General features: G+C 40.0%; 1 protein-coding gene across 3 annotated transcripts; it reads left to right on the forward strand.

Moving 5' to 3' along the window:
- Nucleotides 1–8,538: 8,538 nt before the first annotated feature.
- Nucleotides 8,539–56,077, forward strand: RPS6KC1 (ribosomal protein S6 kinase C1). Of its 3 annotated transcripts, XM_010174119.2 has the most exons (9): nt 8,539–8,652; nt 14,607–14,699; nt 26,324–26,371; nt 27,955–28,087; nt 36,861–38,438; nt 38,710–38,799; nt 50,438–50,520; nt 51,248–51,343; nt 54,552–56,077. In XM_010174119.2, exons 1-9 carry the CDS (start codon nt 8,590–8,592, stop codon nt 54,660–54,662), a joined length of 2,295 nt encoding a protein of 764 aa, XP_010172421.2. In that variant the 5' UTR covers nt 8,539–8,589; the 3' UTR covers nt 54,663–56,077. The 3 variants fall into 3 exon arrangements, with proteins under 3 accessions (XP_010172421.2, XP_028942364.1, XP_028942363.1); XM_029086531.1 differs by lacking the exon at nt 14,607–14,699 and having other exon boundaries at nt 8,542–8,652; XM_029086530.1 differs by lacking the exons at nt 8,539–8,652; nt 14,607–14,699; nt 26,324–26,371; nt 27,955–28,087; nt 38,710–38,799 and having other exon boundaries at nt 37,034–38,438.
- Nucleotides 56,078–71,685: the final 15,608 nt, after the last annotated feature.

Raw genomic sequence — 71,685 nt, forward strand, 5'->3', positions numbered from 1 at the left:
TGACTGTTTCTACCTCCTATCAGAAGGCCTAGTTGGGGTGCCATACTTCTTCCAGCATTAGGTATAGACAGAGCAGTCTGATCTGGGTTACAGTGCTGCTTCTGTCCTTAGGTGAGAAAATGAAGTCTCTGGCTGCAGAATTAAATGCCTCGGGCAGTGTAGGTGAATTGAAGCAAATTACTAGCTGGAATAGAAAAATTGCACAGATATGTTTAAGGGCATGATGCTGTGTGATAATCAGTGCTCTGATCCTCCCCTCTTGCCCCCCCAACAGTTCTTACATATACAACTTCTCTCTTTTCGCATCTTCCTTTTCTCTTTTTCTGTTTTCTTTCCCTCTTTTCCCTTCCAGTATCTTAAAATAGCCTCTCTAGCTTCAGAGCTGCATAGAAGGACTAGTATAGGTTTGATCTCTACAGGGTCTGCCTCTGGCTCTTGTGTTTTAGAGATTCTAGTGATTGCTTATGGAAAGATACCGTTTCCCATAGTACTATATAAAAGTATACATGAGTTATATTTAATACATAGATATGAGTACTCTGACTATCACGTTTGATGAATCTCATAGTTGTTTTTTTAATCTGTCATTTTTTTCCCTTCTTTTCCTTGTTTCTGTAATATTTCATGCTACAAACTGCAGTAACTTCTTAGTTGAAGAGGTAGGTGTCTGTGTGCCTGGGTTTCCTCTGCTCTGAAACAAGGAGTGTTCGTGGTTGCTAATTATAATTTGAACTTGTTCTTTTAGTTAAGGAGGAAGAGTGCAGAGAACTTGGAAAATCTTTTCCTCTCTTCTGTGGTGGTGGCCTGTGTAACTTCTTTCCTTGCTCTGACTGCTTGAGTGCTCTCCTCCTGTTCCTGTGGTGCTTGTGTTAGAGGACCTGCTGCTGCTGTCACCATTTTGTTTCTTCATCTGTGCTGGGATGCCACTGCTTGTCCTTCTCTCTTGCAACACTCACAGGGTTGTTTTTCCTTATTCTTACGTAGTTTTACAGTAAAGTGTTCAAGGATATTTCTTACATTTGTGAAGTCTTACTTTGGTGAAATACCTTGCAGTTGAAGACTACAAGTTTCAACAGATGGATGAGAAATTAAGCTTTTCCTCCCTGAAATGGTGCGTGCTGTGTGACCATTCATTTTCATTTTTTCCAGAGAGTCACACATACATGTGAAAAGCTACCACCACCTTGTGGATTTAACATGAGATTTTCTCTGTAAAGAAGTGTTTGTTAATTAGTGTTTCTGGAAAGTTGCACTTCTTATTATCTTGAGTGTTACCGACCCCTGCTTTACTGGTCACTCAAACACATTTCACCCACACCATTCTTCTGTGTAATCTTAACTTTGGCACATATGCCAACTTTTTTTTTTTCCAGAGAGGTGTTTACCCAGACACTTACACCACTAGTGTGTAACCTTAGGTTTGCTACAGAATTGATAACATCACAGGAAGTGAAGGTCTGTAAGTGTGTCAAGCAACCTGCAATGAAGATGATGTATGAAACACAGACATAATAGTTATGAGCACACTGGAAAGTTGAAAGAAGAATTCTTAGGTGTTCACTTACTGTCACACATTTGTGTTTCGGCATGTGAGGTTTAACTTTTAAGTGGCTTTTCTTGGTTGCTAGTGTACAGGACTGTCCTGGGTCTTCAAAAAGCAAGAAAGAATAGTTCTGGTAAATGTGGTGTGTATTAATAAATTTTTACTCTCTCAAAATGTTAAAAAAAAAAAAAAAAGTGGAAAAAAAATAATCTCCAAACTGTTTTGCTGTAATGGGCTTATCCTTGGTCTTATTTTTTTAATATTTACAGTCTTTTTTCAGCTGCAGACTTTGGCCACCACCCCAAAGGAACTAATCATTAATATAAGATATAGCACACTAGAGTCAATGAGCTAGCGGGCTTATTTCACAATTACAAACTGCCACCTGCTGCTAAAATCTATGACATCTTTCCTTGATGCTGAAGTGTCCATCTACCTCAGCACCTGCCACTTTTCACTTAAGTAATTGTTTGAAAATTAAAGGTTTCTCACTCTCCTGTGGAAGTTGGTGGAGACTTATTCCAAAATCAGTAGCTCTTTCCCAAAAATGAAATAAATTTTGGGGTTATAAAACTGTCCAAAGTGGTCACAAACCTGTGCTGGATTATGAGTCGCATTGCCACTTACCGTGTGCCTGAGCTTTTGTTTGGCTAATATGGACAAAGGAGTCTGCTTCACATGATGTAAGAAGTGTTTGCCCTAAGAAGAACAGAGGTCCTCTTGAACCAATTAGGCAAAAATAACAGCTGGGCTACCCACTAATAAGGAAGGTGCTGCTAAACCTCTTTTCATTGTGAGAAGAAATAAATCTTTTAAGGCTTACTCCCTTGCATTTTTATAGAGAGCAATTCTTTGAAAAATTCAGCAATCCAGCTGGGTGATATGTGCAGGAAGACTGTGAAGAAGATAAAGAAACTTTTAAAAATAAAAAATGGTATTATAGCTGTTAGATTTGGCAATTATAAATGTTTCATTGAAGATTTCAGTATTTAGAGAAAGTTTTACTGTTTAAATTGTTAAGAACGTGGAGTTTGGGGTTAGCACAACAGGCAGTCTCCCACAAGTTCCTTGTAGCCTGTTCTGCAAGAGGACATTCCTTCCTGGAGCAAATCTCTTCTGATATCTTCTTAAATAAAGGCAGCCCATGTATATTTTTAGTAACTCTGAGAGAAAAGCAGGAAGATCTGGAATATGAAGGTTACAAAGGATTGGGGCAGGTAATGCTAACTTTTTAGCCTTACTTTTTCTGTGGAAATATCCACATCCTAGTCAAGCAGCTAGTTAGTTAGGGAGTACACTGATCTTGTCCTGACAGATTGGCTCTTCCTGAGGAAAATCTGGAATGTCCAGTGGGGTTGATTTGGAGGTGGTCAGACACAAAGGGAGGAAGGAATATCTAGAATTCCTGGGTGGGTGCTATATACTCTGGTTCACTGAATGTGGGATATTATATATGTTAGTGGCAAATGGTGACTAGAGCTATTTTCGTTAGCATCCAGTAAGATATACATCTTCCACATGACTTCTTCCTAGATTTCTGGAGGAGAATAGTTGAGCACCAGAGTGAGTTTTGAGAGCACTTCTGTGTATCTGAGACACGTCCTGTTAGTACCCCAGATTATTTTTGGGAGAAAGACAGATTTTTTTTTTTTTTTTTATGGTCCTTACTGCCCAGATTTTTTTTTCTTGTTTGTTTGAGTTTATTGGGTGTGGTCCCCTTTCAGTAACTTTTTGCTATCAATACCTGAACATAAGTAATTTTCTTATACAGTAGAATTACAGAAGATTTGATGCCTGAATGAACAGTTAGCTGAGCTGAACACTTGACACCTCAACATTGAGGTAGCTAATCTTTCAAAGGTATGTACTCCTCTGAGGTGCTATGAGGTGTGAGTAGAAGACTCTTGAGTAGAAGACAAAAATATTGCTGTTTTCCCAGATGCTACTATTCTGTACCTATTCTGTGGAAATGCTGCTTCTCTGTATTTTTCATTCAAATCAGTGGACTATGGGAGGACAAGCAGGCGAGTCACAGATGAACTGAGTGGCACCATTATTCTGATATTTGTGATTTTCATCTATCAAATCCTCAAGATAACTTGAATGTTGTTAGGAATGTCTGTTTTGGTAAATATATTGTAGCTGAGTTGTCCTTAGAAATGAAAATTAAAGAATAAATTTTAAATCATTGGCTGCTGTCCTAACGTCCTGGCTACTCTTCCTTTGGTCAGTGGGTGGCCTGGTCATCCTTTCCAAAGCCAATTTTCATTTTAAGATATTTTTATTTCTTTGAACTAGACAAAGCCTTTGGACAATGAGGCTGCATCCTGCTTGTGCTTGTGTAGATGAAGGCTTATATGTGCAACAAAGTCGCTGTAGAGTTTTTATATTCTGTTTGCAGTAATAGTAAACAGAGCATCTAAAATAACCACTTGCACATTGCAACAAACACATCATCATTTGCTTAAAAAGAGTTATAATTACAGTTGACGAAGCATGGACACCATAAAAAATGCATTAGTTTGGCTTGACACATTAATTACCTGTTTTTGCAGATGTTTTTATATATTGTTGTGTGAACAGTTTACAAAATAATTACAGGAAAGTCATATGGAAAATAAACTAAGTGGGTGGTTTCTCGCCTTAATATTTTCATTCATGTGAATCTGTGTGAGGCACAGCTGCTCTGTAGCAAATGCAGAGGGAGAGAGAGGGAGAGAGATGGGGAATCTTGAGGGGTTTTTATTCTAAGGTCTCTATGATCAGCCTTGCTACACTTTTATATCTTGCTTTAGCAGTGTCGTTTTTAAACATGTAAAATGACATTGCTGATTTAATCCCAGTGATCAGGAGGGGGGAGAAGCTTTGATCCTGATCAGATGAAACATAAGTCTTCTAGTATCTAGGAAAATAAATGAAAAATCAATATTATTTTAAGCAGGATGATCTTTTATGAGCAGTTGTAAAGATTCATCAAAGGCTTTGACACAGTTTAAACATTTCCTGTTTGCTGCCATTTAAAGAAAAATGCCTTTCAAGTTTAAATTGTAATTAAAGAGAAGATACCTCTTTAGATTATTGTGGGCTATCCACAGAATGGAAATAGGAGCTCAGTATGTTCACACAGTGTTTAAATCAAAAGGTCTTAACTAGGAATAAATTAGTGGATTCTTTTAAGAGTACACATTTTGTGTAACTGAAAACATTATCCCATAACAAAATGCAATATTGCCTTTAGGAAAAAAATACATAAAGTCTGCATCACAGCTTTAACATCTGTCAAATATAAGGATTTGTTCTAGTACTGTGTTTTAGTGATTTATTAGGTTTTAAGTGAAGAGTTCTATGACCTGAAATTGGACATAAATGCTAGAGATTATTTTTAGTTTAATGGGGTCTTTATTATTACTCATCACCCTGTGTTTAAGGCTTTTTTAGTAACATCTTTTTCTTTTTTTTTTTTTTTTTTTTTTAATTTCTATCCTGTGTTTCTTTACAGATTTTTCTGAGATATTGGCTGTTTAAATGGGAATTTGTATTGGAGTGTAGCTTTTTAAATTTTCTTAGTTAAACTAATACAAAGAATAAAAAGCCAAAATCCTACTTCCATAAGGCCAGTTCTCAAACATGCACCTGTTACAGTATTCAGAGACTGAACTGTTAATGATCTTAATCACGAATAAGATGCAAGAACTTGCTGAGTGAATGTTTTGTGAATCCACAGTCTCTTTTATGGCTGAAGATTATAATGAGTGAAGAGTTTGCGAATGTTATTTAACAAATTACTTGGGAAGGAAAAGTAGAAAGAAAACTGAAATTAATGTCTTGTGAAAGTAGGGAGAACTACAGCTCTAAGGGGTCATCCTAGCTTGTTTGCGTTAATTACTGTAAAATCACTGAAGCATTGAAAAAAGGCAATAAACATCCCAACTAAATACACATAACTAACATTTAAAGAGTAAGCTTGACTCTTATGATAGCCATAGACACTAACCTGGCAATTTTCTACCAGTCTGCTTGAAGAAAACGCTGGCCGAGGAGTTTACTGTTGCTGTGCCAGATGACTTGTTTTCCTGGAGCGACTACCATTTTGTGTGTCTCAGAGAATGTGGGTGATCACCAGTGGACTGGCATAAGGAAGTTTAATGGTGCTGTAAGATTAAATGTAGAGATGAAAGCAAGAGCGTTAGTCATGTTTTAAAAAATTGCAACACACACTTATAAAATATTGTATATCTGTTCTATTCTGATAAAGCCAAATCCAAGTTCAAACAATTGAGTGTTATTATGGTTATTTTTTTATCCTAGATTGGACTAAGACTGGCAGTCTCATCTAGGGGAATTACCCCAGATGAGTCCTACCAAGTGGAGGCTGGTATTAGAGATGCTGGACCTGGTACAAAGTCCTCTCTGTCTTTAGAATGGGATAAATTACTGAGAAATTGTTACATATCCATAATAACGTATGCTGAAAGTGCACTGAATTTTTGACTGTCCAGCTTCTTCCCAAACCAAATGTCATCCAAGGTGTTTGGAGAGTAGGGCTGTGTGTCTCTGTCCAAGAAGATGACAGTCACTTTTCCCGCTTGCTGTGAGTTGGATGTTAAGATTTACAATACATCAGTTACAGCAGAGCTTGGAGTAGATTGTAAATCTCTTCTTATACTTGTCTGTGTGATGGTTCTGTGTGTTTAGGTAGTTTGTAGTCATGATGTGAAAAGGAGAGGGAGTCTTTATTTTAACAAAATGATTAGTAGTAGGCCATGACAACATAAAGTGGAAAAGAGCCTCTGTCTTCTTTGCTCTCTGAGTCTAAAGATTGTTAAAAGCAAGAGCAATGATTCGCTCCGTCTTGCATGGGGTAGGGGAAAACAGCAGCTCTGAGAGCCTATAGCAGAGGAATTCTCCCTGAACTTAGAGACCTTGCACTTAATCTTTTCATTATCATCTGCCGTCTTGCAAGAGTTTTGGGAAAATTGGTCAGACAATTTGCTCGTCCTCCTTTAGTAAGGAATTGGTGTTAAAGCTAGATGTGGCTGACTGAAGGATCGGAGTGATTCCTCCTGCCCTGAGCTGCTGGAGAGATGTGGCTGCAGCTTACCCCTTCTTTGGGTCCTACCAGTAGTGAAGCTGAGTGCAGATTTGTGAGAGGGGCTTGCATGTGTGCATACATACTCTGTATGGATGTGATTGACCACAGACAGATTGACAAAGGAAGAAGGATATTGCCTTTAGAGAGACCTACATAACCATAGAGAGCATGAACAGACCAACCTCTTTTGAACTATTGTTGGCCAGGGAAAGACCTGCTGGTCAGGTCTATCTGCTGGCTGTCCCCCAGCTCCATGATCCAGCTCTCAGACATTTTGTCTGACTTACCTGCTTATCTGGCTTGAAGTTTGTTGTCATATCTTACGCACAGAGAATAATGAGCACGCTCATGCGGAGAATAGTGGGGAGTAGAGTTTAATAAGAAGGTAAGACAGCGGTGGGCAGGTACAGGGCTCAGTCAGACAAGCTTATTGACCAGCAGCCTGCTTACACACAGTCTGCCCATGTAATTCCCACCTGTGTGTTCTCATGCTTGTGCCCCCCCCTCCCCACCTTGATCCCTCCCTTTCCTCACCTTTAATCCTACCCATAAACACAAAGTCTTACACATTGCCACAATCCCACCTGAAAACCTCCCACAGTAAGTTATGGTTATGCTAGTGTCTACAGAGTAAGTTCTCCCTTAGACATCCCATAATAAATGTTCTCCTTTTTTATGAGACTCATTCTTAATAACCCACAATAATCCCCCCCCCCCCCCCATTTTTTTTCCTCCTTATCAGTTACCAAGTTTCTGGTTGAACTTCTTCAAGGTTGCACTCTGAGGTTCCTTTCATGGCCCACTGATCACTATCTCATGAGTTCTAGTCTTCGTTGCTGTTATCTGCTGTTGGTTAGGGTTTATGTATTTGTGTGCTTGATTTATTACCTCTCCTGTTCCTTGCCTTGTCTTTCATGTTGAGTAGCTGCTCGTCAGATGTCCTTGCAGTTCCTTGCCCTGTGTGAGCATTGGTTTGCAAGAGGCGCTGGCTTGCACCTGTCAGTGCAGAAGCTCATCACAGCCAAGACTGCTTCTGCAAGTCTCGGATGGCCTTATTTATGGCTGGAAGAGACTGTCAGGGCTATATGAAAAGTTAGGTTTTTCAAAGCTATTGCTCTGACTTCTTTTGGGACAGTTGTCTGTAACTATTTTTCAGCATGGTAATCTCAGTTCTCCGTTATAAAAATTCTTTGCTTGGTGGTTGAATGGTTGGGTGTTGTCGTCACAAATTGAGTCTATTATAGCAATATGCTGCTCATGATGTGAATCACAGGATTCTCACCTCTGCAAGAGTTTGGTTACATTAGATATAACACCGTGGTGGTTCAGCCATCTGGGAAGTCAAGTAGTTAGCGCAAGTGTGTCTTCCTTTCTTCCTGTGTCACACCAAGCCAAAAGGCAAGGAGCAGCCAGCATTGGAAAGCTGTGAGCAAGAGTTCTTGGTGCCTTTCATGTTGTGTTCTGGCTATTTATAGCATTTCTGGCTTTTCTTTATACTTAGGAAAGCTCATATTAGAAACACCAGGGAAAAAAACAAGTTTCTTTATTGTTTTGTTGTAAACACCTCATTATGTCTTCCCTAATTGAGCTTTTTTGGGGGCACAATGTTCAGCTCAGTGGTTAGTTTCAGTTCTTACTTATATTACCGTAGGAACATGTACTAGATCGCAGAAAAATGAAGTAAGACTTTTTATTTACCTTAGTCTATAGCAAGGCTTAAATTATTATTTTTGTAGAACTCTTAAGATCACAGTACTTGCTTTTTATAAGATGCATGTCTCTAGGTTTGATTATGAATAACCCAAAGGAAATAAAAAAGGTAGAATCAAAGTAGTCATGTGCTTTGATTACTTAGTATCTCTCTCTAGAGAAAAAATAACTTCCTTTTTCTCCATGAGGTGAATCAAGTCCAACTCGTCGAGAAGCAGTGAAAAGGAAGACTGCAGAATACCTTATGCGTGCTGAAAAAATTTCCAGTCTCTACCATAAATCCTCTGAAGATGCATCTGTTTCTATGGTAGGCTTTAATTTATTTTCTTCTGAACCAGAATTTGGTATAACTAAATTGTCCTGTCTTTTAGTAAAGCATATTCAAGCTTGAGGTTCAAAAAACTGTCTAGAATTTCTCTTTCAGGAGGCCTGAGGAGTATTTTGATGTTACATTTCTAGTTAAGTTGCCATTCTCTTCTGATTCTTGTTGATTGCATTTCATAGCATTATGAAGTGTTCTTGATTTAATGCAGTCCTGTTTTTTCACATGCTTTCCTTCTCCTCACAGCTTATGATGTGAACATTTTTAATCATGCTAAAGAATTTAAAAGTAAAGCAAAAAACCACACTAAAACATAACGTTTCTTTTGACTTTCCCATGAGAATATTGCTCAGTCCTGTAGGAGTGAGAAGGCTGTTGGTTTCTTTAGCCTAGCACATAATGGTGTATCAGAAGTGAGTCAAGCACGTGTCAGGGAAGATAAGATGAATTTCTTACAAAATAAATACTTAACTGGCCAAAGATTCTTCCTGATCCATTCAGATGTCTCTCTTGGATATGCTTGAGTGATCAGCTGCTTCTTGATTTTTCAGGTGTTTCTGTAGAAATTCCCACCTTCTTAAGCACAAACACCCTTGCAAAAAGACAAACAAAGCTTGTTCCTCAATAAATTTCTACTTTGACCTTCTCCAGACAGTTCCTTTGGGGCTTACCTCTTCTTACCTTAGACTTTTACTGCAGTCCTGATAAACTGTGTGTGATTGTCAATAACCACCCTATTGTAGTAAATATAAAAGTTACCAACATCCTGTCTCTACACTTATATCAAGTGAAGACAAAAGGGGCAGAAGATTATTGCTGCTTATTTTGCACAGATCTAAAAATGCTTTAAGGTGGCCACTGCTGCAAAAATAGGAAGCCTTATGAAATCTGACTGCCTAGTAAGTCAATAAAAAAGCAAAAAACACTGATTTTGAAGGGTAGCTTTTTTCATATTTAGAGCCCACAAGTACAATTTTAAGAATGTTTCAACTGGGATATATTTTGTGAGATTTGGAGTCTTGCTGCTGCTGTGAATTGTACTTTGAACAATTTAGTATTTTGGACTGATATGAACTCCTACTAGGTAGTCTTTCTTTGGGTCAAACACCCTTGAAAACGGGGAAGAATCTATATTGAATGAAAACCTCAGTGTGTTTGGAAACCACAGAACAAGAAAAAAAAACCCATGAGCAACCTATTTTTGCCTTTTTATAAGTTTAAAAACTAATTGTGGTTGGCAAGGAGGAAGAAATGGGTTGCATTTTTTTTATGTGAACTTGAGAGGTAAAGTATTTCCTCTTTTATGCTGTACTGAATAAGGCCCCTGCCTTCTTTGCAGATCCAAAGGAAAGCAGGATTAATTGGGAATAAGACAAGGAAAAAAAAAAGCTGTGAGAACAGAAAACCATTCTCCTTCTGTGTTGAAACTCAAAACTGACAAGTTTAGGGCAAATCTGACTTTGCACAAGCAAAATGTTGCACTGGGCTTATTCTCCTTTCTACAAAAAAAGCTGTTTCCATGATTTGGCTTTGTTTTACCTAAGTCTGTGCAGTACACAGGTGCAGGTCATTTCAGTGCACTTATCACTGCCTGCATGACTGACCCCGATGTGATTCATGGGAGATGCTAGTGGAAACTTGGAGCTATTTTGTGTTCTTCTGGTAAAGAAATTGTCTGTAGTGTACAAAGTTAGTGTGTATGCCTCCTTGCACCATCACTTCACACCAGTTTGATGTTTCTCTAACTGCTATTTACATGCCATTGGTCATGCTGGGGCAAGGCTAGTCTGTTACCTCTAGCATCTCCTACTGCTGTAGGTCATGCAGACTGATACCACCTCTTGTTCAAATGCTGGTGCTTGGACAGGCTATAGATGCAGATGTTTAAGTAACGCTGTACGATACATTCTTTCCCCGCGTGGATCTGTAAAGAGGTCAACTCTTCTGTGCTGGAGGAACACTGAAGTCTGAGAAGAACCACAGCACACGTAGGAAACCTTTCCTAGAAGCACGGCCAAGTGCTGCTACACCTGGTAGCCCAGCACAGTTTGAACCATATAACTGAAATTGGTTTGCAAGAAAATGATAGACAAATACTGTAGTGTAGCAGTACCTGCACCTATATCACGATTAGCAGAGTGTGGTTTTGTGCTGGGAAGCATGGTTCAGTGCAGGGAACTTCATGGGCAGTGGGGGTGCTGAGGTTACGTGCACCTTGGAGGAAGAGGTCTGACTAATAAGCAAGCAGGGACATTCGGGGCCAAGATTCTCGTTCATGACCTGATGTTACAGGCAGAACTACTTTGTCACCCACGTCTGGTGTAGATAGCTTTGTGTTTCCTTTTGTGCCCTTACAAGGAATGACCCCAGTGATCAGCATCAAAACTAGGCTCCCCTATCCTTCTTAAATATGACATTATACTTCTTTCTCATCCATGTGGCCAGAAAAATGTCGAGCAAGGGAAGAGGTAAGCTCAGAAGTGCAGGTTCAATTATTGTCCTGCACCCCTCAGCCTCTCATGTCTCCCAAAGGCCTGGGCTGCCAGCCATGTGCTGAACCATGTGCAACAGTCTCAAAAGACTATGCCTGCTTAAATGTACCCCAGGTTACCTGTTTGCTATCTGAACACCGTCTGAAGGTAAGGCACGGTGGCTTTTTTCTCGGGGTCTAGGGCAGAGGGTAGGGAGCCATTCTTCTGTGGCTTGAAATGCCAGACCTTTGCCTTTTTGAAGACCAGATTTCCCTAGAGGCAAAGGCCTGGCATTTCAGAGCTGAGAAGCAAAAATTCTCTTTGATGCCATGGAAACCAAACAAAGAACAACAGCAGTTTGTTACTTTTCTTGCCTCGACAAAAAGCCACCAGTGTAGCCCTCAAGGATAGCATCCTTAGCAACCACCCTGCTGCTGGCGAGTCTGAGTGGTGAAGTGAGGAGCACAAGAGGAGGTATTTGGAGAACCCTTGGCACTGTTAAAAAAAGGTTATGGGTAGAGGGCTGAAGGAGGGATAGAAGATTTCTTAAGGCTGAAAAAAAGCACAGGGAACTTATGCAACTGTGACTGACCGTGAACTGCGAACTCACTTGACAAGGTCTCGTAAACATTGAGAAAAGCCTTGCTGTGACCCGTAGGAGATACGGAGACAGCTTCTGAAGGTTGCAAACAGGCATGTAGACCTTCTGGAAAAACAAGCTGCAGCAAATGCTGTCCTTCTCTTCCTCTTCTGGCACAACACAGCAGCTTCAAGGGCCTTCTTGACAACAAATGCTCAAGAATGCTGTGTAATGGCAGCAGCAGGCAATTTTGCAGATTCTCAATCTGTATTTTCTCATCTGCCTCTTTATAAGTAACAGCTCTGGGGATCCACCTCCAAGCCTGAGTGGGAGCTGCAGCAACAGCCTTCGAATCACACTGGCTTGACCATCAGAGAGCTGCAGTCTTGCATAGCTGTCAGCTGCAAGGTGCAGCACAGGCTGTGAGGTACAGGCTGTGAGTCCGTTTTAACTTTGTTGGTATTTTTATAATGCCTTTTTTTTTCACTCTTTGAAATTACTTCAGATTCTACTTACACCTAATTTTTTAAATTCAGAGTTGTTTCTTTTTGCACTATTATAAAAGCTGTTGTTTTTAAAGTGTCAATTATTTTTATTTTCAAAGCAATTTAGTAACAAGAGGTACATACAAGCCTAAACAGGAGAAGCAGTCTTTATTCTTCGTGGTTCATCAGATATCTTACTTCCTAAAATTCTCATTAAATGTGCATGAAAATTACATGAAGTATAAAGAAAACATACTGCTGTAGTTCTGTGAGATATAAATCTAACATAAAATAAGAAATTCAGTCTTAAGGCTTCCAAGGTCACATCTAAGGTGTTTCTTAACTTCAGGGAAGATACAGTCCCCAGTGGGCGATCGCTGGGGGCCACCTGAAGCACACCACAGCTTTGTCTGGTTCAGATGCATGCAGAGATGCAACCTGGTTTTCTCCTGGTGCAGCATGAGGAAGGGGCCAGAATGTTCTGCCAGACCAGGAGGGCTGGAAGCTCTTTCACACCCATAGTGTGGAGCCTCACATTTCAGGCCAGCGGTATCTGCTTCCAAACAAGGCATCTTCTTGCTGCAGTTGAGGGTCTGGCCATGCTATGGGTGGATAGTTACTGAAGGTGTCAGACACAAACCTCTGAATGGTGAGAGGAGATTGCATTTTGATGTGTAGCTTTGTGCTGATGTTCTTGGAAGTGCTTTTTTTTTTTATCCTGTGATTCTGTGGTGACTGCTGTCAAAGGTGGCAGCATCAGCAGTGAAATAATTCCCATTAAAAGTGCTTGTGTCTCTGGGCTAGGGATAGTGCCCTTACCTTAATAAAGGTTAACGTGAGAGGCTCTTCCTCTTGCTTGGCTGCTGGAGTACTTCTCTTTCTCCCTCTGCTCTTATTAACTGCTGGCAGTGAAGCCAAAGCTGAGGCAAGAGCTATTGCCATATTTCATTGTGTAGCTTGCAAAGCTAGAGCCTTGTCAAGGCAAGGGGTGGCCACAAGCTGCTGAGTCTTTGCAGAGGCCAGCATTGTCCTTTTATACTTGAAATTAGCACGCTCAAGCCAAGAGGGGATGGTGGGAAGGGAACTGGTGATGCCAGTCCGAAGTTGGGTAACTCCAGCTGTGCAGCTCAGAGTGTAGCCAGGAAATAGTTTCAAAACATATAGGGCCTAGCCCCAGGAGAGAAGATCCTGGGATACCTGAGCAGCATGCTGAGCATTTGGACAGGCTGCTGAAGGCCTTCTGCAGGCAGAGGTAGCCTGCCACTTTCTTTATAATATAAATGCCTTCTTTGTAAAGGCAAATGAAGCTTTTGACTTTTTGTTACCCTCCTCCTTTCATCTGCAGCATAATTGCTTACCAGCAGTTTTCCTTTGTGACATATTTGTTAAATATTGCCTCAGGATGGTGACAAATTAGATAAACAGCTTTTGCCTCTTAGAAGCTTAAAAATCAAGGAGATTCATCTTCCTCTACTTTTGTGCAATAGAAGTGTGCTTGGGGAGGTCGGGTTATGCTTAAAAGGAGTTTGGCATTCAACAACTCTGCAAATGAAGTTACCTTGTTTGTGAGGAACAGATCCAGGTCTGTGGTTCTAGTAGCAGCTACATGTTGAATTTTTGGAGGAGGATCTAATGAATTCTGTCAGTTGGCAACTAGAAACTTCTGAAAGTGCTTGTTAAGGTGCCAGAGGTATATGCGATGCTTAAGAGGTTGATCTTTGTCCCAGAAGACTTCCAGTTGAAACGTAGTTACCTCCTCTGACATGCAGGCTTTGAGTTTGCCCCAAGAAACTACAAAACATAGCACAGACAAATCTATGAGTATTAATTACTTGAATAGTTAGCACCTGACAATTATTTTGCTATGATGTTAATTTCTAGATTAATGGTACATAGTTAGCTACATTTTTCGAAGGCAGTTTTAGGAATCGCTTCTGTTGTGCACCTTGTCATTAAAAGGATTTCATAAAGCTCACCAGAGAGCAAGAGAACCCTGTTTATAATTCTGTATTTTATGTTCTTCAGACTTAAAAAGCCTCTAATTTGCTTTCTCCTCCTCAGTGATGTCTGAATTATTTTGTATCCAGAATACCTGTAAGGCTTTGATTATTGTGATGGGGAAAGAATTGAGTAATCGATTGCCAGGTTCCATTAAGCATAGAAAATATAAAAATTAATTATTTTTTCTTTTAATTTTTTTTTTCAGTGTTATCTTGATTTTTATTTACTTGCAAGTTGTTTTTTTTCCCCGTACTAAGGACAAACAGAAAACTTCTCCTTTCATCTTCTCTCTCTCTGATTTATGATAAATTTAGTTTCCTTCGGCCTGGCATTTGCTTCAGCAGGCAGTCTTCCTTCAAGTACCACCCTGATTGATGTATAATCTTTGATATCTTCCATTAGCCTCCAGGATCACTAAGTTCAAGGCCCTCTTGGAACCTAAGGAGCCCTGCCGAGGAACTGAAGGCCTTCAGAGTCCTTGGGGTGATTGACAAGGTAATTCTTCAGTGTCTCTTCAAGAGTTCAGTAATAAATCGACTGCATGCTGACATTTTGTCTTTGAAGCTGTGGATCTTAAGGATATGAAACAAAAGGGGAAAATGACTCAAATGCATCTGCACTTTAAAATAACAAAACTAGAAGGAAAATGGCTTTTATCTAAGCAATTCATGTAAGGTCATGCAAAATATATTTGAGCTAAAGAATAAGGTACATGTTTGGTGGCATTCAATAGGATGAGGCCTGTTTTTCAAAAACGAAGTCATGGTTACAACAGTGGGGTAAGGACGAGTAGATGTGTTTTCAGTTGAATAAACTGGTGGGTACTTGAAATATAGAAGGGTAGAAATTCCTACTTTTGAACTGTCGCTTGAAATGGGGGCTAGGGGAACACACAACTGTTCTCCTTCCCTGAGAATTTGGAACTGAAATCCCCAGCAAAGACAGAGATTCAGCCATGAAGCCCAGCTTATTTTTTATAAATAATGTCGTACAAAATCCCATGGTGATATTTCTCTGTAAACAGTAAAGGACCATACGGAGTCTTTGCAAGCCCAATTAAGAGAACAGAAGAATTTGCTGCATTGTTTTGATAATCCTGATTAGTTATCACCTTACCAAATACTTCTAAGATAATGTATTATTCAGCAATGTGGCAGTGGCTAATGCAGACTGTAAAGGCTCATTTGCTTTTTGCCATGCCAATTCCCTTGTGCCTTTTGATAGTTCCTTATGTAGTCCCTGATTTGTACGTGATGTACTGATGCATGGTCAATTTATGCATTTGTAATGTGCATGAGAATACCTGTATTTCTCGGTTTCTTTTTCTTGTTGGACTGAACCTAGCTATGGGGACTGATCTTTGTTTTTCTTTGCCTGTTTTGTTGTAATTATGTGCATAAGTTAATAACCTCTCCTCAGAGGGCTATATACATTAGGTATTATGGTTGTTTTTATAGCATGAAAGGTTTTCTCAGCTCTGACTTCATATTTGTTGTATCTTCTTTCCTCAGTTGTAAGTGCAGAATTTAGCCTGTGTTCCACTCTGTATAGGTATCAGAGGGAGAGGCTGGAATTAGTAGCCAGTAAATGGATGCAGGAGGCATGGACTTTGTGAATTAGTCTGACAATGTGAGGCTGCAGAAGTGTTGAAAATAAACCAAGACAAACCTTTTTGGTATCTTTGTTCTTGTATAAGAATAATAAACAGTGACTGGAGAAGATGCTTGATGAGAATTAAGCTTTTGGAGTCCTTGGTGTTATCAAATCTCCTAGATCTCTCTGAGCACAGTCCTTGTAAGTGTCCCAGGTACAAGCAGAACACGTCCAGATCTTTGAGGTAGACTTGGGAAGAATGAGGGTTCTGATGACAGAAATACAAGATCTTACTGTTGGCCATTTGTGCGAGGAGTAACAGTATACAGCTGATGTGCTCATGTGTAAACAATATCATAGGGTTCAGAGTTAATGTTTAATTATTGTATGAAAAAGGGAGCAATATTCTTTCAGGTGTCTTTGTACTCTGCATACTTGCTTCCAGATTCTCCTTATTATGAACTGAATCTTATTCTTAGTATGCTGTCTTTTTTCATATTTTTTAAGTGTTGATAAAGTTGTGAGGCAAATGAAAAGCTGCTCTAAGTCCAAATGTTCAGAGCATGTTTTATTTAGTTTTATAATGCATACACAAAATGCATGTGAACATGAAGCAAAAGTGTGCACATGCACCTGCATGCTGGAGACAGTGCCCCTGCCTTTGCTTTAAAGCACCAGCTCACCTTCTTCCTCACCATCGCTGTTCTTTGCCTCCTTATCTGCTTGCACATACCCTAAGGCTCACATCCTGGAGAAATCCAAATAGATGTGTCAGGATCCTCACTGGAGCCAAGCAGATGACGTAGCATGTTTGTTCTTGAAAATGGATTCTGATTTTCAGGGCCAGCGTTGAAGATGCCGTACTTTTGGGCACAAGTCTGTAACTGATTCAGCATCACACAGAGTTTTGCCTGAAAATACTCTCCTTTTCTAACCCTGAGGCAGCTGCTTCGGTTTCAGCAGAAAATGGGTGTGTGGATAGTAATGAGCCACTGGCATTTTTACTGCTCTCTTGCCTAATCCCATGCAAGACTGGCTTAAACACACTGACTTAAAAATAGTGGTGGCTGGTTTGCACACTTGTTCTCCCACTGCTGCTTGAAGACCAGAGTGGTGTCTGCCTGCTACAGTGCTGCCTTGCGAAAACCAGCTGTTAACCTGCGCTCCATCAAATGCTGAAAGGTTCAGTGCCTTCCCTTAGAGTAATGTCAGTCTTTGTTCTTCTTTTGAAGCCTCTTGAAGTGTTTTGAATTGGCTTCATTTTCACAGACAAAATGCTTGTTGCTACCTGAAACTGTGGATTTCTCAAACTATTTTAGGCTAGGCAGAATGATTAGACATTTAATTTTAATTTCATTTTAGTTTATTCCCAGTGTGCTATCTTTCCCTCTCTTGTCTGTCCATCTTCCTTGTCACCTGAATAATTTTTACTGTTGACACTTTTCTGATGAATCTGAGAGAGTTAGAGATCTTAGCATTATTAAACTCCTTAAAATATTGTGGAAATTCACAGAAGAATGATGAGATCTGTGTCTCTCATCCAGTCCCTCTGCTTCTGCTCTCATGCAAAGGCTGTGGTATAAATCTGACTATTTTAATAGACCCAAGGGAATCTACACTTTGCTTGAGGAAGCCAGGTTTCTTGAATTCTCCTGCTACTGTTTGCTCACTTCATGGTGTCAAAGGTTAATTAGGTGGTGCTTGCAGGTATTTTATGTGTTTATTATGGGGAAAAGTCATCCTGTGAGTAGGTTTCTGAAAGTAGACGTTTAATCTAATTATAAAGGTGTTTTTTGTCCTGCAAATATTTGGGACTTTCAGATGCTGCTAATCAGGCAGCAAAGCACTCATTAATGTTACCAGAGGTACTGCATTAAAAACGGGCTAATATCTAAATACTTTATCTACTGTTGTCACCAACCAAGAATGATGAATTATTTTGTCAGTTCACGTACCTTAAAGTAGAAAACTTCTCTTTGGAATAGCAAAGATTTTTGCTTTCATAATTTTCCTAATTAAAAATCAGGGTTGCAGATTCTGTGCTGAGTTTCTGCCCTAGGCAAATCTTTCCTTTGAAGCTACAACTGGCCCCTAAAGAAATGACTTTGTTATGATACTGCTGGATACCTTCACAATGCTGTTTCAAACCAAATTTCTTATTCTTTAGAACCCTCTGTTATTTAGATTCATTCAATTTAAAGATTGATCTTGAAAGCAGAGTGCATTAACTGATAACTATGCCTCTGTAACCAATGACTGTCTTTTATGTCTTTCCTATTCCCTCCCCTGATCCTCCATCAAGCCACGTTGGCTGTATTGGCACTGGTGTGTCTGATCAGTTCTTCCACATATGTCTGCACATTTGAGCTTACTGTCCAATATGCTGTTTGCTAAGCTTTATTATACAGTCTGAAACCTTATAAAATACTCTCATCAGGGTCTTGCCAAAATTATTTTGGAAGTTTCTGAAGAAGATTCTAGGAGTAGATAACTTCTTTCTGAAGAACTGGAAACCATTCTGTTAATTTTGATTGCAGGTTATTTTTTATGGTTGTCGTGTTATCGTGAGAAGTCATAACTCTGATGGTAGTACATTTTGATGAATTGAACTTAGAAATATGCATAAGAACCAAATCAGTATTATTCATTATGCAGAAGAACCAAATCAGTATTATTTATTATTTAGAAAGTGTGATTACTACTTGTCTATTTGATGAGTGATAGTGCCAAATAGCAGAAGCGTATAGAACATATGTGGAGTTCGTATGCATAATCTGCAGACCTGTAGTTGAATTCAAACAGGTTATAGTTAGTTTTAAAGGAATTGAGTCAGAGGATAAGAGAAATGGGCTCTTTACATGGCAGCGTGTGTGCTGTGCACAGAAGTTAAATATTCAGCATTTTATTTTGAGGTGAGGTTAAAGACTATCGCAGTTGTGAAGTTCAGTTGACCGTAGCAGATGTTTGCTTTCACCTGGCTCTCAGGTGCACACTGCCAAGTGTCTTTAGATCGTCTCAGGGATTTGAATGGGCGGCTGTGTGTGCATAAGAGCTGTTGGGAAGAGGGAGCTGTAATAAACTGCATGATCAAGCTCAGACCTTCATTCTTGTTTCAGTACAGTTCTTAGAAAGAGAAACTGACTGAAAACATGTTAGAATTAATCCAACAGACTAGCAAGTTTTTCTCATCCAAACGTAGCATAATGGAAATTATCAGTGGCAAAAATAGTTAAAAATCTGAAATTGAGTAATAAAAGTAACTATTAATACAAATAAATAAACTTTTCAGAGCTTGTTTTATGTTTTGATAACCCTTGAGTTTAAGTGATTTACCAAGTCCTACAAAATCAAATCAACTACAGAGTCATTGTCAGAACTGATTTCTTGGCTCACTTCCTTCCTTTCCCTCCTGCTGCAGGATTATTCCTAAGCTACAGTCAGGTTTGAAGCCCCAGTAACAAAGCTTGCTCAACTTCAAAATCTGATCTCTCTCCTCTCTTCTGTGGCTTCTTCACTGCCCTTGAACATCTGCCACATATTTTCCTGAAGTCTTTCCATTTATCCCAGTCTGAACAATTCTGAGTGTTTTGTTGTTACAAACCGTAGTCTCTCTCCAGCTTCTTTCTTGTTTGTCTCACTAAAATTTCTTTTGACTTTAGTGAATGTTTTGTTTCAGTCCTAAGACTGAGTAAAGTAACACAGTTTTTGCCCTTCTTTTTATAAAATAGAAATTAAATTATTGAACATTCCAGTGCAGGCTGAACTATATGTATCTTCTGGCCTCCAGAAAGAAATAATTTATAGAGATATTTTCTTTTAAATGGAAATTAAGTTTGTCTTCCTAAATATTATTAAGTTGCTTTGTAATTACTCTTAGCAATTACTCTGTAATGCCTAGTAACATTTTGTATTGTAAACTGTATTCTCTAGTATAACCTACCAGATATTTTCTAGGTTAATATTTCACCATTTGTCATTTATTGGCCAGTTTTTAGTTTGCTCTGAGAAAGTGGACTTTCCTCTCTGTTACTGACCAACTAAAAATATTTAAAAACTTGAATTTGAATATGTGCTACTTTCTTAGCATTTGCATTATTTAAAGCTGCACTATTTGTCTTTTAAATACGCTATTATTGCAAGTCATAGAATATATGAGCTGTAAGTTCCTTAGGATAATGGTTTGAAAGGAGGAATAATTGCAAACTGAAGATAATTCATATTGCACAGGTACAAGGATAAGCAATAATCGCATCTTTCATACATATTAGCCAAATGTAATCTTTTTTTATAACGACAGAGGGAGACGAGCAAGAGTCTGGGTGGTGTAATCTGAAAAGTGACAAGAATAAATCTGTGTTAAGTAGATCTTTTAATCCTGGTAGCCTTGACAGCCGGCACAGCTGGGGAAGAGTGGGGAGAACTGCACGCCTGCTTCTGCCTCATCACCGCAACCATGCCCTGAGTGCAGCACCCAGCCGTGTGCCAGCCCCTGCTACGGTTTTCTTGAAGTCCCAAGTACTCATGCTAGGATCAGGTGACAAACTTGTCTCATTCCTGGTTGTTTGTCACTACCTGTAACAGAATTTTCCAACTGGTGAAGTAAATGCAAGGAGAAAAATCCTAGGTTATCATCTGATACATCTTTGAGTTTGTAGGACTTTTGCTAGAGAATCTACCCTGTGATAGGAGTGTGTTTGTTTAGGAGATCGGGACCAGAATTAATAGATGGCTCACTAGTGACATTACATGATGTGTTTCTCAGTGTAGAACAGCAATTTAATAACAAAATGGAGCTGGTTTTAAAGTAATCCCTTAGCTCTGGTGTGTCTTTAAAACCCTTTGGGTATCTGGTACTGCAGTAAGATCCTATTCCTTTGTCTTTGATCAAGCATGAGCTATTTTTCAATCCATATTAGTGAACTTACAGACACATTTTTGTAAGCAAACGTGTTTTGAGGTGTTTGTTTTGATCAGTGTTAAAACCTCCTCAAGTAAATGAAAAGCACATGTATGTTCTGTGCCACATCTTGAAAGTGTGGAGTCTGAAAAAAAACCAACCTGACATTAGATACTAGGTTGTGGGGAAGGGAGGAAAATAACCCCAGAAAAGAAAGGGGGACTGGTTAAGCAAGCGTCTGCAGTGTGAGAGAGGACTGCATTTATGTTAAAACCACCCACAGGAGAGCAGTGCATTTAGAGCAGTCCTTAGTCCTTCCAGTGTTGTCCCCCGTGACCTTGGTTGGGTGCTCAGTAGGGTGACTAATGGTTCACCATGTTCTTTTTTCCTGGTGACTTGCCTGTTGCCTGCCTCTGGGTTTGTGATTCCCCTTATGCTGACTTCTGCAGTATTCCTTCAGTCTCTTATCTCAGGGCTTTGATGCATATGTTCTGAAGGTGGCCACCGTGACTTTGGGTGGCAGCAGATGGTAGACCTTCAGGCTGCCACCGGCTATACTGGTGTTAAGTTGGAAACTTAACGTTTGATGAAGAATCAGTAGTGCATATGAAAGAGCTTTTACTGCAGAAATATCTTTTAATTAAAAAAAATTAGCATACTGAAACATTTGCTAATTTCTCTGCGTTTAAAGGATCCTGAAATGAACTGTTTTCTTAAAGCTAGACTGTGGTTATTTACTAGGCAGGTTTTATTTTATTTTTCTCCAATTAATTGTACCTACTATACTGAATTGAATTTAATTTATTTTCCACTAAGCTGTTGGATACACTGTAAATCAAATCTAAGAAGCTAATTTTTTTAAGTAGCTGCTTGCTGTCAGCATCAGAATTAACCCTTGACTTAGAGAGAAAAAAAAATCACAAGTAGAAAATCCTATTTGGCATCACGGAGGGTTATTGTTATTTGCCACTTTACTGAGATGCTGCCATGCAACGCTGCTGTGTTCACTTGTGTTTTGTGATATGCCTGGGAGCCCAAGTGCTTGTACAAAACAGGGATGTCTGTGCTGCTGAATACACTTATTTACATTATATGTTTATTTATGGCAATTGCTATTTGCCTGTCAGTGTTTTTGGCCACGTTGAGGTCGTCATCAATACAGAAGAATAGGGAAAAAACGAGTAAGCAACAGTGCTGCAAAAGCCAGCATGATACGTGGACCTTGACTCTGTTCGTACATTGGTAATACAAATAGGATTTTGCCTTGTCTCCTTTTGTGCCACACTCTAGTTGCTAAGTGGCAAGGAATGCCCTGCTGTGCATTTTTCTCCCTCCCCTCTGAGACAGGATGCTGAATGTTACAGCTGACCGCTCATTGTTGGGAGGTATTAAGTATTACAAGTTACACAGTAGTAGTCATCAGTGAAACAGGTTCCATCAGCCTGTACAACCAAGGAGCAGCCTGGTCGAATGCGAGTATCTCTGTGTGATCTGCTCTGGAGAAGGACAGAGTTATGCAGTAGGAAATGCTACGTGGAATCCTGTTTTGTCCTATTGTGCCATTGCCACTTTGTATTTTAAATAGAAATCTTAGAAAAAGAGTTACTGAAGAACTTGCAAGCACTTCTTTTTGTGCAAACAGGAAAGTCTTGTTGGGATAGCACTCCATCCAGAAATTGGCTGTAAAGCGTGAGGTGGGGCCACTAAGTTGGCATTCATGTCAAGAGCAGGCTTACTGTTACGCACTTCTGCAGCAGCCTGGTAACGCATCCAAGAGCTGCTCACCTTTCTCTGCTCTGGATGTGTGATAAAAAGTCAAGCAAATATACTTGTGACAGTCTCTTTCCTTCCTGAAATGTCAGTTTTCTGCTAGTGATTTATTCATTCTTGCAGTCCTTTAATTATTTGGGTGAATCTGGTTAAACCAGGACAGTGATATGCATGCAGGCTCCCTCCCCTTGAAGCAGATTTTTTTTGTCTAGGCAGCTCATGTAAAGTAGTCTGCTAGGGCCAAATGCAGCTTTGTTGGGTGAATTTCTAAAGTGACTTTTATGGTTCTTCCTGAGCTTCTTGGTGTCCCTTTTGAGGTAAACAGTCTTGCAAAAAAATCTGTATTGAATCAGCAAAGAAATAAGAAGTGGAGCTGTAAGTGATCATCACTGGGGGAGAAGGTATGATGCTTGATGGGAAGAAAGAAGCTGGTTAGTAAGACTGGTTTGTCCATCTAGGTAGCTAACCTAAAAGGCACACAAATATTATTTGTTGTTACTCTTATAAAACTGTAGCTGCTACTTTCACTTCAGTATTGTAATGTAAGAACAGATGAAGCTAGCCCTAAAGGGACCCGTTGTCTGCTTTATTCCCGTCGGGGGTAGTCATCCTATATGTTGTCTTATAGGACAAGGGCTCAGTAATCTCTTCTGTTACACCATATGCTAATACAGTGCTGATAAGCAAGTGTGAAAAATGAAAGGGAGGAATACATTAATTGTATTTGTGCAATAAGGTATGCTATCAAAGGTAATTATTTCATGACAGTTTTAGTTATAGCAGTTGTTTTATCATGGAATAAAAGATGACTTTAGGAGCCTTTTATTGGAAAGACAATTGTATCAAATTAGTACCAAATTAGATTTTTGTCTTTATAAAGGTGAGCAAACCCATGAGCAGTTTTTAAATTGGTGTCTTCTACTCTACAAATGAACAAATCCTGTTTGAGGGTTAAAGAAGCTATTATTCTGTCCTTTATGCTGACAGCTTCATTACTGATTGGCCTACTGTTGGTATTAAAAAAATGTTTGGCTCCTTATGATCTTTGTGCATGCAACTATAATATTAATACAGACCACAGAACTGTTCATTAAGAAATGACTTTAAATGAGGTTGATGCTTGTAAATCTGGAGAGATACAGATGTTAAATGCTGCCATTCCTTTTCATATACAGCCGTATGGCTAATAATTTCCAAGTGGCTAAAGCTCTTGTTAGCAAGAGTGCTGGTGTGTTAAGAATGGCCCTATAAATAACTTTAAGAACTGAAGTTGAAGGTGCTTCTTTTAAAGACTATTGTTAACTAAACATTATTGCCAAACAGATGGAAAGCATTCACCAGCCTGATGTTTTTAGGTCTAATTATATTATCGCCAGTCCTGTACGGCTCAGTTGAAGAGGTGTATCCAGAGGCCAATTTATAATCATTTAGCCAACACCTGTTTGGGAGATATTGACAGTCAAAGGGCACATTTAAAAAAAAATCACATATGTTCTCGTATTTATTGCCTCAATGTGAACAATATCTAGTTACAAACAAACTTCAGACAAGAAGGAAAGTGACTGTAAACACATACTTGTTTCCATACAATTTTTACCTTCTTTTGGCACCTCTTGAAAGTGGCTTTTATTTTCTTTCTTTCTTTCTTTCTTTCTTTCTTTCTTTCTTTCTTTCTTTCTTTCTTTCTTTCTTTCTTTCTTTCTTTCTTTCTTTCTTTCTTTCTTTCTTTCTTTCTATTTTACACCTTTTGGTTAAGCAAGGAGAACAAAACCAATTTTACAGTTGTTATTTATTCAGCAGGTTTCCACTGTTTCTGGAGGCCCCAGGTAAGAGGCCTGATAAACTGTTCAGCAAACTCGGTGGCGTAGGGACATGTGCCTTTCCTTACTGTGCCCTTGGCATGGAAACTGCATCATTCCTTTGTCAAAAAAATCTGTTACAACAACTTCTGTTGACATTTTTTTCCCCAGAAGATATTTTAAAATTGAGTGCAGTCCTGGTAAAAGAGGAGGTCTTTGAGGTGGAGAGGTATCTGTCACTTTATTTCTTTTGGTGAAATTTGGTGAGAGAAGAATGATTAAAAAAGGTTCCAATTCTCCTCTTGCTTGAGACACCCTAGGGTGTGATGAGGAGAGATGGAGGGCAGTGTTTTGGATGCGACCATCCCAAAGAGCAAAGGTTGCTTTGCTGCATCTGCTGCTTGGGGGAAGCCAGCACAACCCTGCCCTGGGACCTTCCCTCCTGGCTTGGCCTCCTGAGCTTTTGCATGTCTCCAGCCCATCTTGCTGTGGGCACTGGATGGGATGGCTCTTTCCTCAGTTCCCCTTGGTGTGGGAAAAGCCAGTGTGTCAGCCTGGTAGACTTCACCCTTTCAGAGATATAGCAGGCATGACTGCATTGCTGCCCCACACAGCAGGGGGATAAGGAGACTGTGTACTGTGTTGTCCTTCTCCTGTCACCTGATGAACACCATGTTACTCCTGACACATCATTTCTGACAAGAAGTCTTTTTTGATGTGAGCTGACTTGGTCTTCACTGTATCTTGGCTGTCATCTTGGAGTTCCTGCATCTTGTCTATTGAACTCAAAGTTTGGTAACCCCAGTGCTGGTGTTTGCAGCCTTTAGGCATTTGATTTTGCAGCCTAAGTATTTTTGTGTAACTGTATGTGAATATTTACACTGGAAGTTTACAATGTCTATTAATAATCAGTGGGTGCACACTTTTGTTGCTCTTCCTAGAGGAGGGTTGAGCTTGTGCTTGTGCTGCTTGTGTGGCTGTCTTACAGCTGGTGCTTTTCAAGTACATCTGTGTTCTTGGAGTTTGAAAACAGTTAATTCCTGAGCAGGTTGATTTGAAGATAGAGATGTGGAGGGTTTCAACTCTTTAATGATGCAGTTTCCTACATATATATACGCATACACATATATTTGTTTGTTTGTTTTGTTTTCAACAAATAAATAAATTGAGCTTACTAAGAGGGAGGACGTTATTTAGTACTTCTCTTATTGCTGTGCTGTGTTTAAAGTGCTTTCAATAGAGGTAATGCGCTCCTACCAGAGATTCTCTCTGCAGTTATAGGTGTTCTCCTCTCTGCAGTGAACCCATCCGCTCTTTTCTTGCTAAATACATCCTTTTTTTGTCATTGTTACCTTAATACTATTTATAGTGGCACAAAGGGCCTTCCTTGCAGCCCCTTCTGTTGCAGCTTATGAGCACTGCAGACAGAAATGGCAGTGAAGGAAGAAGACAGTAGTGACTGTACAGTTGGTAAAACATTTTTTTTTTTTTCTTGTCCTGGGCATGTGTGTAGCCAGTTCTTAGTTTAACTTCTTGGAAAGTAGCTAGTGACCCCACAAAAAATCCCCTCTGATAACCCCACTGGTAGGCAACACATTTGATATATATGAAGCCTGATAGGGAAAAGTGTTGCCCTAGGAAGGTAGGTACAGTGAGGATTTAAAAGAAGTGACATAGGAAAGTAGTGCTATGTGAAGGTTACTTTTTGTGCTTCATTGTGTTGCTACCATTACATTTCTATAAAATGGGTTCTGCTAGATTATTGCTGTAATTATAAAGTACTGGTTATTTCTGTTACCAAGTTAGGATTCAGTCTTTAAGTTAGCTGATTGGGAATCAGACACATTCTGGTAGTTCCCTAGAGATCTATATCCTCAACCATTTTTCTTTCATAAAAAAAAAAGACTGGTTATCATATGTATGCTGCAGGGCTTTATTTTTTATTTTTTTTAATCATATCACTTCCTTTGTAGTAACATTCAACATTAGATTTAAAAACCATATTTTGTTAATTTACTCATGTGAATCTTAAATATTTCTCTGAATACTTTTTTGCTTAGGTTTTGCTTGTAATGGACACTAGAACGCAGCAGACTTTTATACTGAAGGTGAGTAAAGTATCTTATTACGTCTCTAAACAGTTTGGCCTCCTACATTCAGCCACCACACGGAGATCAACTGACATCTAATGTATAGAGTTATCTCTGTGATATATTGTTATGTTAATACACGTATCCCTATTAAGTGCACTGGAATTCTTTTTGTTGGTATTCAGTTGCTTTCCCTTCCTTCCTCTGCAAAGTCTCTAGTGCTTAGATATGCTGGTTTACTCACTTCACTTGCCACCAGTTATTGAGGCCAACACCTTAGCAGGCTTCAGTAAAGAATCACAGTTTCAATGTGCTGCTTAAAACATCTGTAAAACCCTGGTGGTTCAGGACATACACGGGCTGCTGTTGAAGGTGAAAATTCTCCTTAGCTCAAGTGCATCCACAACACTTTGTGTTTGGTCTTCCCTTAGCTGAAGAATATGATATTAGCCAAAGTGAATTCCGGATGAAATGGATGACTGGTCTTATTCAAAATTGCTTTCCTATGTTTTACATCAATAGGCTGTGGAAACAGTTTAATGTTACTAAACGATTGAATTAACGAATAGTTAATTGGTCAGAATAAAATTTTTCACATTACTCTTTTGTGTTTCAGAAAGATCCCAATACGCTCAGAGCATCTGTGATGCTTGAAAATTGGTTTAGTTTGAGTATTGTTATTGTGGCCATTATTTCAGGCTCCCCTTGGCATGAATTCCACTGTTGATGGGAGGAAGGGCTGAAAAATTGTGTCCCAAACATGGAACTCTAATTAGTTGTTAACGTTTTGTAACTTTGCTTCAGGTCTGACTTACAACCCTGCCTTAACTTTGTGCATCTGGCCTTTGAAATTGTTTGTCTTAAGTATGTACAGGGTACAGAAAACCTGTTTGTTGCTCAGAAAGGACTTTTTGTGAATATTGTATATTAGAACCTCACTTCATCTACTGACAGATAGGGTAACATTGAATTTCCCATTTAACTGCTTATGTTTATCAATATTTTAATAGGTCACACTATTGACATTTTTTTTTTTTCTTTCTCTCTCCCCTCCCTTTCTCCCTCCCACATCAATTTTTTCACTTCTGGCAACTTCATCTCTGTGCTACCTCCCAAAAATCATTACCTCTCAAGGAGACTAATCCTTTCCTTTCCTTTTTGTTATGGTGGTTGTTGTCTTTAGTAAAGTACAATGGAAATGTGAGGATTACCTGTAAGGCTAAGGCGTTCTTTTGTCTTTAGAACTTGAATAGAAATTTTTTAATAGTGTCTTTTGGTCACACACAAAAGTAAAATTTTTAAAAAAGGTCACAGGGAAATAACTGAGTGTCATCCTGATGACTTAGTTTGAGAGAGATTCTAATAAAAACATTGACCCATGTAATTGATTTTAATGGCAGCTTTGTGCCATCTTCTGTTCTCTGGAAATGCGCCAGATGCCATCAGCACAGCCTCGGGGGACTGAGGGGCATAGAGCAGCAGATGAGTGGTTTCTCTGAAGCCCAGAGTAACTCGGATAGATTAGTTTGGTTGATAAACACAGAGCACAGCAGGCTCCAAAGGCAACTGAGGGTACAACTGACCTTTTTGTTCTCTGTCAGGGTCTAAGGAAAAGTAGTGAGTACAGCAGGAGCAGAACGACCATCATCCCCCGCTGTGTGCCCAACATGGTGTGTCTGCACAAGTACATCATCTCCGAGGAGTCTGTCTTTCTTGTGTTACAGCATGCAGAAGGTTTGTCTCTCATTTAAGTATATTGTTGAAAAGAGTCAAAGGTTTAAGTTTTAATCAATGGTACATTTTGTTGTCAAATTAATCTTACACATTTAATTAAAATATTTTTAGTGTACCTTAGGAGATGTCATATAAGATACCCCACTCCCATCCTCTGTCCCTCCCCCTTTTTCCCTTCTCATTCTGCAGTAGATCTGATTCCTGTTTCAAATGGCCTCAAATCCTGATGAGTTACTTGAATTGTAGCAATATTGAAAGCTTCCAACTGTTTATTTTCTACAGAAGAAGAGTGAGTGCTTTGACTGAGATAAAGTCTTTGGTTACTTTTGTAAACTTTGACTAGTAAATCTTTTTAGCATCTTATAGTTAAAATGAAAAGTATTTACAGAAGAATTTAATAATTCTCTGCTAAAAAACATGAACATTTGCCTACTGGTTAATATTGCATAGTTATTCTGATCTGGATTTTTAAGAAAATAGCTAGTGGCATCACACAGGAGTTCAAAGCAGAACCACAGAGTTGTGCCTTCGAACTATTTATAAAATTCCTGTTAAATGTACAGGGAACAGGTGGCACAAAATAATTACATTTTGATTTTTTTTTTTTCTAACACCTGGATTTAAATAGTCCCTAAATGTAATTACCCATATTTGTTTAGAATGACTGCAGAATATAAATTTTGGGATTGCTAATAGTTCTCTTTTTAGGAAATGTTAATAATTCAGTCAAAATGAATGATGTGAAGGAACTAAGCTAACTGATAAAGAATATATTACATTGAATATTATTTTTTTTTTTTTGTAATAATGTAGATTTTGGCTTTTTCATGAGCAATTTGTCACATGAGGCCAGTTAAAGTTAACTTTACAACATGAATGGTTGTTTCTGCTATGTGTGACTTAATTTTGCCATGAGCAGTGATGCATGAAGAAAAGCCTCACATTACGGTACTGCCTGATGGTGATCTCGAGGGTTTGCAGTGCTGCTCTGTACAACACTACTTTTTTTGAGGTGTGTGTAATTCAGCAGAATAACTTGGAGATTCTCACCTGAACTGTAATCTCCACATAAGTTGTTACTTTTTTTTTTTTTTTTGAGAAATAATATTTAAAAAAACACCAAAACAAGCAAAAAAACCAACCCTTGACAGGTACGAACTGCCCTTAAGGCTAGCATAATCAAAGAATTAGAGATAGGATAAAAAAATAATTTTAAAAAAAACCTGTTCCTAATATTTCTACAATTTCTGAAGACCTGTAGTTTTTCTCCTCTCTTCAGGAAGAGCATTCCATCTCAAGATAGATGGAAAACTGGGTGAAGAAGTAGTGTAATTTGAACGGAGTAGTGGTCAGATGGAGAGAACAAAAATTTTTAGGAAGGCTTAATGTGACCAGTTGACAAAGGTAATCTCTTGGAAATGATAATTTTATTGTGACAACAGTGAGGAAAATGGAGACATTGCATGGTCAGAACTTTTTCATTTAAGAACAGAAACCTCAGCTTAACATTTGGGATGGATGGGGTGTTGTCCTTGTAAAGAAAAGACTTCCTCCTGATTATCTTTGACATGGTCACAAATCCCATGAAATATGCTTGGCCTGAATGTCTTGCTCTTACCAGCATCGGCAGTAACATATTTTGAGTTCTATGGTGGAAGGATTTTTATTTTATTTCAGTGCCTTCCACATCAGGTTTGTGCAACACACAGCCTTGTACAGCACCCCGTGCCATTTGCTTGATCTGCCAGCAGTGAAGGTGGTGTCTGTCAAGCATCTTCATTTTGACTGGCCAGGCAGCAAACACATACTTGAAGGCAGACACAGCTCATCTTGGCTTTCTCCCAGCTGTGGGTCAAAGCCGTGCAAGTGGGAGACATGAGAGGGAGATGGGTTATTTTGCGGTGGAGTTGGGAGAGGAGGTGCTGATGAGATATGAATGCTTTCTCCAGGGAGAGCTCTGAAGGGGAACGGGGGATAGGGAGTGTGGGAAGAATGAGGGAACACTGCAGAGAGGATGGAGCGCTGGCAGGCTGTGCTGGGGAGGAAGGGGGAGCTGCACAGACCAGAAGGGATTTCAGTGTGGGTGAGGGCTGCTGTTGATGATATGTGGGTTCACTTGACTTGGACACTTATAAACTGCATAGGGTTTTCCCTTATTTTGTGATAAAGTGGCAAGTAGTTTGGAATGGATTCACCTCTATCCTTGTTTGCAAGCCATTCAAAAATGATGTGCTGTAAGGACTTTTCCCTGATTTTCAGGGAATTAACAAGATTTATTTATTAGTCATCTGCTTTCATGAACTTACTGTCTGGGCACAGAACAAGCAAAGGGAGAGGAAAAGGAGTGATATATTCCGTTCTAAAGAGGGATGGCTGGGGTGCAAAGACATGAGTAAATTGCTTGAGAATGCATACAGAAAAGCATGTTGCAGGTGTAGGGCCTGATCCCAAATACCTAACTGGGGCAGTAATTTTTTGTTGCTTCTAGAACTGCACAGCCTCTCCATGTCACTCTGTCCCAGGAGACTGTGCTGGATAGTGATTCAGGAGAACAGCTTCATTTTCAATCTTCCATATAGATAAAAGTGTCTTAAAATTTTGTCCATCTCGAACCAAATATAAATAGAGAAGGTATTTGTAGTTTATTTTGGGAAGGATAGAAATTTCTAAGACAATGCTTTTTAAGTGATAGTCTCTGGAAATTTTATTCCGTAACTTCATGAATGCTCTTAACATTCATATTCCAAGCAGTACTGTTCCAATAGGAAAGAAGAGACTGCCAGTCAAATTTGTAAGTATATTACTTTGTGGTGATGTATTATGTTAGGTATGTTAGCTGCACTATTGGAAAGTTCAAAAGTAAGACATTCATTTAAGCAGGCAGTGGCTTGAATTATAGCAAACTCAGAGAAGATTTTAATGTTATGTACAGACATTATGTATTTGCTAAGCAGCTTGCTATTTCCTGTTTGTAGTAAATTTTAGCTCTATTATTTAGGTGAAGCACGGTTAGTTATATGGAATTCTGAAAGCTTGACCCCAGACTCTTGTTCAAGGTGAAGACTTTTTTTTCTTTTTTAAATCATGATGCCATTGCTTGCTCAGAATTGGTGAGAGAGGTCCTGACTTTTCTTAAAAGCTTTTCTCATGGCCATACTTGGAGGCTTCAAGGGTGTCTCAGAAGCATGAAAGTCCATAAAGTTATCTTGTAGCTTTGTTGGAAAGCACTTGGCAAATTCTAGTGTGGTAGAGAGCCAATCTGATGTTAATAAGGCCTCGCTTCTTCTTGGCAGTAATAACTCCAGAAATTTTAGAAACAGATGCTTCAAAAATAGGCTGGGGGGCTTCCATGGGACATCAAAGTTTAAGTGGCTGTTAGAAGCTGTCAAATCTCTTTAAGCATAAACAAGCTGGAGTTCCTATCAATCTGGAGAGCACTCAAGAAACTTCATTCTGAAGAGGCTTGCTGCACACAGGAACTGATAGACAACAAGGTGGTAGCATTCTGGCTTGCAAAACTGAGGATTTGTTGTTAGGAAAGGGGATAGTACTAGCTGTAAAGATTCAACAGCGGTTGGAAAGTGTAGGAAAAGTGATATGGTCCTTGGCAAGTGACTTTTTCAGGAGGCTGCTTTGAAAAATAGCTTTTGCTCAAAGTGCATCAGGAAGTGGGAACTTTGCCTAAACTAGCAAACTTTGTAGTAGAGATTCACCAGCAGCAGTGGATCCGCCGTGTCTATAGGCTTCTGGTAACTACTGTCATGTTAGAGATTAGGTTGGAGATTAGCTTCCAGTTCATGTGTATGCTGCAAACCCACTGTGGCTGCCATTGGGATGCTGTGACATGTTGTTATTGTGTGACGGTAGTACCTACGTGTCTGGTTCTCTTTTGGCCTAGAAACTGTACAAACATAATTTTATGTAGTCATTGTATATTAATGCATTGAAGTTTGGCAGTAGCCATGTCTTTATGGAAAAGGATGGTGATTTTAAGAAAACCATAAGGTCGTTCTTTTTGCAGTGAAGAATGATCTTAATTCACATGAGGTGCATGATTTATTGATTGGTACTCCTGGCCATAGACAAATTCTTATGCTGTGATGTAGAGAGTTTGGCCAGGTTTTGGAGAATAATTCAAGCAGATGTCTTTCAGTACTCTGTTTATTCTTCCCTAGCCTATCACAATTATTTGGAAGCCTGGATTGCTCATTTTGAAATTGTTTGGGGTTTCCTAAATAGGTTCTTGCATTCTTAGCTGCATTACAGTTCTGCAGGAGTTGGAGTAAATTGTCCTTCAGAGTAAACTCATGAGCCAAGCTAGCAAAAGCCATTGATTTACTTTGAACTATGTCTCCTTAGTCAGCCAGCCTTTCAGGATGTGAAGCTGAAATGGTATATGTCTGAGCACTGGGTGAGGAAAAAATGCAACAGGTCATGAATTTTTCTTGTTAGCTAGAACAAAAGCAGCAAGGAGAATAAATTTGCTGATCATTTAGGTTTCATTTTATCCCGTGATACGTACTATATAGTCTCTGTATCTTCTTCTTTCTCTTCTCAGCATCAAGTGCTGTTAATAACAAAAAAACTGCAGAAATGTTTGAAAGAATATTAAAAAATTATGGAACTAACAAGATTCCTAGCCAGCTTCATCACTTGGTCACTATGCTGAAATTTCCTGTTGATCATTTTGAACACTAACATTTTAGATTCTGCCTCTTGAAGCAGAAGTATAACCTCTAGAGTGCTGGAAATATGGTTAACTAAGGCAATTCTAATAAGTAATTTTACATTAAATAACTGCAGAGAATATAGAGCTTGGTGATTTTCATGGTCTAATAAAACCAGAAAGAGTGAGCTAGACTGGTGGTAGAGTCAGTGCATGGTAGAAGAAAAGTATCTTCATTAGTTATGTTAATACTGTACTTCTGAAATAGTATTAAACACTAATAAACTTTAGCTTAAAATGGTAGCTTTTATAGTTATTTAGTGTGTTAGACTATTTGACAATGACTGAAGCTTACTTGTTTGGATTGATTTCTGTAATTTTAGTTTTTATAGATTCCTGATACTATATTAGCATGGCTTGCTAATGGGTTTTCTTGATCTTACACAACACATGGGGAGAGGGGGAAAGATTATTAGTATGTCATTCATAAAGGCATAATTATATACCCAGATACAGTGGGTATACACAATATCACTCTTGTTTGACCCTGGATTGGCCATTTTCATAAAGGAGTAAAATTGTTGTTTTTCACTATACAACGCAATTATTGAATAGCATTTATTTACGTATTTCCACTTGACCAGGAGGCCAGTCTTGAAATATTTGTATGTAAACATATTTGGACATAAATAAATCTTTTTTTTTTTTTTTTTTTGTATTTACTTGCATTTAACTCTAAATTGGAGTTGCAGTAAGTAGTCATTTCCATTGTGATTTCTAAGTCCAAGTGATTATTAATGAGCAATTTTTTTCTTAAAAAGGTGAGATAATATGTTTACTAATAGAAAATGAGTCATTGTTGCAGTTCTGTCAGTTTTCACAGGTGGACAGTAGTTAATTCCTGAATCCTATGAGGATAAAGAGATATTTTTTGTCTTTTGCAAATTTTGGGTTTGCTGAAGGCCTTTGAAATTGAACATTTTAAAAAACATAGTCTGAACCTCTTGACTCTTACAGTGATTTTTCTGTGGGGTTTTGAAGAATTGATCTCGACATGTCCGTTTTCCTTCCTTAATTGTACTCGGATCTCCTCCTTTCTTAAGCTACACCAAACCAAAATCTAGTGGAGGCTACATGAAGTCTTGCATCAAGCGAGGTGGAGGGAGTGGAAGACAGGAGTTGTCCTGAGGACAACTTGACCTGTCTGTAGGTGAAAACTGAAGTCATGTGAGAATAGTTCTTACACTTTTCATACTGCGGGGCAGTCCAGCCCCTTCCTACCTTAATAAGGGGGTAAGAAACATTTAGGTCAGTGAGAGCCCTTCGGGTGTCAGATGTAAAAGCACACTTGGTATGCAGTAATGACAGCTGTGACAATAGACCATAGAAATAAAGTTTTGAGCTTTTGGCATCCCTGTGTCCAAAGCTTAACCCAGGCCTCCATTAGAAAGACCTTTTCCTACTACTTTATTTGAGGAAGAACTGATGGTGCGAATATTTGCATTAAAGCCATGCCTGGAGGCTGAGGTGCTGTCGTGCCAGGCTCTGTACAAAGCTGCAAAAATGTAACGTGGGTCACGTTCCCTTTGAAACCCAAGATTTGTATTTTCATAAGAAATTTGTGAAGGAGTCCTGGGATAATAAACACTAGTAATATGAAGATTGAAACATTTATCATTTGCTTGTACTAATTAATATAGTGCAGGTGGGATGGGGAGACTTGCATGTTTTAAGTGCAGCAGGGATGTGGTTGTCAAATGAGATTTTATTATTTGTTAAGGAATGACCCTAAGTAATTCCATGCCTAGTTAATAAACTGGGCAAAGTTACTTTTGCAAGCACTGTTTACTTAAAATAATTTATTGAAATTTTTAATAAAATTCATTGTTCCATTGGAACCTTGGGGTAAAGTTAAACCTTTACGTTGCTTCTTTTCTCATTGGGTGAAAGTGTGGAAAAGAGGAGAAAGTCTTTCATACATATATAAAAATATGTATCTCTCTCTCTCTCTCATTCTCTTTTCTGTTATTGTCTTTCCTAGCCATTCCATAGTAAAAACATGGATAAATGTAAAAATGTCAAATTAAAAAAATAATTGGTGCTTATGGGATGAACAATTTTTGTTTTTACCAAATCAGTTCAAACCCAGTAACTCTGAAGTCCTATGCAAGCTGCAGGGCTCCGAAGGCACAGCAGTGCCCTGGCTCCGCCTTTGCCCCGCTGAGCAGCTGTGTAACATGTTGTATTTAAGGCAAGTGGCTTCACCTTAAGAGGCTGACTGGACCCACTGCATGTCACAGAGGCAAGGTCCTGCTCGTCAGGCACTTCTGGCAGGACCAGGGCCCTTGGTCTCATGGATACAGGGTGACAGGTCGCTCGCATCCAGGCAAGCTCAGAGTAAGTTGGTGTCCAGGGAGTCAGCCTGCTTCGCTGGGCTGAGGGCTGCTGCTCTGCTGGGAGCAATTGATGAGCCATGTCTTGCTACCGAGGCCTGTAGGTATATTGAGCATCTTTGGGTAAGTATTTACAGTGCTTATGCAATCGAGTGGTCAGTACAGCAGTTCTTGTTCCCTCCTCTATGAGCATTAGTTCCATTTCCTCCTGTTCTTTTAGCTGGCAACCTTTCTCATCGTTTCCTAGAAAGTGGCAAGGGTCATTCTGACCTGCTAAATCCATTTGTGGCTTATGGCAGAAACCATGTGGATTAATAGATCTAAATTGTCATTTTTACCATTGGACTGAATTCCCTCTTAATGTTTTTAATACACTTTGTTTCACCACAACCAGTGAGATTTGCCTTCCCTTCAAAAACAAGTCTTGTCTTAGCCAGGGGGATGGAGGGCAAGAAAACTCCACATTATATTATTCAAATTAATTTTTAAAGTATCAAGGTTTTTCTGCCTTTGATTAGTTATTTTTGAAATACCTGGGTATATATAAAACCTATTCCTAGGCAATGAAAAAATACTTTCTTATTTTGTTGTACTTTCTAAAAGAATTTTGCCTGGTATGGAGAGTGTTTAAAAAAAACTATTAAAGATTGTGTTTTGGAAAAATAGAAAACTCTGTTTTACCCAAATAAAAAAAGACAGAACAAAAAAAAAAATCAAAACTTTGCAGATGCCCAGTGGGCTGGGTACTTATTTTCTTCTTCTACAAAGTTTTTGTTAGAACTGCTACATTTTCCAGAATTTCTGTACAATCTTTTTACATTGATATGCCTTGTCTTTGCGTTTTTCCATAAGTTATCAAAGGTGGCTTTCTGGGTTTCAGCCGAATTCTTTGGCATGTGAAAGAGATGCAGTAACTTCTTGATTTGTTTTGTGCAAATTAGGTTTTGTAATCTGTAAGTTTTTTAAAATATGTGCAGTATTTGGAAACATAGAGTCCTATTTTGTATTTTTTAAATGTAACTATTGCTTTTGGAGCTGTAACTTTACCTTAGAGTCTTTGATGTGAAGGAACTGGTTTGCCAGTGTAACTTAGAGTATTGATGAATCCTTATGTAATGCAGCAAGGTGTAAAAAACAATACTTATTGAGCTCTGAAGTTAAAGGGAGAAATACATCCATATTTAACTAAAAAGACCACTTATTCAAAGAGAGAAACAGATCCTTAAAATATCCTGCTAATATGAGGTAATTCCTTCCCTTCCTCTTACTGAACTTGCTAATTAGTAGTTTTTAGTCTGCCTCCCCTAATATTGCTCATGAGCTTGGAGCTGTGATACAGAAGTATTCCATACAGGCAGAACTGGTGATGGGCACTAAACCATTTGATCTTCTCTAGTTTTTGCTTTCTTTTGAGACAGCAGATGGAGAGTAGTCACCACCATGCGACTTGAGACAGACTCTGAAATGAGACTTTACTGAAGTTTAAAAAAAAAAAAAAAGGCATCTCTTTAAATATTTATGTATTAATACAAATCTGCTTGAAAAGCAAGTTGTGGTCCCTGTAATTATTTCCTCCTGAGGTAGCAGATCCAACTTCTCTGTGGGCTTAAGGAAGTAGTGACAATGAGAGTATTTGCCCGTTTCATAATGAAACCAATTCTGATTTGAGTGAAATTAAATTAAGACGTTTCCCCCCCCGTCTCTTTTCTTGCAGGAGGAAAACTGTGGTCTTATGTTAGTAAGTTCTTAAACCGGAGTCCTGAAGAGAGCTTTGAAATTCCTGAACCCAGAACATCCAGTTCAACGAAAATTTACCTGGAGCAGCCGACACCAAGTCCTAAAGAAATGGGTAGCAGCACTGATTCCAGAGAAAGCTATGGGGAGAGCATGCTGAAGGTGGTCCCGCTGAAGAGCAGCCTGACGCCGAGCTCTCAGGATGACAGCAGCAACCAGGAAGATGGCCAAGAGAGTTCGAAGTGGATGGACTCAGGATCTAGCTCAGAAGAGGAGTGCACTACTAGTTATTTAACGTTATGCAATGAATATGGGCAAGAAAAAATTGATTCTGGCTCTCTAAATGAGGAACCAGTGGTTAAACTGGAGAGTGAAGGTCTAAATACCAAAGAGAGAAGTTGCTTACAGAAATGCAGTGTCGTTGGCAGTGGTGGCTTCACCTCCCAGATTGCATCTCAGGAACGAAAACTTTTCATTGACGATGCTGAGTCAGAAATAGCTAGCCCTACTAGGATATTGGACTCATTAACTAAATCAAAGAACAGTCCCATGGAACTCTTCAGGATAGACAGCAAAGATAGCACTAGTGAGCTCCTGGGGCTTGATTTTGGAGAAAAATTATATAACCTGAAATCGGAACCTTTGAAGCCATTGTTTTCTGTCCCAGATAATGACAGAAGCTTGGATGCCCTAGAGAACAAAATGGGTGTGAGAGCTCATGACACCATAAGCAGGGGGTCAAATGACTCTGTGCCGGTTATCTCCTTTAAGGACGCTGCTTTTGATGATGTAAATAGTGTTGATGAAGGAAGGCCTGATCTCCTAATAAACTTACCTGGTATGTCTGATGAAACAGAAGAGGCAGCAGCCTCAAGGCCAACAAAGTTTACAAAAACTGATAGGGACTCATTGGAAGTAAAGCGATTAGAAGCACCTGATGTCTTACAATTAAATAGTTCTGTAGAGCCATGCAAAGCATTTGATCAAGAGCCAAATCATGTGGCACCAGAAGTGAGTGATCCTTCTTGTGAAGAAGCAAATGGACAAAGCGGTGTCACTCAGGGACCTCTTGGGACCCTCTTTACATCTGACCAAGAGGTAGGTAGTTCAGAAGACAGGGCCCTGTTTCAAGGGCTTGGAACCTGCTCCTTGAACATGACAAGCAAAGAAGAAAGTTTATTTGTTTCCAGCCCGCTCTCGGGTGCTCAAGATGTTAGCTTGGATGGAGATGTGTTAAGAAATGAACCAGTGTTGCTGTTTTCTGATCAAACTGAAGAATCTGGGGAAGAGGGAACAGACCTAACTTCGTTACCAGCAGCTGAAAGTAAAAAGACAGCACCAAAGAGGGAAGACAAAATAGCAGCAGCAGGGGAGAAGGAAATACATCAAATTTTTCAGGACCTCGATGAAAGATTAGCGATAACCTCCAGGTTTTATATCCCAGAGGACTGCATTCAAAGATGGGCAGCTGAAATGGTTGTAGCCCTTGATGCTTTACATAGAGAAGGAATTGTGTGCCGTGATTTGAACCCAAACAACATCTTATTGAATGATAGAGGTCAGGAACTTTTGCAAATGCATTTCTTTTTATTCACTGTTGCTTCCAATTAACTGAGTAGGCGTTTTATCTTGTAATTAGTATCTTCATTTCCTGTCTAGAGCTTCATTATCAGTGCAGCAAATTCACCCCCAGTAATAGCTTCTAGTACTTAATGATGCCATTATTCTTAATGATACTGTTTTTAGCTACAAAAGGAGTAATTACAGTTCACTTCTGCAGAAAATGGAAGGGAAAAATGTTTTGATTTCTCCTGTCGTTTTGTTTTTAGGACACATTCAGCTAACGTATTTTAGCAGGTGGAGGGAGGTTGAAGATTCCTGTGACAACGATGCCATAGAGAGAATGTACTGTGCCCCAGGTTAGAGCAATCACCTACAATGTTTCACTTGGAAAGTAGATTAGCAGCTTTCACTTTCTTATGGAGCCTGTGTAGCATAGAGCTTGAGATGATGCAATATCTGAATTTTCTTTACTTTTTCCTGAATGGCTTCAAAAGCTAGAGGGCTTGTAACTGCTTTATTGTTGAACTGTGGTGGTGTTTGTTAGAGCCTTTCCATAAAATGTGATTGTATTGAATGTCTTGTTTAAGCAAATTTAAGGAATGTTTTTTTTTCTTGCAGTTATTTGCTATGTGTGAATACATCCTGATAACTGAAAAGAGCAAATAAGGGAAAGGGAAGACTGAAAAAATTACACTAAACATACAGAAATTTATAAATGCAAAGAACATGGGTAAAAACAAAACAAAACAAAAAAAACCCCAACAAACCATAGTTTGAAAAATACAACCCTAATAGTCTCAGAGATGCCTCTGACATTTTTGATGAGCTACAGCAAGCTTTGAAATAGTTTAGAGAGCTCTTTTCTAGAGCTACTTTCATCAATCATGAGGGTGATAAAATCAATATCTCTTGTGGTTTTTTTATAGCAAGGATGGCACTTGAAACCGAGCCCTTCCTCTTTTCCTCTTTCCAATTTATTTTCTGCTAATATAGTGGTCAAGTGGTAGTGACAGCCAAAAATCAGGTGTTTTACTTATAACTTAATATTTTAAAAATTTCATAGCTAGCCTAAAAAACCTACTTTTAGAGTTGAAATGACCACTGGGAGGCTGTGCAGATTTTCAGTTTCTGTTTTTTATTCTGAACTTGAAATGCCAACATATTCTTTCTGCTGAGCGCATGGTCTGGCTAGGGATTGCGACTTGGCATGCAGGTAGTCCTCAAGCTCAGAGTCTGCAAATGTGCTCAGAGAAATTTAGAATAAGTTATTTGCAATGGAAGTTCTGAACTTAGTTTGGCATCAGGTGTTTATTCTGTAACTTAGTCCCACAACTGCAATACAGTGAGGAACTGCTCTCTGTGAATAGAGGTGGTAGGATCTCAACAAAAATTTAAATGCCAGCCTCTTGAGATAAATAGTAAATAAAATCTTTTCTTTCCAGGTGTATATCAAAAGGGCAGATATTACAGAAAAAAATTCTTTTTACTTGTCAAAGCAAGCCCAACACCTTCATCCTACCCTCACTCCACTTTAATTCAAGAACAAGAAAACTGGGAAATCCCTGCAATTCTTGTGGTTGTTAAATAGAAATATGTCCTCTTTGCCAACATGCATGACGTCCTGTTAGAAAGAGGCATTTTCCTGCCTCCCTAACCCAGCCTCATACAAAGCGCTCCCTAGTTGAGTAGTAGCAAAGATGGAAGTGCAGCCTTTTCCCACCCTGCCATCATTAATGAGCTGTGAAAGTCAAAGCTTAATTTTTCTGTATTTTAATGAGGATCCAAAGAGAGGCTTTTTTTGCCCTGTAAGCCCCAACCAGCCAACTCCTGCAGTAATTAAGTGTTTAGGGAGCAGTTGGATAATATTTAGAAGTCCCCAACTGCAAGAATAAAGTTTTCCACACCATCATTATTTCCACCTCACAGCACAGGTGTGGTATCCATCAGGGCTTTTCTTGGTTAAGTTGTCCTCTCCTCTCCGCCCTCTCTGCCCTACCAAGCTGCAGCGTGCTTTATGTGTCTAACTGGTGAGCTACAAGATGATTTGCAAATGCAAATATTAGGTGTATGCAAGATGGCTGAACTGATACTGCTCTATGGTTCTTACCTTTCATATTTCTTGATCTTAATGTTATCTCTGGGAAGTGTACTGTTATTTTAGTGTAGCTATTTCATGCTATTTTTTGCGTAGGAGAGTAGTGCTTGATATAACTTAGCAATACAAAATATATTTTGGACCCAAGTGCCATTCTGTTCTGAGCAATGATTTAATACCTGTACCTTTATCTAAGTCCAAAGCAGCTTTCTTATGGCTGCTGCTGCTGGTAAATCTTGCTCTAGAACTTTTGATCAGTATTAAAAATAGAACTATGTTAGTGGGCTTTCTTTAGGCACCAGAGTTACAGGGAAAAAAAAAACCCAAACCAAACAAAAACCAAAACCAAACCCATATTTGGATGATCATTTTTAATTTTAAGGAGTGTACTATATCCCTATAACTCATGTCTCCCCTTTATCATGGTAGCATTGCTCCTCAATCTGCGTTTTGGAATAAGGATTTTGAAATTATACGTATCCTTCAGTTCTGCTCACCAGAGAAATTGGCAAGTTTGGGGTTTTTTATTCTTTTTAAGTTGCTTTAAAAAACTGATTATAAAAGTTTATCACAGCTTGTTTTTTTCCTGATGAAGGAAAAAACTGAAGGGCTGCAGTTTTGTAGAGGTGAATGAGTGATCTTCACAAAACTTCATCATGTCTTATGATTTCTTATCATAATACAACACAGTGACTAAATTAAGTGACACAGAGTGAGTCTTTACTTTGTTTTGAGTTTTCCTGGTGTTTCCAGTGTTGTGTGCTGTGTGGCCCTGCCTCTGGCTACTCAGCCTTCCCTCTCCTAACTGGAGGATGCAGCGAGACTTGGCTTGTAAAATTTTGTCTCCATGTGTTTAGCTCCGTGTGTGTTTTCATCAGAGTAAAGGATAGAATAGGATTTGGATATGATAACTTGTATGTTACTTGGTTTCAGTGTTTTGTTATTTAAATGCACTCATTAAAATTATTCAAGAAAGGGAAGATGTCTTTATCAAAACAGTGTCTTTCAGGGTCTGGTGTTGGAGACTGAGAACAGGTGATGAGTCTTGGGATGCAGTTCTTTTTCTGCATTGATTTTTTGAGGAGCAAATTTTGGAGGCAGAAAAAGGAGCGGATGAATGTAAAATTTAAAGAGATTACAGGATATCTTCAATTTAAAATAAGTAGGAAATTGTATTGCAGAGTTATGTGAAAGATGTAAAAATGTATTTGAGAAAATGTTATCTTTTTAGTTGATAAGGTTTTCAGGTGTTAGTTTTTTTACAGCACAAATTATAAAGTGCTTAGCAGTGAAATGCCTGAGGACATAATTTAAATTTTAAGTTGCTTTATTAGTTGAAGAAAAAAACCCATGGAGTCTAAATTCTACATTTTATATATCAGAATCTAATTCCTGGAGGGGCTAGGGTTAATAATGTATTAATGTTGAAGTTTTTCAGACCAAGGGGAGAACAGAGGTCTAACTATGTGGAGCTTGTTTGCAGGCTCTGGGATTTTGTGTTGAGGCTCTCAGTACCCGAGGTTGTAACCTGGTGTTAAAGCAAAGCAGGACAGCGTTGGTACAGGAACAGTGATGAGATCCTTGCCGTGGTGGATGGCCAGGACTTGCTCAGCTCTTGTTATCCTGTGAAGAGCGGAGCGGCAGTGTGACTGCGTACGTAGAAAGGAGATTATGCAGTATATAGATAAAATAATAGAACAAATGCAAACATTCAAAATGGAGAAGTGTCAAAAAGATGAGGGAAGAGAGAGAGTTTAAAAAGCTGAATGCCATTCCCTGCTAGCAATATAGTTAATTTTGTATGAAATAGCACTTGTCGCTTTATATTGTGCGTAAATTCAAGACAAGGCTAAATCCGTTGCAAGAAGTGGTGTCACTTCTGCACTATTGGCGGCAGGTGGCATTGTACCATTAATGGATCTCGCTGCTGCACTTGCTGGCTCTGATTTCCCTGACTTCACCTAAGAACTGGAGACGGAAGCTGCCGTTTATTTGTAATGATTTGCATTTCAAGAATTGGACTGGCAAGCTCAGAGTCGTGGTGTGTTCTAGTGCTGCTGAATATCTCGGTAAAGCTGGATAATTCTCTTTACTCCTGCATATTTCTACTCAATAAAAAAAGTTCATGCTGAACTAACTACTGCAACAACAAAGCTATCTGCAGATGCTTAAAAGTAGCGCCTGTGCTATACTTTGATTAATGGCCAAACTAAATCTTTGCTGTTCACTTATGATAAGTTAAATGTTGTTTCTCTGACCCACAAGGGAAACGATGGATTATAAATCATCCCCTATAAACTCAACACCACTTCAAGTAAAACTGTGGGAGTTTTGGCCAAGAATAACCTATTTGATTTTAAAGAAGAAATTAAGCACTCGTAACTGAGAATTTCTACTGCATTAATATGGCTGAGGTGACTAATGTTAGGATTTTTTCCCTTAACTTTCCTCTTCTTTATAGTAATTTTGTTATCTGAATGTTTTAAAGTGAGCTAAGCAGCTGATGTCTGAATACAAAGTTATTAGCAGATCAGATGAGAATGATTCACTTCTGTTTAAACAGCCCTTTGCTCTTGATGCCTCCTGAGAACTCTTTATCACATATTTGTCCAAAAACCCCCACAAAAACTAACAAAAAAATCCCTCGCATTATCCACCTGCCTGGTAGCTGATAGTATCAGCAATGTATCTCTTTATCTCTTGGTTAATATGCCTTGGTATTCTGAAGGGGGGAAAATTCCAGTAACAGATTCAATTTACATGGACAGAAACTTGAGCAAATGCCAGCCTAGCAGGGGGGCCATTATTCTGCTCTATAAATAAGTTTAAAAAAGAAACAAACACACACACAAACCTGTGAATCAACATGTTTTGGTCTAATTGAGGGAAAAAGCAAGATAGATGAATTTTGAAATGCAAATGATCACCTTCTGTTATTTAAGTATCGGTTTTGCCAACTTTGTGATCTTAAATATAGAGTAGTTACCTTTTAAATGGAATAATAATTGTATTCCATTCTTGAGAGTCATGATTCTTAAAATCAAATCACTAACTTTTTAAAAAAAGCCTCTTCATAGCGTGCTCAATACCTGTGAGGAAGACAATTTTTTACAGCCACAGCCTAGTCAAGACTGTCTTCAAATAAAACAGATTAAGCTGAGGATTTACTCATAAAGAGAATTCTTTTAGGTACTTTTCCGATCTAAGCTGTGAAGTATCATGTTGTAGAAGCATCTTGCTGGTCTAACATCTCGTGTAAATACGATGTGTGAGTGAGATGTTTTATTTACACTCTCTGAGTTCTTGTTCCAGCGGTGGGGATACGTTCAGTCGCATCCCTGTATTGTTTTCGGAGGATGAGGTTTCAGAGCTGGGCTGCCTTTGGAGTCTCTTTTCTTTCTTGTCCAAACAATGAGATTTCACCAGACTGTGTTTACTAAAATCTGGAGATTTGCTTCTTGAAATCATAAAGCCAAAGGGAGCTTAGCTTCATAGGAAATGTAAGTAGGAAACTGACCATAAGTCAGGCATCATATTATTCTTTCATAAGCTATGTGCTATAATCAAGCCTTATTTACACAAAAAAGCCTTCACGGAAATGTGCACATAAATATATGGTATATTTGGTTTTATTTAACCTGCTTCTAATTGTACACAGTGCAAAGCCTAAGCAAAAAGACGGCTTTGTGGGTAAAAGATTTCCTTCCAAAAGAGACCAAAATGTTTTAATGTGCAACCTGATTTTTGTACTCCCAAATGAAGTTGTCACTACTGCTCTCAGACAATTGAAAATACAGATGCAAAGTGCAGCTGATAAACTAAAACATATGGCATGAAAATAAAAATTGCTAGGTTGCTATTATTAGCCTGTGTGCTGTAATTTTTATTTACTGAATAAGGAAAAAAATGTTTCCTTCTGTTTACCAAATAGATATTTGATGCTGGAAAACCTGCATATTATTTGTGTACGTGTTTTTCAGTAGGAGTTTGGAGGTACTTATTAAATCTGCTATTCTGTATTACAGTAATTTGAGTAGATTGTTTAAGAAGCAAAATAACTGTGATAGATTAAAGTGCCATTGACCCTAAGAGGTGTCGAGGGGTGGGCTGGTTTCATGGTTATAGTGTAGACTGAACTTCCTAGATTTTCCCTCTGACATTGATGTCTCAGGATAAAGGAAAGAAAAAACAGGGCAGGTAAATAAGCTTTGAGCAGCAAAGACAGAAGGATGGACTAGCTTGATTTGAAAAGCCCTGGCAATAGGAAACAGAACTAAACATTAACATAAAAAAATATAGGGCTGGTGTGAATAACAAGGTCTGGAGCTGCAGAAAAGGTACTGATTATTGTGAAGCTGGGAGTAACAACTTTACAACAACCATGTGGAGTGGTACAGCTCTCCAAAGACACCCGAGTGTCTCACAGAAAACAATGACAACTGACTGCTCGCAAAATAGCAAGATGTCATGAACCTGGAGTAGGTAATTGAAAGCATAGATATGGGGAGAGAATCAGGTGTTTTCTAAAAATAATCTGATGTGGATTGGCATTCAGGCTTGTTGTAAGTACACTGCATGTTTCAGGTGAAGTACATGTTCTTGTGGTTTTCTGTAGGCTCTCTATCTAGAATAAGCAGGAAGATACACCAAAGCTGTTGATTTGTAAAAATCTGATATTTTAGTCTGACTGACATAAAAGCCAGTTAACTCTGTAAGAAACTGTAATTTACCTATGTGGTTGGTTTTGGTTTTTATTTATTTTCCTTTAAAATTTTAAAATTATTATTAAAAATGGGGCTAAAACTTGTAGATAGTATAGAAGATGTATTTTGAAAATAAATGGAGCTAGCTGAAAGATTAATTAGTGTTTGCTTTGGTTTGATAACAAAGCAGTAAAAAGTTTCTTTGTCTCTTTTGTCACTTGATTATTTTAGAGGAAGTTTTAATTCTATCTTGGGCTGCTAAAAGGAAGAAAACACAGTTCCCTCTATTAATTTTTTTTTCTTTTAGTAACTTGAGGAAATTTCTTCCAAAGAGGAACATAGATGCTCATATGGTTTTTTTTGAATACTTTTAAGATTAAACATCCTATTTTCATACTCCATTTGATCTTAGCAGATGTTCATTGGAGTTGCCTCGCTACTTTATTGTTTAAAGACCACGTTAACTTTTTATACTTAACTATAGATGGTTCAATACTGTGTTTTATAAATTGCTGGAGCATTTTAGGCAAAGCATTATGGCCAATTTGCTTGTGATGTGTTATTTAGTGACTGTATCTTACGATATCTTGGCTGACTGAGTCTGCCTAGAGTAAATTAGTTTGGACTCATTTTACTTGGTTCTCTGCAAATGCTTCTTTACATATATAGATATTAAAATATGATTAAATAGTAAGCTTTTAAAATTAAATGAGTGTAAGGTAAATAGAATTTCTGAAGTGACTCTAATGGTTTTTCATGCAATACTGTTTATCTTAATGGCCACAGAAGGGGAAAACACTGTGTCTGATGTTTCCAGGATGTTGGACAAGTACATTTCTTCCTGAACAGTTTCAGACACCTGATGGTAGTTCAGATGAGTCTCCTTGTTTTCTTATCAGTGCAGAAACAATATTTGAAGGTATGCTGTTTCTGCTTGAAACATTGGGTAAAGGAAAAGGCCTCCTCAGGTTTTGAATTTTTTATCAATCCACGAAGAATCAAATTATTCCCTTCTTAATCCCAGGAAAACCACCTCAATGCCAAGCCCTTCCTGGCTCTTAGGTGTTTGGAGAAGCAGTACTTCCACCTACAGCCTATTTTCTTGTGAGCTGACTTCAGATGCATTTTTTTTTTTTTGGATGTTACTACTTATCCTACAAAGTTTTTGATTGAGTTTTTGTTCTTGGTGATTGCAAGCCACCTGGCCTCAGTTGCACAGTGAATCCTTAAGTCCACCATTAAGCCTGGCTTCGTTTATGTTAACTAGTGTTTGTGTGTGCTGGTCAGGAGGCCTCAGCTGTGGAGGAAACTGTATTTAGGAGAAAAAGTTTCAGGTGTGGTAGTAAAAGCCTTTTGCATCCTTCAGCATGTAGGGTATATTTCAGGTGAAGGTGCTGTAGAAAGAATGAGAAAATCAGTCTTGGTGTTACAGTTAATAGCTTTATTGAGGATGTGTGTTCAACAGAGGTGAAGTTCTGCTTTTTTACTTTAGAACTGTCACTTCTATTTAAAAATAGAGAGTGTTGTCAGCCATGTATCCCTTATCAGGAAGTAAGGTATTACTGTGTATAATGCAAATATTGAGATAAGTATGGAAACCATAAAGAAATGACCTTTCAGTCGAGACCAGCTGCTCTGGAAGGAGGACAGTGCTGGGTAGTGAAGGTGTTTACCTATACCATCTGTCTTGATCTGAACCTGATAGTGTTTTACAAATCCCCTTCCCAATGGCTGCTGTTGAAATTGCTTTTGTGCAGGAATTTAGCATTGCTGTTGACATGTGCTCCTTTGTGCTAGATGTCATATGGGCGTGCAATGGGAAGGGAAAAAGAAGAAAGCTCTCCCTTTTAATGAAGTTACAGTAAAGTTGGAAGAGCTACTGATTTTTTTTCGTTCTACTTTTTTATTTCTCCAATTTAAAAGGATTTTGTATTTGAAAATTATATTAATATTTTTTCTGCGAATTTTGTACTGTGAGTCCTCGAAACAACAACACCGTGCGCGTGTGTGCACATTTAGGTTTGTACAAACATGGATAAGGTCCTTGATTTCAAGGTTCATGAAGTAAAGAATTGGCACAAATATCCCCATGTTATTCACTTAAGCGCATGGGTCGCTACCATTTATTGTCTAAATTACTTTGCTGATGGATTGAGATGAAAATATTTTCTTAGTGAAGGCCTATATTGTAGTTCAGATTTATTGGAATATTAAAGCTTTAAAAAAATCATGTGCCCTGTGTGGTATATTACATTAGCTAGCTACTCTGTATCACTTGAAAGCACTTCATAATCTATAGTTTCTAAATTTTCCCATGATGTGTAGTCAAGATAAAATGCAGCAATATTGATGCTGTTCGAAGTAAGGGAATGTAAACAACACATGTTTGTTTGTAGTATTCACAATGATTTTTTTTTTTCCAAGGAAAACATTCCTTTTAATCTGAAGTAAGGAAACTTTGGGACCTAGAAAGCAGCAGGAAAGCAGACATGGGCTAATAGGAAAAAAGTTGAGCTAAAATTTAGTTTTTGTGAAAAAGGATACTCAGATGTTCCCATCAGCTGAGTTTTCGATTTTCTGTTGTGTTTCAGATGACTTGTCACACAGTTTCTGCTGTGTGCATGAGAAACTAAACCCTCAGCCCGGGGAGAGATCTCTGTTACTTGACTGTTCTCATTTTGATCCCATTTGTGTCCTTTTGGTCACAGTCAAAAGTGAATGGAGTTCAGTGCTGCTCTTGTTAGAGACCTGTGATGGCATTTGTTTTGACCTGGCATATACTGAAAGTGTTGGATTTTGGAGAAGTGGACTCCAGTTTACTTTTTGACTTTCTTGACTCTTACTCTGTGTCCATTTTCTTCATCAGTGGACTAAGTGAGGTTACATCGACTTCCTGTAATGAATAATGTGTGATTCTGTGAAAGAAGACAGTGCAAGTTTGAAACTTCAAAGAACTGGATCAGCATCTGTGATTGCCAACAAAAAAGGAAATAATGCCAAAACTCAGAAATTAAATTTTGTAATATTTCTTTTCCCTGTGATCAGAATGATGATATTTTTTTTTTTTTTTTAATATATTGGGCTGTAACTCAAGGGGCTTGTCCCCACTAAACATCTTTGGGGAAGAATGAGTTATCTCCTTTTGTGGCATTATTCTAAAATGTAACATGTCAATATGGGGAAGTTAATGGTAGTGTCGGAACTGAGAACATAGTAGTCAATCCTAATGAACTCCTGGCTTTACTGTCCTTATTCTGGGATAAATGTGGAATTTAATTTAAAAAGAAAAATCTTGACTTGTTTGGAAGAAAGCTCTCTTAGTCTAGAATATCCACAGGATTAAAGTCACACAGGAAAGAAAACTCTGCTCTAAAGAAGTCTAAAGTGTTTGCTTTTAGATTTTACTTGCCATTCATATTTTCTTGTTTTTATATGTACATAATTGGAACATACAGCACTAGGAAATCGTGATCAGACTGGAAAGGCATTTCCATTTCACTGAGAGATGCTGTGAAAACATTTTGTCAGCTGGTTCATGTGGAAAGGCCCAAGTTTGTTTTTTTTTTTTTATCTTTTTTGTTTTTAAAAGACAATTTTTCTAAAAGGATGTAAAATTAAATTGGAAGAGCAGATTTTGATTTTTTTTACACAAATTCTCTGAATTTACCACGATTTTGTCTTCATCTAGATCCTTGCCTGGGATCTTAAAACATTTAAAAAATGCATGTAATTATGCTGATATAGTTCCTCATGTGCCTGCCATTTTATCTTTGTAGAAGTTTCTCAGTACTGATAGAAGTATTAATCTGTAAGGAATGAAATACATTCTCATGTGTGGCACCCTTGTAGTGATGTATTGGGCATTCAAACACCATTAACTATAATAAACTTTTCAATGTGAGGGATGTCCTACCTAAAGAAACAATGTCTGAGCCATCCTTCCTTGTTGCTCTTGCAACAGCAACCTTAGCCTAGTCCTAGAAGGTGCTGAGGATCTTCCAGCTGGGGCAGCAGCTGCCTGAGGGGCAGCCCCCTGCACATCCCCGTGCTCAGCATGTGTGTGCATCTCTGCATCTGGGGAGGTCTGAGGCTGCCTTTTTCCTTTCCCTGACCCTGGAGTGTGACTCATATGTAGTTCTCCTTGGCCATGCTCATGCTAAGCTCCATAAAATGATGAGCAAGATTTTTCGAGCATGCCACAATGCTTTTCACAGCAATGCCTATGTGACTATATGCTAATTGGTGTCCTCTGCTGGGAAGCTGGGGTGGCTTTTGCCACCAAAGCTATTTTAGTGCAGCTTCTGCAATTTTTTGACAGTCAAAATGAAGATTTCATCTTCATTGCAATCTGTTTTTCTGGCTGTTTTAGAGCAGACAGCGTGGTGTGTTTGTATTTAATAATTTTTGTAGTTTAAAGCCTGAGTCAGTGGAGGCCAAGTTTTCTGCATGCATCATGCTATGGAATACGTGAATGTATATGACACGGAACTCTGTGACTCCCATCTCACCTGTCTGCCGTCTCTTGTGCATGGCCAGCAATAAGAGTGTTGGGTGCTGGCTGGATGCTTGAAGGAAAAACAACTTTTTGTACCTAGGTACAGTTTGGGCTGAACTGTAGCAATACACAGTTGCTGGCTGAGGTTAGGCTGTGTGAAGAAGATTTAGCATCTCTATCTGGTTCCCAACAGACAAAAGAGGCTATTGTGAAAAGCCTCCTGTGGTGATCCCAGCAAAGGGTCTGGGTTAGCCATGAGATAAATCCTGCCCTCAAAGGCAAAATCTAAGGTGTGCAGTAGACTATTACAACCTCCCTTGTGCTGCTTTTATGGATACTTCAGGCCACACTGGTCAGTCCAGCTCTTCTGACCACGGTAAATTCTCTGAATATGTTTTACTTCACTGTTACTGTCCAATTTTATTACAGTTAGGACTCTTCTATATTGGACTGCCTACAAGTCTTGAAAATGCCTGTGTATGCATGGAAAAGGGAAATTATGCATGAAATGTGTAGTGTTGCTGTGTTTGAACAATGCAATCTGTAGGTGGCTAAAGGGCTAACTAAATTGCAGGCATAATGAAAGCTCTGTGGTATTTAGTATATGTTCTGTCAGCATTAAACAGTCACCTTGTAAATATATGTTAATTTTGAAGGTGTAACTGACCTTTTTAATATTAATTGAAATGTCTTGTGTTTAGAGGTTGGCGCTATCCTCGAAGAGACAGAAGCCTGTGACTGGTGGAGCCTGGGTGCCATTCTTTTCGAACTTCTCACGGGGAAGGTAGGGCTGGGGGCAAGTTACTTGATAAAACTGACCTCTTGGCCAGTAGTTTCTCACAAGTCATGTGCCCAGTTGTGATTTCCTTGCTTGTCTTTCTCAAATGTGCTTTGCTGACCTGAGTACCCTCAATTTGCTTGGTCTGTCTGGGACCAGAGAAACAAAACGTGCTCAAGCTTCAGCAGAACAGCTTGATAAAGCTGTATGAAACTCAAGACTGAAAAAATAACCAAAAACCACTCTTCCCTCTTAACCACAGTGAAATAAAAGTTCTCTAACATTCCTTCTATATGTTTACAAAATTTTTTGCCCTAATAGTTTCAGTATTATTTCCTGGGACAGTATAGAAGCCATATGTTGCTGTTACACATGAATTCAGTATTTTGAGACAGAGTGCTCAACCAAATCAAACTGGTGATTAGTTGACAGTTCTCCTTGAAGAAAGCAAAGTCCACCAAATTCCCAAATTCAAACTCTTCAAGTTTGAACAGTAGAGCACAAGCACTAAGACGTAAATGTTCTAAAGCCGTATCTCCAGGGGACATCCGTGCCTGTAGACATTCCTCCCAGAATCAGTACTCCATACTAGGAAGCACTGAAATTTTAGCTGTGTGTGTTGATTTGCGTGTATGCTAGGAGATAATACAACACTACAATTTTTTAATTAATAAATGTATCTGCCTGCTTTGGTTTATTTTTGTTTTCTTTTTTTGTTTGTTTTCTTCTCCAGACTCTGGCTGAGTGCCATCCATCAGGAATAAACACTCACACTTCTCTGAGTATTCCAGACCATGTATCAAAGGAGGCCAGATCACTGATTCAGCAGGTAATTGAGGGGAAAATTTGTTTTCTCTAGGTGTACGTGTGGACTGGACAAATACTTATCTACCTAAGTTGTTCCAATGAAGTAAATGTAAAAACAGAAAGCTGCTGATAGGAATGTGGATGGGTCTTTTGTCAGCACTGATAAATTTTACCTGACTGTCTTATTGCCTCTGGAAACTTTTGACTTCTGCTGTCAGGTGTCTCTGTAGAAAACTGGAGTGCTTTGCCATTTCTTCAAATAACAAGTTTGATCAATGCAGGTGCTTTGGAACCACCTGCTGGTGATGCATGAACATTTTAGGAATTCTGCCCTAAATGTTCATGGAAACATTTGTAATGAATTGAATGAAACTGAAAAACATAGGTGCCAATTCAGCAAGGTAGCTCTCAGTACTATGAAAACTATAACACACTGATTAGAAGTTATGACCTTGTTGTGGTTGAAAATCTGGAGCTGTCCTCCAGGAAACCTTCTGGATACTATTCGTTAAGAAAAGTACTTTAAATTGTGAATACAATGACTTTTGTAATAAGAACAATAACTGGTAGGTTGACAAAAGGCAGAGTGGGAAACCTTAAAATATAGATGACCTTCCTGACTGATGCACCACTTTCAAACTAATGTAAACAGTACTGACTACTGGTTTTAGTTTACTCTTAGCTTTAGGTACTCGTGACTGAGAGAACAAACTTGTAGTACAGGGTCCTGAATTTCAGGTAGTGCTATCATCCTTCTAGTTAATTTTGACAGAACTGAGGAGTTGGAGCTTGGATCTGACCTATTTGACTTGAGTAGAATAAGTGATACATGTGAACTGTGTTGTTTGGCTTTCAAGAGTATCTTGCTGGTGGGTGTGTAAGTAGTGATGTCACTTAGATGTAGATTTGAACAGAGCAGAGTGGATAAAATAGTTCTTGAAGAAAATGAAGGAAAGAGGTTTTAAAAATTCAGTGAGTCAAAAGATGCAGTGACTGATTTCTGTGTCACTACTGTGAAATGGTTCATGGAAATGGAACTAGATGTTTGGACCTCCTGTTTTTACTAGGTGATACGAAGTCACTGAAGGTGGAAGCATGGGTCTGCGTGTTTCTGGCAAAGGTAGAAAGGGAAGTGACTAAAGAAAAATCCAATTTTTGTATAATCTGCATTTCTATTGTTGGTTGGTATCAAATCGTTACCCTCACCCACAGGTGCTACAGAACACAAATGGCTAAGGGAAAGCAAAACCACACTTAATGAAGGGAGTTCCTACTGTTACTACTAGGAGTGAAAACAAATGAAGTAATCCAGTCCACTTCTCTCTCCCAATGTAGGATTGTTCTTCACTGCAGCCTAATGTATCACCTATTTTCAAATATGCCAAAGAGTGGCTCTTCTGTCGCTTGTGGTTTAAGTGGCAAATATATCTCTGCCACTTGCAGGTACATTACAAGGCCGTTAACGGTTCAGAGAACAGTCACCATAGTGCCTGTTAGGTTAAGCCCTCTAGTGTAGGGTGGTGACTTATCTGGTGGAGGTTCAGCTGTATGAGCTAGTAAATCACATTTTTGTTGTGTGACTATCCAAGGAAGCTGCCATTCATTGTTGAGGAAGCCTTGTCAGGAAAAGGAAGAAAGCTCTCTTGGCATGGGTAGCAATTTGTCATTGCGACTTTCCTTCCCCCCACTGCCAAGGGTAAACAGGTCAAAGCATCACAGAATAACTCTCTGGGATCAATGTTCAGCTATACAGAAGATTGTCAGGCGTTGTCTCCTGCTGTGGCTTCCAGTGCAGGTGACTTCATTACTAAACACCTCCTTCATTTAGCCAGCTTCTAAGAAACAGAGATCTGTTTATTTCTAGTGAAAGATGAAGTTGATATTTTTGTTGGTTTGGTATTTTGCACCCAGTATTTTTCTCAGGCACTTCCAGGCTTTACTACCAACAAAATATGCAACATGACTTTTCAATGGGTACCTGTTGTCCTTTGTGTCACATCTGCTTTCCAAGATTAAAGTTCTTCTGGAAGGACAAACTCCAGAAAATAAGTGTCCGTGCTTACTTTCCCCCTGCTGGTGCTGGTTGTATTTCAGCAGAAGGCAGAGACCGTGTCTGCATCTGTTTCTGCTGGCTTGTGGAAGATACCAGAGCAGCACTGTTCACTGTCACTGAGCTACCTTTACTATGTGACATTGTGACTGCAAATAGCAGAGCCATCTTAAAATGTGTAAATTCCTATGTTTATGGATGTAGACTCACTTAGATGTTGAGTGCATTAAGATATGAATACACATTGTTCCAAGTGACAACTGGGAGAAGTTACCCTATTAGCTCTTGCAGAAAAAGCAGCAAAGAAATCATGCCTTTGTACTGACTGTAACTGAATAGAGTATAAACAGTTCTATAAAACGGCAAAATATTTTTTTGTGTCTTTATTAGTCTCTTTGGAGTATTACCTTTGCATCCCCTTTTATATGAATTGGTATCTTTAAACAGATGTAAATATTGTGATTTCCTTTTCACATGAATTCAGCATGTGATGTACAACTAACAAGCAAATGAGGTGCTGAATTTTAGGAAATTTCCATGAAGCCATTACACTGTTTTGTTTCACTGGGGTTTTGATTTTTAAGTTTTAGTCCATTTGTGTAGGACTCTCAAAAGCTTTTCTTTTTTTTTTCTTTTTTTTCTTTTTTTTTTTTTAAATGGAGAACTGGCTGTAATATCCTGGTATTTTAGGACCAGCTCAGGATTTATGAAACGGAAAGTTACAGACCACTATCCCTGATGTAGCCATAACGCAGTGGTGTGAGCAAAGGTTAACATGAAGCAAGCGCAGTGTCCAGAGTTCTGCCAATGCAAGCTCTGGCTGCTGCTCTCTTCTTTTTTTAAAAAAAAAAAAAAAAAAAAAAAAAAAAAAAAGGAGGTAAAAATTAAAATGAAAATGAGGTTACACTTAAAATGAAGTCCCAATGTGCAGTGCTTCAGGGAATTGCATGCTGTGATCAGTAGTCTCTGAAGACTGTAACACTGAGACTCAAGGAAAGGAGAGTCTTCTTCCATTTACTGGATTTTAGGAATTTCAAGTATGCTTTTGCGCTCTTGAAAGTAATTCATAGAGAAGGAAAACGGTAGGATGTCCCTTACCTTAGACCTTTCTGGAACTTTTAAGCAGTTGTTTTTGTTCTTACTCACTGAATCACATATCTATTTTTCTTTTTATATCAAGCTTTTGCAGTTTAATCCTGCGGAGCGTCTTGGTGCTGGCGTTGCGGGTGTTGAAGACATCAAATCTCATCCATTTTTTGCCCTTATAGAATGGGCAGATCTGCTGAGATGAGAGGTGCATGACCTCTGAACAAACTCAGGTCAAGTGGTCAAGTTTCTCTGGCACAGAAGCACCCTGACTTGCTTCCTTTGGATGCCCCAAACCCTTTGGATGTGATGACTAAAGGACGCTGGAGCAATCGGGCCAAAAGTGAACACTTTTATCAGGAATCACAGGTTGTATAGGGTGCTAGTTTATTTTTACAGCGACCGGCTGCTATGTGTGTGTGTAAGTCTTCTCACCAAAGGGTGGTTTGTGATGAAACTCCTGGGCAGCATGTTTAGTACTGCCAGCTTGTCGACTAAGTAGAAACAGACGTGCTCCTGGTGCTTTGTCTGATGATGGAAGTGTCTACAGGCTGTGCCAGTTGAAAGTATCTTTTACAGTGTCAACAGACCATCTCCCTATGCTAAGTGCAGCTCTTTGCGGGGGGGTGGGGGAAGGAAGGAGCAAATAATTTATTAATGGTATATGCTGAATAAAATACTAAAACGCTTTATGCGAAAGTTGACACATTAAAATAATATATCCATTAAAAATTAAGAAAGCTGTTGCATAATACTGTGGAATGTGTCTTGAAAATGGCATATCATTTCCCACTGTGGAAAGAGCATATAAAAGGCAAATAATGTTGTCAAATGTTGTACTTTGTTGGCTGGCAATGTCTGTTTAAAACTCTTGACTCTGTTGTATTTGATGAGCTACATGTTAAAGTCACTACAGAGAGGGAAATCTTCTTTTCCTCAGCCGGATAAACACTGCTTTAGCACTCTAATACGGAGCAAGAAAACATAATGCTAAATAAATGTATAGATTAAAAAGGAAAAACTCTTCTCTCATCACTGCAGCCACCACTTTATCACTTAATGAACTTTACTTCCTCTAAGTGTCCTATTTTTAGCTGCTACTTCAGGAAAAAACCTTTCTGTTCCTGCTCTTCTGCTTGAGGAAGCTTCTGAACTCTCCTGTTTGTTTGTTAATAGTCTTAATAAATCAAAGAAAGCCTTCACCCACGCCGCTGCTCGAACAGGAAGAAGCCTGGGATTTGCTTATGCCAAATGACTAAGTGACATCTTTGAGCAAACCCTAGTGGGTAAGACTTGGTTGTGAGCCAATTAGCTGACCTGTTTGTTTGTTAGAAAGGTCTGGAGAATAGGAGAAGAATATAAGACATGCAGAATATTTTGCTGTGTGCTGCTAAGCAGCCATGCTTGTATGAGTTCCTGACGTACAAATGCTGTATGCTGTGATGCTTGCACGGATTATGGATCTGTGGGTTTTTTCCTAAATGTTCTCTTCGTTCTCACTCTTTTTTTTTTTTCTTCTTCTTCTCTTCCCCAGCTTTATCCGGAGAACAAAGGCCAAATTCCTTTGGGAAAGTGAGGTGACAGCAATGATTATTGAATTTACAACTCAAAAAAAAAAAAAAAAAAAAAAAAAATCCCTCCATTTGTATTTTAGCAGTGTATTTTATGGGCACTCCCAAAAGTGCATCTGCACAGTCTCCATCTGTTAGACACCAGGTCGGTGTATTCAAATAAAGTGGAAAAGGAAAATGCTTCACTTAAACAAAGGAAATCTGGAAACTTTTTTTTTCCTTTTCAAATTATTCCACTCCCCTCTTTTTTTCTTTCTTCCCTTTCTTGTGATCACCAGGCCAGCAGAGGGGCTGTAACAACACCGCAGGTTGTAACCAGGTCACTAGTATTACTGCCTACAGAGTGCTGTCCAAGATTACATCACTCTCAGAAACTGTGCTTCAACCTACCACCCTCTGGCTTCATAACAGGAACTCCCTCAGGTGAGCCACAGGAACAACTTCCTGCGCTGAGCGGGTCGGAAATCTCTAATGCAGAGACCAAGCTGATCCAGAGCTTCCTTCCAGCACTGCCCTGACTGTGACTTTGGAGAGGGCTTGTTGCTCAAGGGAAGCCTCCCTTCCCTCAGCCGCCTGACTCCATCCCTGGGGCTCTCTAACCTGGCCACCAGATAATGTCCTTGCCCATGTTGATTTGTCCCATTGCATTAGCCTGGTGATAACTGTAAAAAAACCCAACTTTCCATCTTACTTTAAAGTGCTCTCTTGTTCAGGTTGTGCCTGTGTGCTGGTTGCAGGCAAAGGCAGGATAAGATAGCACAGGACCACTAGCTGGTTTCTCTGAGCAGCAGAAGGAAAATGGTGTTCTAGCAGAAACCAGACGACCAGTCACTCTCACTGCAAAGCATTTGGTTTAGTTAATAACACAAAAATATTTATTTTTTTAAGTACTTTGCTAGTGAGGAAATCTCGATCACAGAGACTAGAAGGATTGGGGCACTTGGCAAGATGGCTTTCCAGAAATGAGCCTTTGAGAAGTTACTGGTTTTCTTAACCTTTCCACTGACTGAAGTAATGGTTTTGCTAAAGGAAGCACAGTCTGGAGTTAATTGCACAAAAAATCCTGCTTCTCTCTCTTCCCCCTCCCACCCTCCCCTTTAATATGTATTGTGTTGTACATATATTACATATATTCCTTTAATAAACAAAACCTTTCAAGCCCAATTCAGACCTTGAGTTTCTGAACTTTACATTTAGTTCTTTAAGACAATCCTTCCTACCTAATCAGTGCTTTTTGTCCTTGGCTTTTATGACTTGAAATCTTCTAGATATCTTCATTTTGGTGAAGCTCTGTGGTGCACATCTTTCTTTTGTTGACTGTTAAGTAGTGCAAAGTCCATTCCACCTTCCTTCTGTTACACCTGATGACTGATAGCAAAACAAATCAGTGCCATTTTGTTCACAGGAATTGGTGAGAGCCTATGTAAAACACAGTAAAATAAGCCTATAGATTTTCCTATTCTTCTGTGGGTGTTCAGGTAAGGCAGATAACACACTTAGGACATCTCAAAGTGGTAATTCATTGCACTATGTTGAACTGCTCTGTAATGTTTTTTCTGTCTTACTAAAAAAAAAAACTTGTGAGACAAAACCTTTGAAGGCTTGTGCTGGTTAGAATTGCTGTGAGGTGAGCCAGAGCCTCTGCCCAGACCTATGGAAGAAATTGCATCTCATGAAATACAAGGGGCATAACTTTGCTTGCTTTTAATGGCTGTATTCACAGCTTCTGTGCTTGTAGCACGGCTCCTCTATCTCCTGTGCAAATCACCTCTCAGACAGCAGTCACTGTCACGCTGACTCTCTGCACACCTTTGGGATGCTGAGTCGGCAGGGTTACCTGCGCTGGAACATCCACCCGGCTCCTCTCTCCAGTGCTAAACCTGTTCCTTGGTGCGTCCCCGCAGCGAAGGGCACTGGGATGAAGAAGGCTGGGGAGGTCAACCTTCTCTAAATGAAGCACTCAGCATAACAAGGTACAGGGAAGTGTGGAGTAAACCACTATGGGATTTTTTTTTTAAGTGTGGTGTCATTTATTTTCTCAAGGACACCAAGTAGGAAGCTGGAGAAACAGAAACTTCCTCTCTGGTGAGATTTATGGTAGGGATTTTAGCAATAAAATGATGAAGTACTTTTGTTGATTTCTTCAGGTCTATGCTTTCTGCATGGGCTTTGCTGTGAACTGAACTCTGGTTCCTGGCTGCTGCCACCCCCCTGCTCTGCATGAGGGGACCTTTGTCTGTGTGCCAGTGAGCCAGCCTGCGGCCCCATCTGCCCATGGCTGAGCACCCTAAAGTCCTCTTCCAGTCACCAGTGGCTGTGGCTGAAGAGTGCGTCTCACAGCTGGCCCTCAGCTCTGTGTGTCTTCTCAGCCACATGTGGCTTTCAAATGGGAGCCCCACAGCTTTCCTGCAGGCTCTTAAGAAGTTGTGTGGACAGGATTTCTTTCTCTCTCTGCAGCACTGAGTTGTTAAGTGCTGCCCCTTTTCTCGCCTCAGCGGCTGGTTACCTCAGGACTGCCTGTCCTTGCTGGATGGTGTCCTCAGGGTACAGTTGGAGATGCTGCTGGAGAGACCCTTCGTGTGACCAGTGCCTCTTGTTTCTATCTGCTGTACTTCTGCCTGGCAGCCTCCTGCGTGGTATGGTGGGCCGGACCTCCTGCAGGCTCTCGCTCTGTGGTGGTACCTGGCACCGTGTATGTTAACAGTCGTTGTTTAGCGTGTACCCACCAACAAACGGCAGGCTGGGGCGTGTTGAGGACCAGACCAGGCCTGGGGCTCTGGCCACCCCGAGCACTTAAGGGCTTTCTGTATGATCTTGCCCTGAGGGTGTCCCACCATGGTGCTGCAGGAGGACAAGCAAGGCAAGGTCATGAGGCTGGGGTGCAGCTCCTGCTTACATGAATGTGTGTGGGGACAAGATGGGGAAGTGAGGGGCTTGGCCAAACAACAGTGAGGATGCTGGTAGCTGCAGCGGGCATGGGGCATGCATGAGGGGCTCGGGCAGCCCCCAGGACAGGGTGCCTTGTGCAGCTCCAGCTGCCGTTTGGGAAAGGGTTGCAGAGCCAACTCCCAGAGGGAGAACGGGACGTGCTTAAAAGGTGCTGAGCAGCTGCTGCTGGCAGCAGCACTTCAGTCTGGCAGTGCATGGCCGTCGCCTGTGTCGTGGGGCTGGTGGAGGTCTGGTTACTGCCTGAGCCATCTGCGGGAGCAGAGCCAGGGAGCGCCGGCCCAAAGGTGAGGTGTCCTCAAGAAAATCCCAGCTTCTGGGTGGCAAAGTGGTGGAAGTGGTCCCAGCTCCTGCTAGTGCTGTGTGGGGAAATCTCCTGTGCCCCTGCTGCCAGGCAGAGGAGGCTAATCAGGGCGCAGCAGAGAGGATGCTCCAGACTCCCGGCAGTGGGTGACAGCCTAGCTCGCTGCCCCAACAGGACCTCACTGCCTCTTGGCAGACCAGAGGCTCTCCTTCTCCAAAGGCAGCTCTGTCTCCATCTTCTTGGCCCAGGGACACATCAGGAGGGATTAGAGCTGCTGCTGGAGGGCTGCAGTGGCACTGTGACGGGCAGGAAGGCTGGGGAAGCGTGCAATGCTGGGCAGTGGGAATTGGCATCCTCTTGGGAAGGCTGCAGGCGGTTGCCTTGATGCTTTGCTGCTGAGATCCTAAGGTTGGCAAGTTTGGGAAAGTCCTTCTGGGGACAATAAGCTAGACAAGCCAACTGGCAACTGGGTAGAGCTGGATAAAGATGGTCTAGCCAGGGAAAAAGCAGATGTTGTGGGGGTCAGCGGTTCTCCTCAGCAAAGCCTTGCTAACCTCATTTTGCTTTGCCTTGGAGACAGCCCTTTTGCCTCGGTACAAACTCACCTCTAGCAGTTTCTCCCATCCCCTTCTATGAGCTGAGACATTTATCACCAGGGTATTTTCTAGGCTTGCCCAGCTGTCTCCATCCATGTCCTGTGTTACATCCTTCAGTCTCAATCACAGATTTTCTTTCCCTTTCTGTGCCTTTGGTTCTGAAACATTGCCCCAAAGCGCTGGGACCCAGGAACAGATTATTATATGCAGCTTTTATCCCCACATACCCATGAAAACAGATAGAAGTACTCCCACAAAATGAAAACGCAGGAGTTACAAAAGCATTAGGAAATTGTTTACCCTGGCAGTGGGCGAGTAACAAGAGTTTTATGGTACCTCGTGCAGTGGTGGGATAATGAGGAAGGAGCCTCCATGAGAGTGGCCGGTGCTATGCCATGATTTAGAGCATGGTGCTGGCTAGTTACGCTCTGTTTGTGGTCTTGCTTGTGCACTGTGACACTGTGATCTGACACTTGCCAGCTCATAATCTTCCTTTAGGAGCCAGGCATGGAGAAGAGCTACTTCAACAGCGTGGACCGTGAGCCAAGTGGCATATATCCTTTGTCCAGTTTTAATTTATTTATTTATTTTTTTTACATCCTTTCCTACTACTCTGCCTCCTTGGACTACTTCCTTTCCAGCCTCACGCCTGCTTTGACCTCAGAGAAGTCCCCCATGACCAGCCCCTAGTCTCTTAGGGTGTCCTGCCAGGCCCAGCAAAGCTGAGACCCAGCAAAGCGAAGTGAGAGGGGAGTTCCTGTGAGAAGGACCTTGGCTGCTCAGGCTCCTTGCAGGCACCTCAGCAAGGTGCTCTGTGACACTGCAGAGAGTCCTGAGCTGATGGGCTTTCTAGGGTAAAGTGTGTGCACAGTGTGAAGTCCCGGCCCCATTGACATCGCTGGGAGTTTTACCATTGACTGTTGGGGTCAGGAGCTTACCCTTCAATTACAGAGAGAAGCTAATTTCATGAAGACAGGCCTAGAGAGCTTATTTGCTTTCCTACTTTAAGCATACCTGTGTAGTTTCAGTCTCAGTGTTAGAGAAATAAGCTATTATTATTATTATTATATGATATGCTGTTCTGGGGGGTGCAGTTAACATGGCTATCCAGTTACTGTCCCTGGCAGGGGTGAGGTCTGCAACTCTCTCCCTCAACCTTCACTGTGTCTCTGATTGACTGTGTGAGCCTCCCTGTAAAACAGGGAGGACATTTTGCTAAGTGGCAGAGATAGGAAGAGTTAGTTAGCGCCTGCCCTGCGTTTTAAGGCTGAGAAGTCTTTGATGAGCAGCACTGCACATGCCCTGTTAGGGTGACTGGAGCGCAGAGGGCTGAGAAAGGCAGGCATCTGGTTTCCTCATTATTTCTTTTCATAAATAATCCCTTGTCCTTGCACCCTGGACTCTGGCAGCATTTAGAACATGCTGGGTGTGGGGTTTTCACCCAAACGAAACTTAATCATTTGGAGAGCAGTTAAACAATAGGTTTTTGTCTAAATCTTTACCAGTGAAATTGTCAGGAGAGATTTCCGCCCCCCTCTCTTGTCTGTCCTCCTTTTGTCTCCTTCAGTCGTCGGGGTCAGGATCCGCCGCCAAACGGAGACCGCGGTTGCTTTTCCAGGCCCCAGATGCCAATATGTGGCAGCATCTGGCTGGTTGGCAGGCGCCGGGGCAGTTGTGCTGGCTGCGGCGTAGCCTGTCATGCGGCGGCAGCGCTTGATGGGCGCCCTGCTTCTCTGAGAATATGGTCCCAACCAAGGAAACGGATAATAATTAAATCCACTAAAGGAGGTGAATTATCAGGTAGGACGGCAGCCGTCGGAAGCTGCGCTGACTCCTGGCCCTGGGTTGTTTTTTGGTTTGGATTTTTTTTTTGTCCTCTTCGGCAGCATCTCGTGTAACCTTACCTTCTTGTGCTGTGAGTGTTTTGGGTGCCTTAAGGCATGGAGATCCTTGAAAGAGAAATACAAATCACTAAAAATGTAGAGATAAAATCCTCTCCTTAGAGGCCATGTGTTTGGCATGGGAAACACATGATAACAGCTTGCTTTAGAAAGGTGACATTTCCACTGAAGGCTGAATAATAAAAAATGCATTCTAAAAGCCGAGCTTTTCTCTCTCTTCTGATATATTAGACTTTTGTAAAGAAGACAGCTTCTGGGACCAGGGAATCTAGTGCTTCCTTGAAATATATGCGTGGGAGCTCTCCCTGGCCCTAATGGGTGTCGCATGTGGCTCTGGCTACGTTAACGTTGCAAGCTCTATTAAAAGGGACTGTCGGTAGCCCTTCATGTGCCGTAAATCAAAGCTGCCTTTCCCTAACTTTGCTTTAGCTCAGGCTCGCCCATGTAGGCAGATTTGCCCAGGGTTCAGTCACTTTTAATATCAAAAAGGATAGAAAACATTCTAATATGTGTTTGTTTGTTTTGTTTTGTTTTTTTTCTCTGTTTTAATTCAGCGCTTGCTGGTGAAGGACTCTGGAGGGATGGGAAAGGAGGAGACAGCCAGGCAGCTTAAAGAGGCCTCTGAGGGTCATGTTGAGTCTGTGCTATTATGTTCCAGCGAGGAGAATAGCTTTATTGACAGACAGCTGTTTGACTCCTGCAGCCGTACAGTATTTGCTGCAGATCCGCATAAATACTGAGCCCATGTTGACAAATTCCTCATCAGTGCAAGATAGTTAAACCTGCTTGTTTAATCATTTGCGTGCTCTTACCTCTGCAGCTCTGGAAAGAACGAGCTGCTGTTTTACAATACGATGAGTGAGAAACCTGTAAACTCTCAGAGCTGTTTCACGTGAGGTTTTCAGGGTGTCTTTTTATTCAAACTCTCTTTAGAAATATAGTACTGTTTTTTTTTTTTATTGCTAATTCAGTTTTTTTTCCTCTAAAAAGAATGTAATTTTTGTTTTTCAAATAAAAAATCTGGCAAGCTGGCTTTACAATACAGGTAGCAGATCTCTTGGCAGAACTTGGGTCCTGTCTGTGACATGCCACCGGCACAGCCCCTTTAGGAGTCCCACACCTTGGTTTGCAGCACGTGCGCAGAGGCACGTGAGGATGAGTGTTTTGGTTTAGCTTTTCTGGCACAGGGGTAGGGAACCCGTGCTACTGGTTGCCTCCCGTCTGTAGCTCAGGGAGTGGCTTTTTGACCTCCCTCCCGTTTCACAATAATATCCACCTTCATACCAGCATACTATCTTGTCACATTGTTGGCCTCATCTCTGGAAATATAGTATCTAAAATTAAAGATTTGTTTCTGTTTCGGAAATTTCAAGTTGACCTTTATCACCTAAATAGGGCCAGCGTGGTGTAAGTCAGGGCTCCTGCCACACAGCCAGTGGGGTTGGGGAAAGATTTCTTTTGATGCTTTCTGCATACCTTCTTTACAGTGTAGTGTCTCTGTAGTCCTTTCAAAATGCTTCTGGTGTGTCAATAATTTTCTAATCAAAAGGTATATTATTGAGAGGTGACCAAAAGAGAAGGCCTCACTGAAATGGGAACCTGTTGTTTAGTCAGACAAAAACTTAAAACTAAAATGTCAAATCGGTATGTAGAGAGATCGGTCACTGTGTGTTTGTGTGGCAGTGAAGGAGGCGGATATTTCTTTCAGGATCATGTATAAGCCTGTGGATGTTTGAAGTCATTGGCAAGCGACAATCTGTCCATCCTGTGGAGCTGAACCTGATGGTGTTGCTGTTTTTTGAGACTTTTTATTAGTTTCCCAGTAAGTGCAGGGAAAGCCAATGTTATCTGACACTTTTATTTTTTAAGTACTAATGTCAGTGCAAGACATTAGTTATAATGAAGATTTACACTTTGTGAAAAATACTGTGTATCCTATGGGAGGACATTTAGCCTGGTGAGCTGTCTCTGATGAGGCTGCAGAGATCGGCATGCAGAAAGAGTCATGTTTCCATTGATTTCAGAGCATGCAGGTGCTGGTTTTTTGCATTAATTTAATAACAACAACAAAAAAGCAGTGTAAGTATACAGTCTTAGGAGTACGGCACAGCTTTGCCTGTTGACCAGGCCAGGCAGCCTCACCCAAGGCCTTGGGAGCCTGGACAGCTCCTAGATTACTTCTGAGGGAATGACCTCCTCCTCCTCTCTCTGAACGTATGCTTCTTGTAGGTTTCCAGTTATTAACCAAGTAATTTATTGAATGTTGTTTTTATCATTCACGTGACAGCAGTTTTGACTCTCAGTTATTTTTCAATCTTTTTCCAAGGGGACTTGGTTCTGATTTGCCTCCTAGACACCGAAAGGGTGGTTTGCTGCAGAAATTTGGGCTTTCATTCCATTCAAGCATTCTAAAAACACGTTCCCTTCTTTTTAGTACATCCCCATAGCTTGTATTTTGGGGCCCAAGAGCTGTACAAGATTATGTAGCCAATGAAAATATTTCTAGATGAATGAGAAATATTGAAAAACCCCAACACCCTGCACATAATTAAAAGCTTTGGAGGTAATACAAACTGTTTTGGCTCAGGGCATAAGCCAGTCTTCAGCTAGAGGTCTTTTTAAACAAAAACTTTCCTTCTGTCCTTCATTTTTCATCATTATGAGAGGAATAACAACCTATCTTTACATATAATTAATAAAATAGCTCAACTGGCCACTTAAATAATTTTTAAGTCTATGACAGCCACAAAGACTAACAGACAACTTAGCCTTTTTGGGGGAGCAAGGAAAGGTAACAGTAGAGATCTGGCATAGTCGGCCGAATTTGGGGTCCACCTTCAGAGCAGAGTCAGTAGAGCTGCCAGAAGATGACTGAAAGCAGGTCAGGTTTCTTCAGGTTTCCGCCTTTCAGCCCTGCCATTGGTAATATGGCTGTTGTCCTCACTGATTTTTAAACAGAATTTTTGGCTATAGGCTAACTTTTTAAATATACAAACCAAAGCACCAATGATTCCTACCAGTAGTGGGGCTGGTATGGTCCTCATCCCAACTAAGCACGAAATGGACCTGCTGGAGGACACCGAGCCAAAAGGCTGGTGGATGAGATCCTGTTCTGTGTTCAGAGAGATACCACTGTTTTGTCTTTATGTTTTGGTCTTGTATAACCCACCTACAAGCCTGAAGGAGGGAGCATCTCCAGCCTCAGAGAACTGACAGTTCAAATAGCCTCATGTCAGAGGGCCTGAAACAATGGGCTGCAGCCACAGCATTTTGTAGTATTGATCATGCTGGGATTGGGCTCTTCAGTCTCTCCTGTAGGTGCTTGATATTTACCAGATGCTTCCCAGCCCAGTGTCATGCTCACCCTAATAAGAAATGTGTAGATGATTAATAGCCACCACAATTTTCTCACTTGTTTTCCTTGTTCCTGAATGATGAAAAACCTGAGTGTGCTGGTGTCCAGGTGTCTCTGTGGTGGGAGTCTCGGAGGACAACATACAACAGATCTACCCTGAGCAGTGGCTGACCACAAGCACCCCAGGGAGGCCACCAAGATTGCCACCATGTGCACCTCCACTCTCAGGAAGTCTGAGAGTTTTTCTAGCACAGGACAGGACAGAGTTCTTCTGCAGTCACCAGGCAGTGAGCGTTTTCCTTGGATGTGCGCAGCTCATTTGTTATGAAGCAAGCTGTGTTCCTGCTACGCTTCTGTGTGCACAACGCTTATTTATCACAGCCCTTCATCAGAGCTGGGTCAAATGCATCTAAGGAAAACATAAATGTGTTACAATGGATTTTTTTAGTAATTAAAATTGTAATTTCTTCTCTGAAGTCTTGATTAAACAGCATTAAATGTCACAATGCTGTGAGAAATCACCATTATCAACCAAAATCAAACCAGGTATAAACCACTAAAGGAATTTTGTCTGGAGTGGTCAAATTTCAGTGCAAACACAAAGGGTCAACTTGTGACACTTGGCTCCTGTATTCTGCTCGTAAGCATCCCGGCGTATTTGCTTTGCTCTCTCTGTCTTTTTCCTCCTCTCCATATATCAGTGTCGGGGAGTTCAGACATCACAAGGGCCGGTGGGTTTTTTTATTATTATTGTAGTGCCTAATGTGGAATTTTGCATGAGCAACACTCCTTCCTGTCGGTGCTTGGAAACTCTTTTGTGTTACGTCCGTCCTTTCTCTGAAGTAATCACTCAACTATTTCTAGCAATAAAATATTCCTCTCTAGCTCCATCAGATATGTTAGAAAGATTAGTGCAAGATCTGAAGGCCCTGTCCAGCTCAGTTCAACAAAACTTCCCTGGGCTTTAATGTTCTTTTATTTTACTGCAGATAGCGCCTGAGGACATAGAATAGGAAAAAGGTGACCAGATACTGCCCAATGGGCACAAGCAATGTACTCTGTAGTTACAAACTCACGAGCGACCTGCCAAGGGACAGGGACATGAAGAACAGGAGTCTGTCTGAATCTACATCCTTCTTCTCAGTGTTTTTATTAACTTTAAAAAACAATACACTGAAGATTTATCTAAAGCTTGTTAGGGTACTGGGAGTGGGACCTGCCTCTCCTGACATCTGAAAAGGCAGTGATGGTCTTGTCTCTCCACAGCTGGGGAACTGAGGAGAGAAACTATTCTCAATAAGTGGTTTAAAAACCTTATTTGGTGCCTAAGGTGCACTTTAGGGGAGGGAAGGTTTTCCTAAACTATTTAAACATATATCTGAGTAATGATGCAAGAATTTGCTTCCTTTGCTCCCCGTTTAGGGATCAACACTAGTTGAAGTAGAGCTGAAACTTGACAATTATTAAGAAAACCTTAAGGAATGGAGAATTGATGCCCATGCCATTTTCCATGTCACCAGTTGCACCAGCTGGAAATACACATGTGAACTGCAGTTATTTTCAATGGTTGCTTTGACCTGACTTTGGTAATCAGGGAGTGAGTCTGACAGCACTTCCTTGTGGAAAAAAAACAGCTCCTTGGGCTTTCACAAGGGAATTGTCTCCTCCACGAGGTGAATCACTAGGGCTAGAACTGCTAAGGATGAAACTGCTTGCTCCTTGGCTTTTCTTCAGCCAGATGGAGGTCATAACTCCAGTCTGGGGAGGCTTCACCTCATGTGGCAAAGTCTCTGCTCCCTGGGAAGGGGCTGTGAGTAGGCAGCTGCCCATGGCATGTCCGTCTGACTGTCCCACTCGCTGTCTTGCTCTGCACTGCTGTCTCCTGTGGCTTCAGCTCTAAAAAAAAAAGTTTACTTCAGTTCGAGGGTATTTTTGTCCACTGCCTTTTTTTTTTGTTTTGTTTTGTTTTTGTTTGACAGCCATGACAGCCTCTCCTCATTATTATGGAAAATATAGGGTTGGTGGTAATTACTATCTGAGTATGAATGGGAGCAGAAGTGGGCATAGCCTGCACTGGCCTTTCTTTGACAAGGTATAACTTTCTTCTGAATTTCTGTGTTAATTAATGCTTATTTAAAAACCACTTTAATTGGCAGTAAACACCTCAACTTTTTGTACTCATTAATATGCACCCATTGATGTGTGATGGATTTTTTAAAGCTTAATTAACTTTCTTCCTGTATATATAACCTATAATAATGACAAATACTGGAAACTGTCTTTTTTCCTCCCCCCTTCATTTTTGTCCCTCCCCCTGATATTGCTATCACTTGAAGAAAGGCTATAAAAATGTATCTTGACTTGGCCAGGATGGGAAAGTGCTCTGGGGACAGTAATTTATCCTCTCTCACAGCTCCCCCAGAAGCTGGGACAGCGGCTGGGACCTACGGGCAGCTGCCCTGCCTGCCCGTGCCCTGTCCCGTGTTTGCAATTGCAGCCTGAGATGCCCACTCTGCCCTCACCCTTCTCCCTCGTGGGCAGAAGTAGGATCCTTCTCCCATCTTCATTGCCTGTCACCTTTTCTTCATTTCTATAAAAAATGCTGTCTGAAACTTTTTCTCAGGTAAGCTTGTAGGCCTGATTTCCCCCAAAACCCCAAAATCTTTCAGTGAAAATGGAAGTTTAAATTGATTTTCTGGGGTTTTTTTTGGTTTGGTTAAAAAAACCAACCAAAACCCACCCAACCAAAAAAACCCCCCAACAAACCCAACACAACTTCAGATGAATTTATCCACACACATGTAAGTGCCAACTCAAACAAACCAAGGAAGCACTAAAAGTGCTTTTGTCTTTTCCCTGATTTTCAGCCCACATCTAAGCCACAGAGCAGGATTTAGTGTAAAACCTTCTAGTACGCTGAAGTGAGTGATGATTTCAAGCTGTACTTTTTAAGTGTCTCAGAATTTTGGACTTATGAAATTAGACTCCTGAATCAATTTTGAATGTGCAATATTGGTACTTTTTACAACTGTTCAGCTTTTAAACACAGTTTTCCTTTGCAATTTCTGGAATATTCTTGTTTAAGGTGGATAAACCAGAAGTTTTAAAGGGGTGAATTCTGGTTTGTGAAGGCACCTATACTGAGTACATTTTAAATGCATGAAGCAATGATTTAATTTTCAAGTGTTCCATTTCTGAAAACTACTATCTTTAGCAAAATGTAGACTTGATTAAAATACTTTTAAAAATTATCTTAATTCTCTTTTATTCTGTGCACTTTCCTTGACTCAGTCAATAACTTTAATGCTGTGCAGTTCCTTTCTCTTTACCTGTCTCAAGGAGTGATTAGGCTGGCCGTCTAAATTCCCCACTGCAGAAATGAATACACCAAGATATTCCCTCCTGCTCTGTGAACTGTTGCATGGTGGAGCTAGCACCAATGTTTGGTGGCCACTGCATCTTCTCTGCTTTACAGGAATCCACCACTCTGCGGTGACGGAAACAAATCAGCTGCAGCTCATCATTCAGCAAAGCTCCTGCTTTTTGGAAGTATATAAATAAGTACACTATTCCTCTGAGAGAACCACCTTGTGCTCTCACTCCCACTTGCCTGAATTTGCTCTTTCCAGCAGGCAGGGATCAGGCCTGTGGCCGTGGACAATTAAAACTATAAAGCATGCTGAGTTTGTGCTGCTGGGTATTTTTTCTTTACAGCTTGGGAATAAAACAAACAAGATACGCATTGATTAAGAACTTGATTTCTCTTACCTGCTCAAGGTAACTTAATTAGGGTGACAATATTTAATTATTAGTTTAAAATATATATTCATGTGGCTAAATGTGGATGGCATGCAGCATCTGAACATTAATGCTAACTTTCTTCCTGGTCTGATTCAAGGCTATCATTAAAATAAAATGCTGCTGCCTGTTAATTTGGCTATGTCAATAAATAAAAATGTCCATAACAAGTGTATGAGGCTAATTAGGATTTTATGGCTGTGTTGTTCTGGTTGATAGTTGTGCTGCCGGCTTGCTGGGTCTTTATGTTTCAGTGATGTACACCTCATTGATGCATAACATGTAACACCTGTTGATGTGTTAAATGTTTAGTCCTGGCAATTGGCCCTCACATCATTTCTGGGTACAAGAGCACTGTGTAGCAGACTGTGGGTCTCATAATTAGGCTTCCTTGGTATAGCAGAGCTCTTTGTAAAGGAAAACATTAAAGCTTCTGTAGTCCTGGTGGTTTCCTAAAGTTTGTGAAAAAGCCCAGCATTATTTTCTGTCACAAAGGGGTGAGTTTATAGCCCTGAGCTGGTTTGGTCCTTGCCTGTGAGGCAGGGCCACCTCTGCAATAGGATGCTGAAGGCTCCAGGCACAGCTCCTCTTTCTCTCCCAGCATGTCCCAGCAAAAGCACAGCACTAGCGATACTGCTGCTTCCTCAGCTGGAGATGCCATACGGAAACATAGATATTCTGAAATAAGATCAGTATTGACTGAATCAAGCATCTGTTCTTCACTGTTTTTTAGCACCAGACCTGCCTGAGAATTGTATCTGTATAATAAGGAAATATGAAATCGTTTTCTTGTAGGTGGAGTTTCCTGCAAAGTCCAATTAGTTTCAGACTTTGTTTTGAAATGTAAAAGATTATACCTTTGTCTTACCTTTGTTTAGTTGAATGGTTTTAACTAGATCTGCTTGAACTGTTGTTAAAATGTATTGGTTTTAAAATACTTATTTATTGTTTTAAAAATCCTGTTAATGTCTTATTTTTTAACGGGATTTAGTGACTGTGGATTGCACAAGCCCATTTAACACTGTACTTAACTAGAAATGGTATCTTCTGCCTGGGGCGCTGGCTCCCAGGCTGGGCTCCACAGCAGTTGGTGTGCCCATTAGAAGAACCACCCTGTTCTAATGAAGGGGACAGAGGCACTTCACACAGAATCACAGAATAACAGAATGTCAGGGATTGGAAGGGACCTCGAAAGATCATCTAGTCCAATCTGCCGGAGCAGGAACCTAAATGAGATCACATAGAAAGGTGTCCAGGCGGGTTTTGAATGTCTCCAGAGAAGGAGACTCCACAACCTCCCTGGGCAGCCTGTCCCAGTGCTCCATCACCCTTGCTGTAAAGAAGTTCCTTCTCAAGTTTAAGCGGAACCTCCTGTGCTCCAGCTCACACCCATTGCCCCTTGTCCTACCATTGGGCATCACTGAGAAGAGCCTGGTGAAGTAAGGCCAACCAGGGTTTCACAGCAATTGTAGCCACACACCTTGGGGTTTCTTGTTTTGTGGACATTCAACATGAGTGAACAAGTTCCTCTGCCATCTATTATAAGAATATTAGAAAGATATTCTTTCAATCTGTTTTTTGAAATAACTGCTACGTTAACAGGACAACAGTGTTACTCGTCAGAAAGAAAAAGCAGGTAAGCAATTCAGCTCGGTATCACATTCAATAAATGAACACAATAAATAATTCCAGCAGTTTATTCTCCCCACCTCAATCTTGTAATTCTGCAACATTTTAAGACTTAATTTTTCAGAAAAGAGCATGGTTGCCAAATGAAAACAAAGCTGCTACAGAAGATTCTCCTACTATATTTCTATTGGATGCAACAGCAGAAATGTAGAAGAAAGCAAAGACTAAAGCAGAGAGGAGGGAGAATGACCTGAATAATTGATTTCAATGAAAGGTAGGTGTATTATGGTGGGGAATTCAGATTTTTCTTCCTTGCTTTTTGGCAAAAGTTCTGTCCTAGTGGAAAGACCACATTTTTGACTGCAAAACAATTTGAAGGAAAAAAGTAAATAGGGTTCTAGTTTTGACAGTGGCTCCTGAAATGGTGCAAAGCGTAGTTCTGGGCAAGCTTGTCCCTGACTTGTGCTGACCATGGGTAACCCAGCGCCTGCCATAGGAACCTTCCATTGTCCCTGAGGGCGGTTTGTTGGTAAGACTCTTCTCTTGCCAGTCACCTCTCTTCTTAAAGTCAGGTATCTTCCCATCTTTATATTTATCTGCACAGGTTACACAAAGTAGGTTTGTGTTTGCCTGTGATTTACTTGTTACCAAGATGTTAATGACTTGACTCCAGAGATTAGTTGTGTTGATTGCTGTGATGGTGTCACAGCTCCAGCCAGCAGCTGATAGTAAGCAACCAACCCAAACCAGGTGCCTGGTTTTATGGTTCAAAATTTGAAACCTTTATCAGTCCCTCTGCAAACTGACTTGTGAACATAGGATGAGAAGAATTACTGGATTGAATGGGTCAAGATTGTTCAGGAACCCCTTTTGGAAATGTTTGGGAGCTTCTTTTTTTTTCAGACTTCAAAGGGTTTTTAGTCAGTTTCTAAAAGTGCAATTCAACCATTTGAATTTTAAGGTGCAGTTTGTGACATTGTGTAGGAAACACTTTGAAGGTTTCAGTAAAAACCTAATTTCTCTGGTAAATTTGTCTATTGCCTTCTTTTATTTTGTTGCTTGATTTGTAAAATGCCTCAATTTCTTAAGTGCCTTCTCTCTGACACCCTGATCATATCTTGACACTTC

This window comes from Antrostomus carolinensis, unplaced genomic scaffold (genome assembly GCF_000700745.2).
Source record: "Antrostomus carolinensis isolate BGI_N321 unplaced genomic scaffold, ASM70074v2 scaffold23628, whole genome shotgun sequence".
NCBI lineage: Eukaryota > Metazoa > Chordata > Aves > Caprimulgiformes > Caprimulgidae > Antrostomus > Antrostomus carolinensis.

Bases quoted from the DNA above. Each gene is read 5' to 3' on its own strand.
- RPS6KC1 (XM_010174119.2), top strand. From the start codon at position 8,590: ATGCGTGCTGAAAAAATTTCCAGTCTCTACCATAAATCCTCTGAAGAT. The intron at 28,088-36,860 runs GTTTGTCTCTCA...CTTTTCTTGCAG, and splicing joins TGTGTTACAGCATGCAGAAG to GAGGAAAACTGTGGTCTTAT. The intron at 51,344-54,551 runs GTAATTGAGGGG...TTTTATATCAAG, and splicing joins CCAGATCACTGATTCAGCAG to CTTTTGCAGTTTAATCCTGC.